This window comes from Lepidochelys kempii, chromosome 1 (genome assembly GCF_965140285.1).
Source record: "Lepidochelys kempii isolate rLepKem1 chromosome 1, rLepKem1.hap1, whole genome shotgun sequence".
NCBI lineage: Eukaryota > Metazoa > Chordata > Testudines > Cheloniidae > Lepidochelys > Lepidochelys kempii.
The window spans coordinates 246098850-246170938 of record NC_136380.1 but is presented as its reverse complement, the minus strand read 5'-3'; the positions used below and the strand labels follow the sequence as shown (position 1 = coordinate 246170938).

Below are 72089 nucleotides of genomic sequence, written 5' to 3'. Positions count from 1 at the left end.
TCCATCTCCCCTTACTTCCATGTGCTTGCAACCCGATCACAGGTAACAGTACAGTGGGGAAAGTAGCCTCTGCAGGTCTGGTACTCCCCTTCCTGCACAGGTATAGGGCTAGGTAAATTAGTTCTCTCACCCTACCTCCCCCCCAGCAAAAAGATAGGTGAGGACTAGGGATGCTGAGTCAAGATGTTGTGCTGTGTCTGCCCTGGGACAGCATAACCATCTGCAGCCCCTTGCTAAGAAATTGTGGAAAGCCACAATTTAGCCTATAACATGTAATTATAAAAGTGCAGCTTCTACTAGCAACCTTGGAGCAGGTTGAAGAGCGAATTCTTCTCCCACCAAACCCATTACACCTCGTACTCCACAAAACTCCCCTCCTTCTCTACGAGACTCCTCAGTGTACATCCGTAAGCTATGTAATGAGAATAAGATTTGGCCCATAGGTGTAGATTGTTAGATCTATAGAGAGAGTGGAGGGCTGGGAGAAAACCATGCTGAAGAAAAAAATATGCTAGAACTTCATAATAAATGTTGGCCATAACTGGCTGCTGTTTTTTCTTCATCCTTCCCTTTTGCTCTCAACATTTTTGCAGAGAGACTGCTGTTCAATATAGTCCTGGGGAAAGGGGTTAGATAGTAGAACAATATATTTTGCATAGGAAGAAAGTGCACTGTGACCCTCTTGCCGTATGGAACACTTCACATATGCTAGAAGAGGGACTGACTTTTCAAATTAAGCTTCATATAGCAACAGTGCAAGCTTCCTTTTGTTGTCAGGTCCATGTGCCTTGCTTTGGACCTGGTGGAAGCACCTGCATGAGCCAGTCAGGTAATTCATTAACCACAACTCTGGCTCCTTGTTGACTGTATGGAGACTGACAGATAGGATGTCATTTGTGGAGGCATCTTATTTTAGTCCTTGGAATTGGACTGAAATCACCAGACCATTTCTCATAGGCTACTGTACTAACTTTTAATGACAGTGGCCCAAGTTACCTGCTGTTTAAGTTCATCTAGATGACTAAGATTTATATCTGTCGGAATTGAAAGTTATTTGATAGCAGCAGAAAGAAGAAAAGAAATTATACTCCATTTCCAATCTCTGAAAGAAGGGGATTTCAATTGACCATCAGTAGCCAAGGTCAGTACTTCTAAATTTCCCTTGGCAATAACAACACTTTCTCTGGAAACATAAGTGATACTGTGGGGGTGGAAAGGCGGTGTGTGGGATCTCAAGAGTTTCATAAAGTTCTGACACATTCAACTGTTGAAGCTCTGGGAGGAAGTGAGTTTCACTTTTAAACTGGTTACAATACGGATATGGGGTGGATTTTCTCTATCTTGTGGTGTGTGTTCTCAGCTTTCTTGATTTAATTGAATTATTTATAATAAGAAGCCCAAAATACTAATGTCTCTGTGGGAAAGAAGTTCTCTGCAATGACAATCTCAGACATTCTAAGAGCATTTTCTTCCTTGCCCCAGAAAGCCACCTTTGGTCTCCTTGATGAATGCCAGTGGGTAGGAACATGAGGAAACAAGAGAAGACAAACGTATGGTGATGGGATGTGTATGAGAGCCTGGGTGAGTAGGATGCTGGAGACACAGGTTAGAAATGTTGCATTTTACATTACTCTGAAGGCCTACTAAAACTAAATACAAGATCACATGTAATTTTGCCTGAAGGCACGTCTACCCTTTGAGCTGGGGGTGTAATTCCCAGCTCGAGGAGACAAACTTGCACTAGCTCGCATTGAGTTAGCATGCTAAAATATGGCGTAGCCATGGCATCACAAGTAGAAGTAGGAGCTAGCTGCTCCAAGTGTGTGTCCGTAGATATGTACTTGGGCTGGCTAGCTATGGCTACATTCTATTTTGAGTGCACTTGAGCTTCAGAACAATTTAGTCTCCATGAGCTGGAAATCACGCCTCCAGCTTGACATACCCTGAGTGGTTCTGGCCTGGAATCATAATAGCTTGCTCTTATAGACCACTTCTCATCTATAAATCTAAAAACAGCTTACAAACAAGCTGGAATACATGGAATACAACCTACCATTGCATTCTTGCTCTGGAACTCTCTCTCCCATACAGGTAAAGCTCTGCCCTCACAGGGCAGCAGGATCCCTTCTTCCAGTTGCTGAGCACCCACTCCCCACAGATGTAGCTGTTGAGCAGATGTGGCAGGGGCTGGGTGCTCTCCAACTGGAGGCTCAGAGGACCAGACACCACCAATCCGTCTGCCCTGCATGGACAGGAAGGCCAAACTAAAGGGGGCTCAGATCAGCTCCATTCCATGGACCACACACCACATTGATCTTTTGGGGGTGGGGGCTAGCTTGTTTCTTGGTTCCTGATTTATGGAGCTGTCATGGGATCTTGAAGAGGTTGGAGGGCTCCATCAAATATAGGCCTCATCCCTCTGGGGCAGGTACTTTCTTACATCTGGAGGGCAGGGCTGTGCTGCCTTTCTTCCACCCTGGTGGCAGAGAGAGAGAGAGAGAGAGAGAGAGAGAGTTCCCTCTGACCTCAGAGCACCCCACAAGGGGCAGCTTGACCACACCTCCTAATCGTGTGCACCCACTTCCTGGAGATGTTGTTGGGCAGTTGGGGCGGGCAGCAGGTGCTCTGCAAATGGAGATTCAGGGGCCATACACATAGAGGTTCACCTGCCCCACATGGACAGGAAGACAAATACACACACAAACACAATGCAGAATACATTGAGTAGTCTCCACCTGGGTTCCAAGTTAATTTGTAAAGCCACAGGGATAGGTTGAGTGCAAACGCTCTCTTTTATAATGTTCCATGGCTGAGACATTGATTGGGAAAGGTTAAATCTAACCTCAGTGTCTAAATCAAAAGTGAAAACTGATTCATCTGAATTTTGGAAAGGTGACTTGCAAAGGGAAAATGAAAATTTAACTCACTGCTGAAATATGTGTTCAATGCCCTCACTAACCAGTCTATGGGGAGCATTCAGCATGGACACGTATTTAATTTAGCTTTGTAAAAAGTTCCTAATGTTTCTCATGAAGTCCTTTAGCCAGATCCACACCTACTACTGATGCTAATGCCAGCTAAGGAATCTTTGTAGCAATGAGTCACCTCATGTGGCCCCAAGCTTAGTAGTATTTTTTCCCATATATGATGTGGCTTTTAAAGTTTATCTTTATAAAAATGCCTAGCTCTTCTTCAGCCTCTAGGATCCAATTCATTTTACATATGAAGTTTCCAGGAGATCTGATATCCTGGAATGGGGCAGAACTAACTCTAGCAATTCTGTCTTGCATGTTGTTCACCTCCTACTATTGCTCCTTGCAACTGACAAATATCACTTTGATGGAATATACTATGCAATTAGTTTGGTGGTAGTAGGCCAGTAACCTACTATTTTAAATTACATAAATCTTTCTAAAAATTACCTTTGGCGTTGACATTTTTTTCTTTGGATATTAGCCAAGAAGTCATATTTTATGGAAAGATCTTTTCTAAATTTCTTACGGAAAGTTTCATAAAAATGTAGTTTGCAGTGATGTTGTAGCCTAGTTGGTCCCAGGATATTTGAGAGACAAGGTGGGTGAGGTAATATCTTTGATTGGACCAACTTCTGTTGGTGAAAGATCTCTTTCAGAAGTTGGCCCAATAAAAGATATTACCTTACCCACCTTGTCTCTCATACAAAAATGTAGAGATTCTGCTACTCTTTCTCATGTTGAATAGTGGTCTTTTTGCACACATAATCCCACTGAAGTAAATGGGTCTCCTTGGATAATTCAGACATGGATTATTTAGATAATTCAAAAATGGCTTTCTTTTAAAATTGGAAAAACTTAGAAAGAACCATTCAGCAACTAAAGGAATAGGTAGGAGATTATCACCAGTAATTGGTTGTGTGTTATCCAAACTACATGAGTTTTTGTCAGAAATGAGTAAATGAAACCTCAAAATTTGGAAAATCTCTGGATAAAAAGTAAATTTACATGAATCAGAGATTTTAGCCACTAATGTTACTCAGAATGAGTATAATTATATTCAGTCCTTTTATAAAATTACAACACCACCACATGTTCAGCATTTCTCAGGAGTGAATATTCATCCTGTTTGGATGATTAATTGTTCTCCTGTGATGCGATAAATAAACAAACATTTGGAATAATGAAAGATCCTGATAAATCCATTTTGATAAAGGAGATGAGGTCTGGGAGAATGGGTGCTATGTCCTTAAAAGAATTTGCTCCCAGGAATCACTTTTCTCTTTCACATTCTTGCTATGGAAGTACCAAGCACATTTCAGAAAGGTCTGAAAAAAATCAAATATCTTAGGCCTTGCCAACACTACAAATGCTTTGCTGGTATACTGGCAGATCCCCATAATATAAACATAGCTGATGCTGACAGAAGGAGTTTTTCTGTTGGTATGGTGACACCACCTTCCCAAACAATATTAGTTGTGGCAAAAGAGCATAGATGCATCGACACTGGCGGGTTTGCCTCCACAGTTGTGTTGGCTAGGAGTTGTGGCTTTTTCACATCTCTGACTGACATAGTTATGCCAACAAAGCTTTATAGTGTAGACCCGCCCTCAGTTTGATATAGAAAATAAAAAAATTAAAGTAGTAACTCCTATAGACCTGCTAAATTGGGTGGACTTAAGTTATTTTGTATTAATGAAGGCTCTGTTCTGTTATTGTTTTAAGGCTATTTGGTGGATAGCAAGTTTGTGGAGTTTTAATTCTCCTTATTATAGCTTGTAACTTTTCAAAATTTAATTGAGTTTGGAGTCTTTTGTTCCATATAACAGCAAAAAAGCTCCTAACCATCCATACAGAACATGATTTGGACATATTTTAAAGAAATCATCAGTGACAGGTAATTAAATTGAGGTGTAGATGTCATTTTAGTAACACTTAGCAAATCCCTTCGGGTAAGATTTAAAATTGACAAATGTGTTAAATCTCCATCTATTTTATGAATCTATCTGCCTCATTTATCCTTCATCTGTATAATCTAATCTTATTTTAATAGCTAGATAAAATAAATTTAGGATGTCCATTTAAATTTCATTCGGCAACTATTGGAGAGACTGGGTGTGACCTTGATAAAGGCATTATTTCCAGTTCAAAATTATTCATTGTGTACCCTCAAATGAACTTACATTCATCTAGTACAACCATAATGTGTGCAAATGTGGGGCTCCAGTTTTTTCATGAATAGACATTTCTCATCTGCATATAAAGCAGTTTGTTTTTGAGATCAAAGTATAGTCTCTAACATTACTTGCCCTTCAGCTCAATTTGCCAAAAGCAAATAGCCTGAGCCTGGAGATGCCGCAAAGTTCATCTCTTTTGGCAGCACGAAGCAGACCCTTACACTCAACTTGGTGCCATTTCTCTGTGCGACTAACATGACAACTTTTAAACACAGCATCTGATCAATCCCAAAACTTCAGGGAATGTTGTTGGTATCAATGGGCAGAACCTACTGATTTTTGGTGAAAATCAGAGAACCCAAAAGGGAATAATGCGGGGGACACAGAGCCCCACACATCCAGTTAGAAGAGCCAGTAGCTTCAACCATCTTTGATATTGTCTGCAGATCAAAAATCCAGTTGATGACAGCCATTAATACCTTCCAGAATCACAAGGTCCTCCCCACACTCAGCTTTGCCCATATACCCAATATGGTTTTAAAATGCTGACACCCTGAATGATTTCTTTCGCAAACACAAAGAAAAGACAGGAGAATGGTGGAGGTAAAGGAGGTTCAGACAGAACCCCTGGCATGGGGAGGAGAGGGAGAATGGAGGCACACACAGAGGTGCTGGCATGGGTCGGTGGAAAATGTTAGGGGTGGTGGGAGACATGAGGGACCCAAAGAACGCCTGGAATGTGGCAAAGGTGCAAATGACAGGGTGGGACACACAGAGCCCTTGCTATGAGGGGAAGGAGAAAATGGGGGTACATGGAGGTAGGGGGAATAGGGTCACAGAGTGCTAGCATGAGGGGGAAGAATGGAATACCCTGTCATGGGAGGAGAGGACAATGGGGGATACAGTCCCTGGCAGGCAGGATGTGGGCTTGTAGGGATTCCCTGAAACAAATGGAGCTGTGAGAATGGCACACAGCACAGGGAGCTTGTGGGGGAGGAAAAGGAAGAATGCCTCTCAAACCCGGGTGTGTTCAGCTCAGCTTACAGAAGTAACAAAGTGGGCAGCCATCTAGTAACTCAAACATTTGAAAATAAGAAGGGAGTGTAAAGGGTTGGGAAACTACTGGAGGGGAGAAAAGACATTCAGTATCCAAGTTCCCTTGTTGCTGGTAGTGGATTACTTTGAATCCACTGCTGCACGTTAGTTATGGTTGTATTTGACTGTATTTTTAAGTAATGTTAAGGGTACCTAGCATTTATGGACCCATGTCCTTTTTAGAGTTTGTATAAATCCAAATAAATAAAGTTTCTATGTCTGAAACAAATAGCAATGGGTAAAGCAGATACTCTATTTCCATTCCCTTATGGGTAGGCTTGGAAGGATTAGATTTTTACTGGTAAATGCCATCAGAAATCGACTTCACCATACCCACACAAACTGACGAAAAAATGTTTCTTTGATAATGATTGAAATTCACAGATAGGGAAAGTAAGAAAAATGATGCTTGAGAACTTATAAGCGTTTGATTTAAGGATATTTACTTTATTTATGTTGACAATTTGTTTTTAATAGTGATAAAGCTTTAACTTTTTAGTCTCCACATCTATTGTCGATGTCTGACCTTCCCCATAGCTTCCTGCAGCTGTGAAAATTTAAACTGAGAATTGAAAAAAATGCTTAAACCCCATAAGTTTATGCATCTGTAAACATTTAAATTGATAAAAATAGGGAAAAAATGCTTTAAAATGATCAAAATCATATTAAAAAATTCAAATTCTGCCAGCCCCTCTATCAAGAGTAAAAGGACTGAATTCAAGCCATTGGTGTGCATCATAGCTCTGGGGGCTGAATGCATTGTGTTAACACTTTCATGATTAAGAGTTTACCCACTGGACAGAAGAACTGAAAATGAGTTAAACCTCAATCCTTCCTCTCCGCCACTTAGAGCATGTAGGTTCTTCCTACAACTCCTGATCGCTTTTCTTTCCCCAACAGAACATGACATCTCTGACTGCTCTTTTTCTACCAGAAATAAAGCCTTAATTCCATGTATTAGGTTTGATATTGCCAGTGCAATAAAAGACGTGGGTTTTATTATTATTTAAAAAATTCAGTCTCCACTGGTGAAGTAGATAGAAAGCTGCTCCATGATCCTTGGTCCAAACTAGATTTTAAATTCAGAGAAACTTATCCTGATCATGGCTGTGGATAATCTACCCATGATCATGAGTTTGTTAACTTAAAATGTCAGTCTGCACATTGTGGGGGCAGGGGAGCAGAGAAGAGACAAAGGGCATCTACAGAGAGTCCTCCTACCTATTTTGCAGGATTACAGCTACAGATTTAGACAGCTTAAAACAGTTAAAATAAATTATCTGTGTGCTGGGGATGGTCTGCATGCACTGTGCTATACTAGAGGTTGAGTTAAAGAGTTCAGTGCAGCCATTCTCTGTTTGGAAGCAGCCCTGGGTAAGGCATAGGTAGTTTTAAACTGCCTTTATGCCCCCTTCTCCGATTGGCTCAGTCCCTGGAATGATTTAGACCAGTCTCAGAGCTAATCAACCATACATTGGCCGGCAACAACCCTCAAGGGGGAATTCTGCCAGATGAGGATCCTCCAGAGCACAGTGAAACTCCAGTCACACCTCAATCTTCCTGAATACATTTCCAACATGCCCCATATGACAGAGCCAGAAGGAGGGCAACATAGAGCCTCTCAGGTGAGCTAAGCAAACTTTCTGCTGTTAGGAGAGGAATGGCCATGATAGTTTGCGATCCCTTATCTCTGCATTTCCATGCTTTTAAACGTTTAGAGAAAGTTGTAAGTGTAGCAAACTGAATTCCCTGGTTTTCTAGTGCTTTTCTAAAACTCTGCCTTTCTTAAGTATTTCTCCCCTTTCCTATCAGTTGCCAATCCTAATGATGCTTTTTGCCCAGGCTTAAAACATAGTATGTGTATATGTAGATATGATCATAAACACTCAGATGTTTTGTATGTGGGTTGTGCAAATGCCAATTGCTGACATTTTAATAATATTCCAGTCCTTGTTCTGGAGGAAGTTAGAGTTTTTAAGGATCAAGGTGACTACACAGAAAGAATACATGATGTGGTGTGGTACATTTAGATTTTATCTGCATGAGTTTGAGTTGGCTACATTATACACAAATGATGAATGCACTAGTGGATTATGCAGGTCCCCCCCCCACTTGAGTGCCAATAAAGCCTTCATTTTATTCACTTGTTTGTTCTCTTTATACTTTACCAAACATCTGTGTTAGAAATATTTATGGATTATTTAATTGTATTGGTACTATTTTTCAGATCCCTTTAATTATAGAACTTTAATAGTGTAACACCAACCATATTAGCCCTGGAGGAATAAAAAATTTAAAATGTGTAGAGGTTTATAAAATAGCTTTTCCATAATGTCATATTGTTACAATCCAATATGATAAAGCCGACAAAGGCTAGCAATAAATGTTGTGTGACTCATTAGAAACCTAGGGATCTTCCCTTTCCAATGGTATAGTGCTCCCATTTGTATTTCTGATGAGTCACGAAATACTGTCTTTAAATTTCCCATCCAGGAGAGAATATTGTCTATCCCAGGCCTCCGGACAGACAGGGTACTGTTGGGGATCTCATAGGTGAAAGAAAGAAACAATTTAATGGCTTAGGAGACCCTCTGTGGGTTAGGAGCACTCACCTAGTTCTTTAGAGACTTGAGTTCAGGTCCCTGCTCCACCACAGATTTCCTCTGTCTTCCCATTCCCCATCTGCGTAATGGGGATAATAGTACTTTCCTACCTCGTGGGGTGCTGTGGAGATGTTACATTAAAAGATTGTGAGGTGCTGAGATCACTGGAATGGGAGCCATATAAATACTATAGATATCTAGCACTGTTGTTTATAGTGTGGTTCTAGCCTTGTTGGTTCCAGGATATGAGAGACAAGATGGGTGAGATAATCTTTTACTGGACCAACTTCTGTTGGTGAAACAAGCTAGCTTTCAAGCTACACAGAGCTATTCCTCAGGTAGAAGAGCAACTTCCACTTCCTGAAGAGCTCTATGTAGTTCAAAAGCTAGTCTCTTTTGCCAACAGAATTTGGTCCAATAAAAGATATTATCTCACCCACCTTATCTCTAGGATATTGGTAAAAGAAACAGTAATTGTGGTTCAGAGATTCCGATTTGTCTATAAGCAGTGACAGCAAGAATGAATTAGTGGGCAAAGTGCCAGGGCACTGGCCAAATGCAGTTCATTCTGTAACTCTGTAATTAAGCACATTGCAATCAGAACCACAGATATGCAACCTTCCGGTATGTATATAAATGTTTGACCTGCTCACCAAACCTGGTCATTTTTGTGTTAGTAAATACTTTTATAAAGTGGAAATTATTTCCCAAATGGGATATTATATCTGAAAAAAAGTAACCAGAGCTAAGATTCCGTCCATTTTGTAAGATACCTAATGAGCTGTTAACTTAAAACACTGTGCATACAGAATCTTCCATCCAATGACGTCAGTAATAATATGCAGTTGCTTTTAAAGTTGCTACGAGATATAGTCTGTTGAAAGCAGTTTCTCAGATCTCTAGAGTAACTGCATCAAGCGTACAATATATGAAGCCTTTTCTAAAATACAGTGCTTTCCTCTAGCAGAAACATAGCCTCTGGCTTCTCACTCACTTCAGCAAGAGAAAACACCTGAATAAGTAAAGCACACACCACACATGGTGCTGCATATATAACAATAACTTGATGATTTTTGTAAAACTCCAGACACTGCAAATTCAGAATTAGACACAATATGTTAGCAACGTTTTTGGACCGGGGTGCTTTCGGAAGATATTTCCAGGGCTTTGTTTTAATATTCTATATTGAAATGAGAGAAGGAATATACACTGTAGTCTCCCCACTGACTAGTGCGAGCTTTGAATCAAGTCCTAAAACTCTGCTCAATAGTTAAGTACTATCCCCAAATAGAAATCCATAGATTTTACCAGGTTTACTTTCAAAACAGAGCTCTTTCTAATTAATTTTTTTCGACTCATGTGGGGTGCTCCGTTGACCATTTGGAGACTGACATTCTTCAATTATCCACAGAAAAGGTGTAGCCCGGTAGAAGCTCTGGTGGCTTACTCACACTGCTCTGCCAATTAACTGTGCCACTACTCTGGCCTGAAGGGAATTCCTCTTGGAGTAAGAGTCATGGGCCATTCTCCATGCCACTCAGACCTTAGCTTCTCTACTGAGACTGTTAAAAGGTGCTGATTATTATTATTATTATTATTATTATGTGTTTGATTATGTTAACACCTGCCTATTAATGGCCTGATTCAATAAGTCTTTCCACTCTTTTTATCAAGAGCAGGAGCAGATTTACCATGAAACAAACCGTGCGGTGGCGCAGGGCCCCCAACAACAGGGGGCCCCCAAAATGCAGGACAAATCTCATCTGACAACTTGCCTCTGAGTCCCAGCTGGCTGCCGGCATGTCTCTGCATGCCCCTGGCAGGGGCGCTGGAGGGGGGAGGTGGCTCCATGCACTCCCCCTGCCCCAGGCAGCCCACAGAGACCCTCTGCCCCCCTCTCCCCAAGAGGCATGCAGAGACCTGCCAGCAGCAGGTGTAAGGTGGCTCCCTGCCTGCTCTGCCTCCCTCCCTCCACACCCCTCCCAGAAGCATCCAGCATGTCCCTGCAGTGCCAGGAGGGTAGGGGGAGAGAGGTGTGTCTCTGCGTGCTGCCCCCACCCCGAGTGCCAACTTTGCAGCTCCTATTGGCCAAGAACTGCAAAGTTCATTGCTAGGTTTATTTTACTTCATTGCTGGGTTTTGTTTTTGTTTATTAACTATAGCATAATTAATAGTGATCAAAACTTTTCAAAGAACCTTGGACTGACACAAAATCAGAAGGGCTTTTCAGATGTTTTGTGTTCTTGGACACTTTTACAAAGGCTTCATGAACCTGAGGTGTTTTTCAATCACAGACGAAGACAGGCACTGTCACCCCAGCTGCTCAAAGCTTCAGAACGAGCCAAATCTCATATTTTTCTCTTTTGGAGGCATTGGTGGCCTGACTCCCTTCTCCAGCTCCATCCTAGGGCTCCTCAGCTTCTTCCCTCTGTCATCAGAGGGTGTTGGGTTGCCACTTCTACTCCTTTCATTAAATGCTTTAGAGAGGAAGACCAAGTAATGCCTCTCTCAACCTGTGCAGTCTTCAGAATGATGGGACTGGAAGTTTCTGCCTCCTTCCATAAAGCAGTGAGAGAAAAGAATCATTCCTGATTCTGCCAGCCTATCATATTGTGAAATGAGCATAGGGAGTGTCAAGGTTCCTTCCCCACTCTGAACTCTAGGGTACAGAGGTGGGGACCTGCACAAAAACCTCCTAAGCTTACTTTTACCAGCTTAGGTTAAAACTTCCCCAAGGTACAAACTAATTTTACCCTTTGCCCTTGGACTTCCACTGCCACCACCAAACTTTATCTGGGTTCCTGAAAAAACACAGTTTGGACACGTCTTTCCCCCCAAAATCCTCCCAACCCTTGCACCCCACTTTCTGGGGAAGGTTTGGTAAAAATTCTCACCAATTTGCATAGGTGACCACAGACCCAAACCTTTGGATCTTAGAACAATGAAAAAGCATTCAGTTTCCTTACAAGAAGGCTTTTAATAGAAGTAAAAAGGAATCACCTCTGTAAAATCAGGATGGTAGATACCTTACAGGGTAATTAGATTCAAAACATAGAGAATCCCTCTAGGCAAAACCTTAAGTTACAAAAAAGACACACAGACAGGAATATTCATTCTATTCAGCACAGCTATTTTTTCAGCCATTTAAAGAAATCATAATCTAACACATACCTAGCTAAATTACTTACTAAGTTCTAAGACTCCATTCCTGTTCTGTCCCCGGCAAAAGCATCACACAGACAGACACAGACCCTTTGTTTTTCTCCCTCCTCCCAGCTTTTGAGAGTCTCTTGTCTCCTCATTGATCATTTTGGTCAGGTGCCAGCAAGGTTACCTTTAGCTTCTTAACCCTTTACAGGTGAGAGGATTTTTCCTCTGGCCAGGAGGGATTTTAAAGGGGTTTACCCTTCCCTTTATATTTATGGCAGGGAAAGAGGCCTCATCATCCCTCATGGAATTGTACAGCCAGGGCCTCCACACAAAGCACATACCAGTTGGAATATTCCCAAATCCCCACTCTGGATTACTACTAAATACCAAAATCTCTCAGGCTAGAAATTATGGGCATCTCTGCCTTATAAAACACCCTTTAAGAACAAGTGTTAACTCTCTCCAGCCACTTGGATAGTGTGTCCAACATGTTCACGTCAGTTCAATGGGACTACTGACACAGCTGCAACTATGCAGTGTGACAAAGTTCCTCCTCTGCCTTGGTGGGTTCCTGCACTTATTGGTGGATTTGCTCGCCTCAGAGATGCATGCCAGCCCTCAGTTGTCCACTTTTGCTAGTGGCTCAAACCCGCCATTCACTCAGCTAACCTCATCACTGGCCAGCATGGGGAAAAGGAAGGAGAACAATCCCCACAGTCTCTGCTGGTCCATCTAGTGGATCAGGGAACAGGCCCCTCTGGTGGGACCCACAGTCCAGGTCAACTCCTGCTGTATCCAATAGGGAGTTGCGGGGATGGGGAGAACCTGGGCCCACCCTCTACTCCAGGTTCCAGCCCAAGGCCCTGTGGATCACAGCTGTCCACAGTGTTTTGTGTAACAGCTGTGTGACAGCTACAACTCCCTGGGTTACTTCCCCATGGCCTCCTCCCAACACCTTCTGTATCCTCACCACAGGACCTTCCTCCTGATGCCAGATAGCGTTTGTACTCCTCAGTCCTCCAGCAGCATACCCTCTCACTCTCAGCTCCTTGCATGCCCCCCACTGACTGAAGTGAGATCCTTTTTAAACCAGGTACCCTGATCAGCCTCCCTGTCTTAATTGATTCTAGCAGCTTCTTAATTGGCTCCATGTGTCCTAATTAGCCTCTCTGCCTGAATTGGTTCCAGCAAGTTCCTGATTGTTCTGGAACTGCCCCTGTTACCTTACCTAGGGACAAGGGACCTGCTTAACTTGGGGCTACTATAGCTGCCTCCAATCACTCTCCTGTAGCCCTCTGGCCTGGAGGAAGAAGGAGGGGGAGGGCTCCTGCTACTACTGCGAGGCTCTGGGCTCTCCCTGCTGCTCCAGCTGCTCCCCTGGCTGGGCCAGACACCAACCCCCTTCTCTGCTACCTGGTTACTGGCTGGCTGCTGGACCCCCCACCCTTGGGTGCTGCTACTGCTCCAACTGCAGGCCTTTTGGGCCCCTGCTGGCACGCTCCCCAGAAGGGGGGAGTGAGGGACCCCAGCCCCAGCCATTGCTGCTGTGGACTCCACCACCACCACCACCTGAAAGGGGTCCTTTCTGCCTGCCTGGACCACCACCTGGAGTTCCTGGAGCTGCTGCTGTGGAGGTTACTGCCTGGAGTTACTGAAGCCCCGAGGAGGAGAAGAAGAGGACCATCTACCAGTGGGGGAGCACCTGAAGACTTTGCAGACCACCGTGGAGGGGGCCTTTTGAACTGAGTAACTTTCAAACTGTGCTCTTGTGGTGGGGGTCTTGACTGTGTTTGTAGAGACACAGGGGGTGTGGCGTGGAGCTACCCCTCGATCCATCTGTGTGTCCCCCAACCCCCAGCACTACCACAACCGCTGCCCCCTCCACCACTCCCACTGGCTAACTGTTTAACATCTGCCTCAGCTCCTGCCTCTGGACTCAGCTGCTTGCTTGGCTTGCCACACCCTATTTCCACCATTTGGGCCAGAAGCAGCAGTCAGCCCAAACTGACTTTGTGCAAGCGCATGTGGGCGCACGTACCGCCCCCCGCCCCGGACTGCCCACCTCACAGCTTTTCCCCTTGCTACCTGCCCCATTTGCCCTTTGCAGCCTTTTGCCCCCCCGTTTTGTCCCAACCCCCCTTACTAGCTTCAGTTTGTTTGCCTGCCCCGCCCATTTCCCTCTGCAGCCTTTGTTTGTTTGCCCCGCCCCAGCCGCTGAAGCTAGCCCCTGGGTTTCCCAGTCCTAGCTCCAGCCCGCTTAGCCCCTTGCTCTGTGCGCCCATGCCCCCTCCCATGTGCTTGTGCCACTCCCCATTTTAGTTTAAACCCTCTTCACTGCACCCTCAATGCTGTTGTATCCCCCTCTCCCCTAGTGCAGCTAGAGGAGCCGGAATCCCACCCAGTGTTGGTTATTGACCCCTAACACCTGATTGCCCCCCCCCCCGTCCAGCCCACCCCCTTTGGCACCCTCCTCCCCTGCCTGCAGCCTAGCGGGGAGGAGTGGTCGACCTGCTTCCCATTCCCCTCCTCCTTCTGGTGTCTCCCCTTCCCTCCCTGCTCATGATGGCGGGGGACGAGACAGGTAGGGCCCCTCCAGAAAATCCCACTGCCCCCCCACCTGCCGCCCCGTTGCCCCCCGAGCTTCTACCTTTGCTGCCACAGCCGAACCACCTGCTACGGCCCCTGCTGGGGCACCGGAGCGACCTCTGCTGCTGCCACATCCCTTGCCCCCTCCAACCCTGGGGAAGCTCCCCTAGCCGGCGGGAAGGGACAGGGTAAAAAGAAGGGTAAGGGCCCCGCAAAAAAGACCAAGCCCTCCATGGCAGGGGCTGCCCCCACTGGCGCAGCCCACCACAGGCTGTGGCGTCACTCCCCGCTGTTCCCTCCACCAGCTCTGTGGGTGTCCCTCCCCCGGCCCCCAGGTCGTACGCCCCGGTGGAGGCAGCCCCCTCGCCTGCCTCTACGTCATCTTTCCCGCCCACCGCCTCCGCTGCCATCTATAGGGGCCCCTTCCCAACCTTGATCAGGAAGCATGGTGTCTGTTGTCTCCTGGTGCCCGCCTCACCCCACGTGGAGACCTACGTGCAGGCGTTGGCGAGGGTGGTGCAGCCCTCGGCCATTGTGGCAGCCTCCAAAATGTATAGCAAGGTCGTCTTCTTCCTAGCATTGGAGGCCGCCACCCAGGAGGTGGTGAAGAAGGGCCTGGCAGTGGGGGGCGTGTTTGTCCCCCTGGAGCCACTAGAGGACCTGGGCGTCCATCTGGTCCTGACCCCTGTCCCTCCCTTTCTTCCCAATGCCGCCCTGTTACCTGCCCTCTCCACCCTGGGGAAATTTATCTCCGTTGTCAGCCCTCTCCCACTGGGCTGCAAAGACCCTGCCCTCCATCACATCCTCTCATTCCACCGGCAGGTGCAGCTTCAACTGCCGGCGGCGGCGTGGGATGGAGAGGCACTCCAGGGGTCATTCCTGGTCCCCTACCAGGGGGCCCATTACCGGGTGCACTATTCAACGGGGGAGGCCCGGTGCTACCTCTGCTGGGCAATGGGGCACATACGGAGGGACTGCTCCTTGGTCCGGCAAGAAGGGGCATCCAGGACCCCCGAGCTCCGTCAGGGCGCCAGCCCCGTGATCGCCGGTGCCCCTGGCTGCCCGGCACCCAAAGCCACCCCTCCTCCTTCCCAGTCCACCACTGCTTCCGCTCGGGCACAAGGGGCACCTCCCCCACTATGCCCAGACAAGCGGGAAAGCCCCTTCTCCACTGCATGCAATCTGGCGGGGCCTGTGGAGGAGGGTGCGGCAGGGACACCGCCGGGCATGGGAGAGGGCCTGCCCCAGGGGGAATCTTCCCTCCCTCGTGCTGCCCCACGGTTACGCCCCCGAGTTCCTGAGTCATCGCCCCTGCTCCCTGACCTGACCCTGCTAGCCAGCCTCCAGATGATGCCATGGAGGGCTGGGCCCTAGTACAGGGGAAGCGGGGCAAGTGGAAGGCTTAAGCTCCACTCCTCCCATCCAATGCGGAGGCCCCCTGGAAAACCAGAAAGGGGGGCACTGATGCCGAGCCTTCTGCTTTGCCCACGGGTGTATTCCATCCACCGGTGCTGGCTGGGGAAGACGTGGCAGCACTGGAAGACAGTATCTCCCATCCACGGGAGTCCCTCCCCTCCAAGGCCCCCGAGGGAGGCCCTCCTGCCCTGGTACCATCTGAAGCCCCTGTGAGCCCCGAGGCGACCGTCACATCAGGTGCTAGCGGGGAGAACCCAGGGGTGGCGGAAAGCAATCTCCCCTCCATATATGAGGAGATCGAGGCCCTGGGTCTGACCCCGGTCAACCAAGGGGGAGGACGACCCTTTGACAGCAGGCCTCACTCTTGGCGACCTCACTCAGGCCCCCCTTTCTCCATGCTCCCTCCCCCTAACTGTTGCTTCCACTCCAACCTCCAAGGAGCCCCTCCAGAACCCAGCCACAGAAGGCACCCCGCTGATGGCCGCCGAGCCTGTTGAGGTGACGGCCAGTGCCACGCGGCCGGGACCCGAGCCACCAGGGGCACCCCTTGTTGGTGTGGAGCAATCAACCTCCTTCCTGGGTGGGGGCCCTACAGACGATAGTCCACCTCCTGATGCCGTGGCTTCCAAACCCACCATAGAGCCTGCACCCGGCATCACTGAGAGCCCCCTCCCCATCCCCTCAACCTTTGAGCCTGATCGGGAGGTGCCACCACCCAGCTGCCTGGCTTCTGAAGCCCAGAATCTCACCTCTGCCCGTGCCCCATCCCTGATCCTGGCCCTGCCCTTGATGCTGACCCTGTCCCTATCCCATCCACCTCCCGCGATGTTATTGCCGCCCCTGGGGCTGTCTCCTTCCCTTTTTCGACAAATGACCCCCAGGGAGCGGCCTTTGTGTTTCCCTGTCCCTACCCACTAGGGGCTGCTATCTTCCCTCCACCACCCCCTATTGCCCCAGGATTTGAGGCAGGCCACGTGGCGCCAGCCCATCAGGCGCCCCATCGGGGGTCCACACCTTGCCTGCCCATCTCGGTGGGCCATGGGGCTGTGCCAGGGGCCCCATCAGGAGACAGTAACTCCACCCCCCACATGCGCTGTGAGAGGAGCTGCGGGAGTTTTTAGAAGACATCCGTGGCTCCCCCAACAAGGTACAGCTTGCTCTCCAGCAATGGGGAGACTTTCATCGGATCCTCCGGGCCACAAGGGCCCTTATGGGGGAGGGTAAAAGGACCGGGAAGCAGGCCGCTGCAGCCTACCAGCAGGTCCATGGCTTCTGTGACTTGTTGCTCACCTACAGGGTAGGTCACAGTTTGCTGCATGGCCCAATGGGGGCCGCAAGTGTCCCTGCCAGCGAGGATTCCCCCCAGCCCTCCTCATGGCACTGCTCATCATTGCAACATTGAACACCTGGGGCTGTAGGATGGGTCTCCACAGGTCCCAGATGCTCTCCTTCCTTAGGGAGGGGGGTACTCTGTGGTTTTCCTGCAGAAGACTCATACGGATCCGGCTGCTGAAGACAGCTGGCGGCTGGACTCAGGGGACAGGGTCTACTTTAGCCATCTCACAGTTCGTACGGCTGGAGTGGCGACCCTGTTCTCCCCTGACCTATGGCCCGAGGTGCTGGGGGTCGCCGAGGCTGTGCCAGGCCACCTGCTGCACCTCCAGGTCTGTATGGAGGGGCTCGTGGTCAACCTCGTTAACGTCTATGCCCTGACATCGGGCCTGGAACAGCTGCAATTCTATCAGCAGGCGTCTGCCTTCCTCAGCACCTTGGATCCTCACGAGTGCCTGGTCCTGGGCGGGGACTTCAACACCACCCTAGAGGAGCAGGACCACTCGGGGACCGAGCAGTGCCCGGCTGCCGCAGATGTCCTCCGGGAGATAGTACACCATCACTCCCTGGTGGACATCTGGCGCAACCACCACCTGGATGACATTTCAACGTTCACCTTTGTCTGGGTGGAGGCCCATCGGTCACACCACTCCCGGTTGGACTACATTTATTTATCACGCTTCCACCTTTCACGAGCCCACTCCTCCAGCATCCGGCCGGCCCCATTTTCTGACTATTTTCTGGGGCCAGCCTTTTGGCATTTCAACAACAGCTTGTTGGAGGATGTGGGCTTTGTGACACCCTTCCGGGAGTTCTGGCTGGCCTGGCTAGGGCAGCGGCATGCCTTTCCTTCAGAGCGGCGATGGTGGGACCTGGGGAAGGTGCGCACTCAGCTCTTCTGCCGTGACTACACCCAGGGCGCCAACCGACAGAGGGATGCAGTGATAGAGCAGTTGGAATGGGAGGTCTTAGAGCTGGAGAGGCGTCTGGCCACCAGCCCCGAGGATCCGCCCCTCTGCAGAGCATGTCGGTAGAAGCGGGAGGAGCTCTGGGCCCTTGAAGATCATCGGGCCCGGGGTGCCTTTGTTCGATCCCGCATCCGCCTCCTTCGGGAGATGGATCACAGCTCCCGCTTCTTCTACGCCCTGGAGAAAAAGAGGGGGCCCAAGAAACACGTCACCTGCCTTCTGGCAGAAGACGGCACCTCCCTCATGGATCCGGTGGAGATGTGCGGGAGGGCAAGAGCCTTCTATGCAAGCCTTTTGTCCCCAGATCCGACCGGTCCTAACTCTTGCAGAGTGCTCTGGGAGGAGTTCCCTAAGGTCAGCGCGGGTGACTGAGATTGGCTAGAGCTGCCTCTCACTCTGGCCGAGTTCTCGGAAGCCCTCCGTTGCATGCCCACCAATAAATCTCCGGGCATGGACGGGCTGACCATGGAGTTCTACTGCATGTTCTGGGACGTCCTCGGCCCAGACCTATTCACCGTCTGGGCCGAGTCTTTGCAGAGCGGGGTCCTCCCTCTTTCGTGCAGGCAAGCCATGCTCGCCTTATTGCCGAAGAAGGGGGACCTCCACGATTTACGAAATTGGTGTCTCGTCTCGCTCCTCAGCACGGACTACAAAGTCGTAGCAAAAGCCATCTCGCTACGGTTAGGGTCTGTGCTGGTGGACGTGGTCCATCCAGACCAGATCTACACTGTCCCAGGCCACAGCATCTTTGACAACCTATATCTGGTCTGGGACCTTTTGGAACTCGGATGTAGGGATGATCTGTCGTTCGCCCTCCTGTCCTTGGATCAGGAGAAGGTGTTCGACAGGGTGGACCACGGGTATCTCCTGAGCACTCTGCGAGAATTTGGCTTCGGACCCCAGTTTGTGGTTTTCTCCAGGTGCTGTATGCCTCTGCAGAGTGTCTGGTCAGGTTCAACTGGACCCTGACTGAACCAGTCAGCTTTGGGCAAGGAGTACGATAGGGGTGCCCCCTCTCGGGCCAGCTGTATGCTCTGGCAATCCAGCCCTTCCTCTGTCTCCTCCGCAGGAGGTTGACTGAGTTGGTGCTGTGGGAGCCGGAGCTGCAGCTGGTCCTGTCGGCGTACACTGATGACATGCTCCTTGTGGTCCAGGACCCGGGCGACTTGGCGCGGGTGGAGGCTTGCCAGGCCATCTATTCAGCAGCCTCCTCTGCACGGGTCAACTGGGTCAAGAGCTCTGGCTTGATGGTAGGTGACTGGTGGCAGGCAAGCTCCCTCCCACCCACTCTTCAGGCCATCTGGTGGAGCGTGGGTCTGCTGCTCTATCTCAGCGTTTACCTTTCTGCCATGCATCTCTCTCCGCTGGAGAACTGGCACAATTTAGAGGGCAGGGTGATAGAGCGGCTCCGGAAATGGACAGGACTACTCCGGTGCTTCTCTCTTCAAGGGAGAGTGCTGGTGCTTATTCAACTAGACCTGTCCATGCTCTGGTACCGGCTCAACACCCTGGTCCCAGCCCCAGGTTTCCTGGCCAACCTCCGGACATCGATTCTGGAGTTCTTTTGGTCAGGAATGCACTGGGTGTCTGCAGGGGTTCTCCATCTACCCCTGGAGGAGGGCGGGCAGGGCCTGAAGTGTCTCCACACTCAGGTCCATGTCTTCCGCCTGCAGGCCCTGCTGAGGCTCCTTTATGGTGCAGGTAGTCCGGCGTGGAGCGTACTGGTGCACGTCTTCGTGCGCCGCTTCCGAGGGCTCCGATATGACCAGCAGCTCCTTTACCTCCATCTGAGAGGTCTTCCGCGAGACCTCTCCAGGCTGCTGGACCTCCTCCTCTGGACCTGGAAACTGTTTACAGCGGCCAGGTCCGTGGCGGCCTCTGTGGGGGAAGATCTCTTCGCGGATCCCCTGCTACACAACCCCCAGCTCCATGTGCAGGTGGCGGAGTCCCCCTTAGTGTGCCAGAGGTTGGTCCTGGCACAAGTCACAAAAGTCGGAGACCTCCTGGACTATGACCGGGGAGACTGGCTGGATCCCCTGACACTTGCTCAGCGCATGGGGCTCTCCAGACCTCATACTACTCAGCACGTACTTCAGGAGGTGAAGGCCGCTTTGCCACCTGCTGCTTGGGTTTACCTCAACCGGGTCCTGCATGAGCGCGCGCCCCGCCGACCCTCCACCCCAGGCCCGCTGGACTTTTTAATTAGGTCCCTGCCCTATGAACCAAACCGACCTTCCCACCCCTTCACCGTGAGCAGGCTGCACGAGCTGCAGCCGGTCTGCTTCCAGACCGTGCCAAGAAAACGTCTATACACGCTCGTGCTCCACACCCTTCATGCCCTCACCCTCGTGTCCCGCCCTGATACAAAATGGCGGGACCTCCTGCCACCTTTGGAGGGTGAGGAGCCCCAGTGGGCCAGCCTATATTCCACCTTGGTCCCTAGGCCCACCGGGGATATCAGTTGGCAGCTCCTTCACAGAGCCGTGAGCACAGGCGTGTACTTGGTGCAGTTCACCCCTATCCCAGACACCTGCCCCTTTTGTGGCATGAGGGAAACCCTGGCACACATATATTTGGAGTGTGCCAGGCTGCAGCCCCTATTCCAGCCCCTCACCCATATTTTATTACATTTTTGGTTGCATTTTTCCCCTCACCTTCTTATTTATGCACTCCCTATCCATGGCCCCACAAATTCATGGGATCTCCTGGTCAACCTCCTCCTGGCCCTAGCTAAAATGGCCATCTATAAAACCAGAGTGAGGAGGTTGGCCAGTGGAGTCTCCTGTGACTGTGGGGCCTATTTCCGATCCTCGGTCCGTTCACGTATCCGGGCAGAGTTCCTCTGGGCAGCGTCCTCTGACTCCCTTGACACCTTTGAGGAGCAATGGGCGCTGTCCGGGGTTCTCCGCTCGGTGTCCCCATCCGGTTCCCTTCGTTTGACCCTTTGACCACACTCCTGTCCCTGTTATTTCATTAGTTGTCCCCCATATTTATTTGGTGTCCAGGTCCTGTGGATCCCCCTCTTAGGCTGGGGGGGATCCTTTAGCAGTGGGCGGGCTTTGCCCCCCCACTTCCTGGATCCCAATAGGATCACTCTCCTGTAGCCGTCTGGCCTGACCTGTCACAGCAGATTCACAAAAAAGGATTCTTCAAACTCTACGTAAGATTGACTGTTCCCGTCACACTTCCTTCCCCCATCACTAAACAAAAGCACCTGACGATAATGGGTAAGAGGATTCTCCAAACACAAACTGACTTTGTTTTAGGAGCTGTGACAGGATCGGGCCAGATGGCTACAGGAGAGTAATAGAAGGCAGACATATTAGCCCCAGGTTAAGTAGGTCCCTTTTCCCTGGGTAAAGTAACAGGGAAGGTTCCAGAACAATCAGGAACCTTCTGGAGACAATTAAGACAGACAGGCTGATTAGAACACCTGCAGCCAATCAAGAAGCTGCTAGAATCAATTAAGGCAGTCTAATCAGGGCACCTGGGTTTAAAAAGGAGCTCACTTCAGTTTGTGGTGCATGTGTAAGAAGCTGGGACCAAGAGGCACTAGGAGCTGAGAGTGAGAACACATAGTGTTGGAGGACTGAGGAATACAAGCATTATCAGACACCAGGAGGAAGGTCCTATGGTGAGGATAAAGAAGGTGTTGGGAGGAGGCCATGGGGAAGTAGGCCAGGGAGTTGTAGCTGTCGCACAGCTGTTCCAGGAGGCACTCTAGACAGCTGCATTCCACAGGGCCCTGGGCTGGAACCCGGAGTAGAGGGCTGGCCCGGATTCCCACCAAACCTCCCAACTCCTGGTCAGACACAGGAGGAGTTGACCTTGGCTGTGGTTTCTCGAAAACGGCCAAACTGAGGGCTACCGTGAAGCTCCAAGACGAGCAAATCCCCCAATAAGCACAAGACCCACCAAGGTAGAGGAGGAACCTTCTCACAGAGCTAACTAAAGGCCTCTTCTTCACCAGCCTGCCTCCCTTGTGCTTGCTACATATTAAGGGTGCTTTAGGAGTTACTACTAGGATACAAGATTTTTCTTTCATTTTTATCACTGTAGCCCCTCCCCCAAGGTGTGGTGCAAGCCTCCTCCCAGGTGTTTGCTACTGGAGTGATTTCTCCCCTCTAATTGCATGGGATGGGCTCTGGGTTCTTTTTTGTGACACCTAGAGCCTCCACCCAATGTGACTCCTCCCTCTGCCTGAGACAGAAGGGGTGCTACTAACCCTTGGGAAAATGAATAATGCTACTGCTGGCAAAGAGTACACATCCAGGACACAAGAAACCATAAAGTACACTAACAGAAACCCTAGGAAAAGAATGACACACCCAAAAATAACAGTATAACAAATGAGAGAGTTTACTGGGAGCAAGAAAATAGGATCTGGGAACAGAAAGAATTAGGGTTAACTAGTAAGTACTAAAACATCAGCTAATTTCCCATCTCCCCACACTCACAACTCTTCTCAGCCCTCTGCTCCTTCTCTGGCACCTTCCCAGGTAGATGGCACACTGAGGATGAGTCTGGATATGAGCTCTGCAGCAATGTGAACACTGGCTGGCTTAAACAAAAAGTGTCCCCTTACTGTGTCTTCACCCCTGGGTGGGGCAGGGTCCTCTCCTCGCTTCCTGGTTCGGAGCCCTGTTGAGGTCCCAGCCAGTGCCACATCCGATCTCTGCAACTCTGGATGCTGATCTGCACAGTGCTGGAACTGCCAGACCCATGCACAGATCCCACAACAGTTCAGACTCCCTTTATGGGAAGGGGAGTTAGTCAGAGACACATCCCTGAGCTGTTTCTGCTTCTTGCTCAGCTCCCTCCCCAGTGCAAAGCTCAAAACTGAAATGAAACCTAGTCTCTTTGTCTCTGAGTCAGGCTGTCCCCATCACTGATAGGCTCAGCAGGAGTTTCTAATCCATTCTGTCCCCATCCCTGACTCCAAGCATGCTGGGAAATAGTGTTATCCATTGAGTAGGATTCCCCCATAGGCTCAGTGTGGAGTTCAAGGAGCTGGCAAACTCCCAGTGGGGGTTACATCACCATTTCAAAATACAATCCCAGGTTGATAAGCTGAAAGTAATTAGCATTGAAAGGTTGTTTGGCTTTCATGATCTTTGTCCATTTCACAGTAGATTTCCTTCCATCAAAAACAACCAATACAAATGGCCACTATCTCAGCAGGCAGGTGAAGAGCTGATACAGTTACTGATATAGTGGTCCACCCTCTCATCTCTAACAATGGGCTCTCCTGGTCATGGACAAGGCATGTTGGTCATGCATCCGACAAAGTGGGTATTCACCCACGAAAGCTTATGCTCCAGTACGTCTGTTAGTCTATAAGGTGCCACAGGACTCTTTGCCGCTTGGTCAGGAAGAGTTAGAGCTTGAACTACTCTTGCTTAATGCTATACAAGCTGTAAAAATAAAAACAGGTACAAAGAAAGAGGTGAAGCAGATCTCCATAAAATCTCCTGAACCCCCTTAAGGAGTCTCATAGGTGCCAAGATAATTTTTGTTGCCTCTCAGCTTGTTTTTACCCTATGCTTCCAACCTTGTCTAGTAAGGCAGCAACGTGTGACATTATTGTCCCCTGTTGCTGGTTGTTCATAGTTTTCTTGCTTCTCTGTTTTCTCATGGGCTCTTACCCAGTTCCTTGGGACTGATTTAAAATTCTTTTTCATCTGTTCAGACTATATTGAAAACCCTGCTACTGATATTGGTGAAGTAGATATTAAAGCTCTTCTTATGTCTCTCTGTTCCTCTGCTGAGGAAATAGAAGTTTTATTTCCAGAAGAACAGACCTACTGTCTACCAAAGGGACAGTGTTTTTCATTACACTGGTAACTACTAGCAAATCATGGATATGCTTAATTGACCTGATTTAAATTGAAAAATTGGTCTGTTTCTAATGAGGGAGGGTTTCTCAGCTGAGTATGTTTCTTACTGGAGGAGTTTTATTTTGATTATTTAAAAACACTTCAGTTACAGAAAACTTCCCAGTGTTATGATATAAAGGAAAGGGTAACCACCTTTCTGTATACAGTGCTATAAAATCCCTCCTGGCCAGAGGCAACATCCTGTTACCTGTAAAGGGTTAAGAAGCTCAGCTAACCTGGCTGGCACCTGACCCAAAGGACCAATAAGGGAACAAGATACTTTCAAATCTTGGGGCGGGGAAAGGCTTTTGTTTGTGCTCTTTGTTTACGTGTTTGTTCTCTCTTGGGACTGAGAGAGGCCAGACAGAAATCCATCTTCTCCAACCCATCCTAATCCAAGTCTCCAATATTGCAACCAGTATAGGTAAACCAGGCAAGGCAGATTAGTTTATCTTTTGTTTTACGTGAATTTTCCCAGTGTTAAGAGGAAGGTTTATTCCTGTTTTCTGTAACTTTAAGGTTTTGCCCAGAGGGGGATCCTCTGTGTTTTGAATCTGAATACCCTGTAAAGTATTTTCCATCCTGATTTTACAGAGGTGATTCTTTTACCTTTTCTTTAATTAAAATTCTTCTTTTAAGATCCTGATTAATTTTTGATTGTTCTTAAGATCCAAGGGTTTGGGTCTGTGTTCATCTGTACAAATTGGTGAGGATTCTTATCAAGCCTTCCCCAGGAAGGGGGGTATAGGGCTTGGGGGAAAGACATCTCCAAGTGGTCTCTTTCCCTGTTCTTTGTTTAAAACGCTTGGTGGAGGCAGCATACTGTTCAAGGCCAAGGCAAAGTTTGTACCTTGAGGAAGTTTTTAACCTAAGCTGGTAAGAATAAGCTTAGGGGGTCTTTTATGCTGGTCCCCACATCTGTACCCTAGAATTCAGAGTGGGGAAGGAACCCTGACAACTTCGGTGAAACCTTGTTGTGGGTTGAGTTAAAACCTCATTCAAAATGATGTATGAACATACCCTTCACTTAAGGTAGCTGTACGTAAGAAACACTGAAAGGGGCTATATCTAAAACAAGGCCTAATAGAATCTGCTCAGAAACTAGAACCAGGTGGGCAGGGAGTTCCACTGGTTGTGACAACTGGGTGTGGGAAGGCAGAAAATAAAAAAATTGAGAACAGATAAGAACAGAGGGAGATGCAGAGGAAAAGGCAAGAAAGCCATGGGATAGCCTGTGAGAATAGTAGTACTTGTGGCACCTTAGAGACTAACCAATTTATTTGAGCATAAGCTTTCGTGAGCTACAGCTCACTTCATCGGATGCATACCGTGGAAACTGCAGCAGACTTTATATATACACAGAGAATATGAAACAATACCTCCTCCCACCCCACTGTCCTGCTGGTAATAGCTTATCTAAAGTGATCATCAGGTGGGCCATTTCCAGCACAAATCCAGGTGACCCTAGAAGAAGCTAGTGAGAGAGCTTTTGGATCTGTGGTGGGTATGTAAGATGAGAAACTGCCCCTTTTGCATTTTGATTATTTTTGCATTCAGAGGCACAGAACTTTGTACATTCTTTATAAACAACCAAAACTGCATCAAAGACATGCCTGATTATCATCAGTGCATACTCCCAAGACAGGGCCCCAAACTTTGATTAGCCACTCAGGTCGAAAAGGGGCAACACCAGAGATTAAAGCTTAGAAGCTAGATGGAGAAAGCACTGGTTTGTGAGGCAGCACTTCAATCGTTAAGGTAATTTATATTTTAAGTGAGAGTTTAAAAATCACACAGAGGAAAAGGATTTCTAGGAAGAATTGGCAAAGGAGAGAACAATAGAGCCTGGACATATAACTTTTATATTACATGATCTTATATTTATAAAAGACCTTAAGAAGAGCAAGGTCAACTTGGCTATTCAGAGGAGTGATTCCAGTGAATCTGGATAAAATGGAGAGCAAGTGGACACAGGGTTTAGACCCGGTAGTTCTGCATTTCCTGGCAATGGTTTTTCAGCACTGGTCACCCAGAGAGGGCACCAACAGCAAGCCAGGCAGACTGGTGATTGACCCTCCCCTTCCACCATTGCCCCCTGCCTGCTGTAAACATTGTTGAGACTCTTGATGTGAGAAGACTATTGAGGTTGCATAGAAATGTATTAGAGACCAGGGGATCTGTGAAAATCCTGGACAGGCTGAAACAGTATGAAGAATGTAACTTCACAACCCACTGTAATGTGGTTAGACAGCATGGGCAAAAGACAAGGAAGAGTGGTGAGCACCCAGAAAAGCTCTGTGAGAACCCCCTTAATTTTAAACAAATACATTGGTTTCAAGATGCCCAGTTTAGGGTTTCAGAGCAGCAGCCACATTAGTCTGTATCCTCAAAAAGAAAAGGAGTACTTGTGGCACCTTAGAGATGAATAAATTTATTTGAGCGTAAGCTTTCATGAGCTACAGCTCACTTCATCGGATGCATTCAGTGGAAAATACAGTGGGGAGATTTATATACACAGAGAACATGAAACAATGGGTGTTACCATACACACTGTAATGAGAGTGATCCGGTAAGGTGAGCTATTACCAGCAGGAGAGCGGGGGAGGAGGGAGGAACCTTTTGTAGTAATAATCAAGGTGGGCCGTTTCCAGCAGTTGACAAGAACGTCTGAGGAACAGTCGGTGGCGGGGAGAATGAACATGGGGAAATAGTTTTACTTTGTGTAATGACCCATCCACTCCCAGTCTTTATTCAAGCCTAAGTTAATTGTATCCAATTCGCAAATGAATTCCAATTCAACAGTCTCTCGTTGGAGTCTGGTTTTGAAGTTCTTTTGTTGAAGAATTGCAACTTTTAGGTCTGTAATCGAGTGACCAAAGAGATTAAAGTGCTCTCCAACTGGTTTTTGAATGTTCTAATTCTTGACGTCTGATTTGTGTCCATTTATTCTTTTACGTAGAGACTGTCCAGTTTGGCCAATGTACATGGCAGAAGGGCATTGCTGGCACATGATGGCACATATCACATTGGTAGATGTGCAGGTGAACGAGCCTCTGATAGCGTGGCTGATGTGATTAGGCCCTATGATGGTGTCCCCTGAATAGATATGTGGACACAGTTGGCAAGGAGCTTTGTTGCAAGGATAGGTTCCTGGGTTAGTGGTTCTGTTGTGTGGTGTGTGGTTGTGGTGAGTATTTGCTTCAGGTTGGGGGGCTGTCTGTAAGCAGGGACTGGCCTGTCTCCCAAGATCTATGACAGTGATGGGTCATCCTTCAGGATAGGTTGTAGATCCTCGATGATGCGTTGGAGAGGTTTTATTTGGGGGCTGAAGGTGATGGCTAGTGGCGTTCTGTTATTTTCTTTGTTGGGCCTGTCCTGTAGTAAGTAACTTCTGGGTACTCTTCTGGCTCTGTCAATCTGTTTCTTCACTTCAGCAGGTGGGTACTGTAGTTGAAAGAATGCTTGATAGAGATCTTGTAGGTGTTTGTCTCTGTCTGAGGGGTTGGAGCAAATGTGGTTGTATCGTAGAGCTTGGCTGTAGACAATGGATTGTGTGGTGTGGTCTGGATGAAAGCTGGAGGTGTGTAGGTAGGCATAGCAGTCAGTAGGTTTCTGGTATAGGGTGGTGTTTATGTGACCATCGCTTATTAGCACCGTAGTGTCCAGGAAGTGGATCTCTTGTGTGGACTGGTCCAGGCTGAGGTTGATTTTGGGTAACAATGGTAACACCCATTGTTTTATGTTCTCTGTGTATATAAATCTCCCCACTGTATTTTCCACTGAATGCATCCGATGAAGTGAGCTGTAGCTCACGAAAGCTTATGCTCAAGTAAATTTGTTAGTCTTTAAGGTGCCACAAGTACTCCTTTTCTTTTTCCAGTTTAGGGCTGAAGCTCTCTTTTTGTAACTCAACTTCACAGTCAAGGCTACTATCATAGCATAACATGGAGAATTCAAGCTGTACTTTATTTTACAGTTTTAGTATAACATAAAGAGAAGTCTCTGTAAAGAGAAGGTTAGCACTTGATCTATTTTGTCATGAAGCGAAGGGACTAAAAGCATCATCAGCCCTAAAGTCACCAGTTCTGGAACCAAGTACTATAGAATCTTCTTCACATAATCTTTTACCACTACAATTCATCTCTGGGCTGCTCACTTCTGATGTTTAAGGCCTGGGCTTCTCTTAAGGAGCAGAGACATGCTCTGTTATGTGGTGGTTTGAGCTTTTTAATCTCCTTAATTCAATGTTTTGTTAGCTCATCTCACCAGTTAGTCTTGCCCATGTTTGCCTTGCTATCTAATTTGTTGTTATACTATTTCAAAGCCTCAAGTAATTTTAAACAAAGTTCATATGATCATGTCAGGGTTAATATTCAAGTTGTAATTCTAGCCTCCTTAAGAACTGAGCAAGGAATACTGCAGACTTGGTTTTCTTCAAAACTATTCACTTCTCTCCTGTACTACTTTCGCATGTGTTGTAGGAAATTCAAAGAACTTTTCAATCTCTATTGGAACAATATAAAATGTTCACAAGAATAGGAAATATTCTAATGGTACTGGGCAAGAATAGGAAATATTTCCTATTGATGCTGATTGATCTCAGTCAGAGGAGCTATGACAATTTACTGTAGCAGAGAATTTGACCTATGCTATTCATTAATTGTTGACCTCAGATTAACTGTACAGTACTTGCTCCAGATCCTACTGCTTCTCACTGCACACTCATCTTTTAATGTTTAAAGCAGTCTTTTGCTGAGACATCCCAGAATGTAATAGGCTTGTTCCCCAATCTCACATCAAAAAGGCTTTGAAACCAAACTCAGATAACACTGATTCCTAAAATATTTGGCATAAATATGATACGACAAGATTCTCTGCTCCAATATGAGTTTGGGGTGTTTATAAATGGACCTTGACAGGCGACCATTTTCATTAATCGAGCAACCTGAAAAACAGTGGGTGAGAAATGATCTATAAATTCATCAATTTAATGAAAAAACTCCAATAGTTTATTTATTATGTTTTTAAATCCATAAACATTATTTGTATACATTTATTTGAGAGAGGCTGTCCAATATATTGACCATATATCATGACCTGTCTTCTACTGTGCTGTTGATGCTAAAATGTGATTACAAGCTCAGTAATTTATATTGACAATTCAGACCATTTTAATAAACCTTCTGATCTCAACATTGTTGCCTCAGGTGATATAACAGAAATGATGTACTGGGAATGCTACTGGTTTACATAACCATTCCTTCTGGATTATACTGTTTTTGAACCAAGGAAAGCAAAAACAAGGAAGGAATCAAAGCATTTTATACCAAGAAAACACCATTAGAAATGCTTAGTTCTTTTGGCCAAATTTCATTTTGTTTATGAAAAACATAAATTATTTAATATAGAGTAGATGATATATACAAGGCTCTTTAAATAAAAAACTGGCTATTTATCAGAAGCTATCCAAAAGAATCTTGAAACACAATGCAGAAGATTTGATTTCATAGTAACCAAAAGAACAGCAAAAACTCTGTCTGCTTTTCCAATAGGTTTTCTTATTTACTGCTTTTTAAATGGATTGTTTTTCTTCATTTAACTTTTCCAAAGACGCAAACTGAATTGTGGAAAGGCAGCAATGCTGTTCCATTGAATGTGTCTCTCATCTATAAAAAGGGGACGTGAACACATTTGTAAAGTTACTTGAAAGACAAATGCGTATGTTTTAATATATTCACTTTTTCTTTTTGAAAGCAAATTGTGGAAACTAGGTTTAGAGTTTCTTCTGTGTGACGTTACTGTAGTACAGCAACAGTGGATTTTGAAGCACAGCAAAGACCAGTTTATTAAATATTGCACCTACTTGCTTCAGTATGATAGAGTAGATGTTTACAGTTTTGCCACTGGAGTAAAAAAAATCAATTCTGCAATTGTTGAAAGTAATATAGTAAATGTATGTATAAGCCAGAATGAAAAAGCAAACAACTTAAATATATACGATTTTATATTTGATTATTCAAACCTTGTACACTGTAGGACTCACTTGACCTGATGAAGAGCTCTGTGTAGATCGAATATGTATCTCTTTCACCTACAAAAATTGGCCCAATAAAAGATTTTACTTCACTGGAACTTGTCTCTAACTTGAAATAAGAAAACTGACATTAGTAACACCTCATTTCTCAGTGGACATGTTTGGGAGGGTGAATGGAAGATTAAGTTGTAAATAAGCGTGTAACAATCATTAGGCTGAAGTCAGTCTAGGTAAGATGAACAGGAACACCCTGGTACTAGGGACAATGGAAAACATAAATCTGGAATGTAGAAATCATGAACAGCACACAGACAGAGCATGCCGTACTGGGTTGGTTCCTTAAAAGTAGCCAAGCCAATCATGAAGCACATAGTCCAAAGTATAGTCAGGCATGCAGGTGTCAGTAAAGGTGTATACAAGGAAAAGTTCTGCTGTGTAACTTTGTATTTGTGATGTATTGTGCATCCACTCCCTACAACTGAGCCTTTCCAGTTTGAGCATACGGTTGCTGTATGCCAAATAAAGGTACCTAAGTCATGAATTCCGAGTTTTTGGGAACCGAGTGGAACAGGGTGTTGGAGATCCCAGCATGTGACAGTTATTAGCAGAGAATAAATAGGAATATATACTGAACCCCATTTAGCCATTGTGACTAGTCTGATGCAGAGTGGTCCTAGCTTCTGATCCAGACTAGAACTTTAATGAACACTGTGAAAGGGAATAGACAGAGAAGAGTTGTTAAACTACCAGCCACCAATCTGGACAGAGAATGAGCAGTACCATACCAAACTGAGTCCCTGTTCTAATGAATACCTTTTCCCCTCTCACACAAGCTAGAACTGTGCTGAGATTTACAGAAAGGCCGCTCTCTGCAATTGACCAGAGCATCAACCATTCTGTGTCCAGAACATTGAAGTTGTATGTAAAGCCTGCAATGCAGCATAGAAAAAGCTGCAGTTATAATGAATATTACAAGTATTTAACATGCACCTTTTGCCTATTTCAGTGCAATTTGAACTCGGAAAAAATAAACTATTATTCAGCATACTGTATCATCTAGAGGCCTGTGAAGGAATAAGGGGTACCCATTCCTTTGGGGTCAGAGGCCTGGAACTGACCTGGCTGTCTGATTGGCCCCTCCCACTGCACCTGAAAAACAGGTAGAATTTAATTAGCTGATCTTTATATAAAGAGGGCCATAGGAAATGGCTAGGAGGGAGGTACCTGTAACACTCCCCGGGAAGTTGAGGGAACAGAGGTGGTGCCCCTATGGACTACTACTGGAGTTACTACTGAGAGGAACTGTTCCAGAAAACCAACCAACCAACCAAACTAGAGAGGAGACAGGGTTGGAGCTCTTTATTGCTCAGGCTCTGAGGTAAGAGCCAGGAAATCTTGTTATGGAAATTATTGAAGACTAATTTGGGGAAAAAACTTCTCTGCTTGCTCAGACTTTGAAGTAAGAATCTGCAAGGGTTTGATTATATTTTGTTAAGAAGGCTAAATTAAAGAAGCTACTGAAAAAAGTAACTTCCCTGGATTCCTTGAGAAAGCTCAGTCAAAGTAACCCTCTCGGGAGTGGACTGACCAGGCAGAACACAGTATAATCTGACAGGAAGAGGGTGCTATCAAATAGGTCTAATCTTTTACAAGGCCACACCTGAGATTGGGGGCCTTGTCTTAAATTCAGTACAAACATGGAGTAAGAGGCAGTTGCTGCCTCCAGGAACTTAGACCCAGATCCTCAAAGGTATTTAGGCACATAACTCCTATTGAAATTAGTAGAAGTTAGGCACCTAAATATCTTTGAGGCCTTTATGGTCTAAATAGACCAGGCAGACAAAGAATGGAGGGGAGACAGCACCAAGAGGGGAAATGTCAGGCCCAATGTCACATATAAGGTAGTGACAAAGCTGGGAACAGAAACAAGGTTTCTTGACACCTAAGTCCAGCTCCTATCCACTAGACCATGCTGCCTCATATTTAATTTGTAAGCTTTTTAAAAAAATCTGAGGAGAACGTTTGAGGGATGAAACTGAAAAATTCTGGCATTTTTCTAAAATCTCTTTAGCCAGTCAGTTTTGCAGCACAATTGGGATTTTTCATGGAGCATTTACTATAGGGATCTATAACAGTGTCCACTTTCACCTTGCATTTTCCAGGGAACTGTCCTGATCTATGAAAACCCCCTTTGTATCTCTTTGTTAGGTCATCTGGTTTCGCATTGTTTGGTGGTACAGGTTCTTGGATGTCCTCCACTGGCATTACCAACCTGATCAATGTCAGACCCAGAAATACGCTGAGGTCAAGCAGGGGTGGTGCCTCCGTGTTTACAATGTCACATGTTTACACACTGCATCTCACCTTCACAACCAAACAATTGAAATAATAGGGCTTATTGATGATGAAAAGGCATTTGATTCAACTGAGTGGGATTTCTGTCATGAAATTATTGAGAGGAAATGGATTTTGCAGATATAATAACATTGTTTTCCCATGCCCAGCAAGAATATCATATAGATGATTTCAGGTATGTCCTAGGAATTTGAACTTGGAAGGTGTGCCTGGCAGGGATCTTCTTTCTCTTTTTGATCACTAGAACAACTAAACCCATAGTCTCTCACTAGAAAAAAAAAAGGATGCAATTTCAAGATATACAAAAAACAGCCATATTCCTGCAAGCACTTAATCATAGCATTATTCATGTGAGTAATCCCTCTGACTTCAGTAGGACTACTTATGTGTGCACAGTTATACACATACATAAGTATTTGCAGAACAGGGCCAGGAAATGTAAATCATAAAGTCTTAGTCATACAGATTGCAACCTGGTAATAGCTCTTTTTCCAGAGTGAAGGGGATCCTCTGGAATCTAAAATTCCTAGAATAACAGGGATGGGTATAATAGGCCACACAACTAATTAGCACAAATCTGATCACTGGTGTAAAACAGTTTAATTCATAGCCTCCACTAGCAAATCCATCAGAACTGCATTATCCCCTGAAGAAGGAGAAGGTCATTTGTTTTCCATTCAGGCTCAGAATGGGGTCATGCCAAAAGGCCCTGGGTTTTGCAAAGTGGTGCTTGTAAGCAAATCCCCAATTGAAATCTATAGGATTTCACTCATGAGGAACAACTGGGGGAATTGAGCCCCGCTGGGAATGGCTTTTTCTTCCTTTTCAATATGAGTATCTACCTTCGCCTTTTATCTTGTTGCATTTGGAGCCTCAGCCTGACTACTTGCTCTGAGGCCCACAGATGGAAGTCATTGTTCTATCCAAACCACTCTGCATGTAAATATCAAATTTAAATAATGTAAATATCAGCAGTGTATAATTCTGAAGATAGCAGGTGAAGACGCTGCAATTGCTGGGCCAGTGCTGACTCTGGGAAAGGTCAGAACTCTCAATCTGCACTAATAGAGCTGACAGGAAGGAGAGCCTCATGATGAGAAAAGAGTGAGTGGCAAAAACCAACATTCTGTTAGGATAAATAAAGGTAAAATATGGAGGGCAGAGAAATGAGGTGATATTAGCTAAAAGTACTTTATCTTCAGCAACACACGGCTCCCTTTCTGCATGTCTGCAGAAAAAAGAAATGCTACTTTCCAAAGGCGCTAGCATTTTTAAACCCTTTTTTATTATCAGGCTGTAACGTTCTTTTCCATAATTATTACTTTATTGTTGATGATCATTGATTTTGACCCATATAAGCCAGGTTGGTTCTACAGATCTTGGTCTCTTGTCTCCCCTTTCCCTATCAGTAAACACACAGGATGTCACTGTGGAATCAAAAGTAATAATAGATTATTCAGGAGCAAAAACAAGACTTGTTCACTGACCAGGCTTCAGATTAACTCTGTTACAGTTTAAACTGCACAGGCTGCCTGATAAAATGACCTGTAATATTTCCCAGAAGTGCAATCCTGTTTCCTAGAAGTGGCTGTCAAGTGGCTTTTAAGTGATAACTCGGGATCAGACAGATTCTCAGTGATGGCCATGTTGTACACTGCCCACATCCAGCTATGGGGAGGAAGCATTGTTTTCCTTTGCACTGCACTGATGCTGTTTCCACTATGTACAGAGCCAATCCTACTGCACCAAGATGCTCTTAATGACTCCTAAACAGCAGCCAGGGACTAGCATGGTGTCCTGCTGCAGCCAACTAGCCTCTCCTCAGCTGTGCCAGCAACAGGGAGGGGGAGTGGTGTGAAAGCTTCTCTTCTGCCTGAAGATTTCCCCTTTACACTACCAAGATGCTCAAAGGGCTGGATATGCCAGCTTGTTGGACAGTTTGAATTTACAGCATGGTGCAGTATGAACACACTGGAGAATGAGACCTTTGGTTGTTAACTTGAGTCCCTTTGTCTTTAATTGCAGATGTTAGCTATATGAAGCCTTCTTTTATTTTAAATCTGTCCTCATTCCATTCATTAATATGTGACTATCCTAAATGGGATAACATTTTTAATTACTTAAAAAAATTCTAAGTTAATAATTCCTTGTGCATAGAGTTATTAGGTGCCTCAACTCTTACTGAACGCATGAATTCCTTTTGTTAATTTTTCCTGAAGAGCAGCAATGATTGCTGACAGTCTGTTTAACCTTTTCCGTGGCATTATTTCCCCCTTTTCCAACAAAGTTTTCATATCATTACAGAGCCCTTCCATTCATTTTGCGTAATCTCCTTCCTGAATTCATGTGGTACATCTCTCTTCATTCTGTAACTAATAATAGGGCCTGCAGCATTAAAGCACAAAATATTCAAAGTATTTCATCTTACAAGAAGTGTCACATGCTCAAATAAAACAGCAGGGCAAAAGTGCTTGTGTCTATATCAAACTATAAAACATGGACTCCTAAGTTAGTTTTTCAGTAAGATTTGCTCATTAATTTCTTAAAACAAGTTGGATGCAAGCAAATAACACAAACTTCCATCAGAAACCATACAAAAAAGTTTTTTTCTTTCTTCCTTCAAAGAAAGTGAACTCAAGAATTTCAGAAATGATAAACATTAGGAATAAGTACATAATCTGGGTGAAATTAATGACCATAACATAATAACTAAAGTGGTGAAAATATTACTGTAATACAAAAATAGAAACAAGTAATTTCTAGTGGAGGAAACCGACTAAGAATAGGCTGTGTGGAATCATCTGGTGCTATTTCTCTTTAAACTCTGACTTTAGTTTATGGTAACATTTTTATTGCTGATTATCTTATTTGATTAAACAGTCCATCTAATTAAGTGGAGGGTTAATATAAGGTTCTGGCTTTTCAGCACATTTATTCATTTTCTGAGTTTTATTCTGGGATTATGTAACCATGCGTTTTATTCAAATTGACTTAAAGAAGCCAAATAACAATCTCAAGGCTGTAATGTTTTGACAGCATATAATGTTCCATTTGGCTGCTTGGCTATAACCTTTTGGTAGCAAGTCTGTAGCTAAAGAATGATTTTTAGTCAAAGAACCAATTTTACTATTGATATTCTCAGCATGAAGACCTGTACTACAAGTGCTAATAGGCATTTCTTCAAGCCCAAGCTGCTGTAATTTCACATACACAGAACTAGCAAAACTATTGGCAGTCATCGGGCCACCTGGTGACGCTCAATAATGTTACCAGATCAAGTGGAGAAGTACCCATTTACACTAATAGTGAATGTGGACCTGAGTCTTGTCAACCAAGTCCAAATCCTTCGTATTTTGGATCGAGAAACTTCATGTTTTGTTTGTGTCTATTCTCCTTTCCCATACCGTAAGACAAAGGATGAGCTCTGCTAACACAGGGGAAGTCAAAAATAAAATAACCTTGTGGAGAGCTGTAAGACCTTTGAGCATATCTGCATTCAAGCTGAAGATGAATCTTATGGAGATTAAATTATTTCAAACTAGTTTATATTCAGGATGGAATGCCTAGATGGTTAAGGGAATTAATAATAGACTTTAGAGCCCTTCACCTGTTCAAATCCAGATCAATTAGTGTGAACCAGAAGGTTTTACTATCTGTTGACTGTTTAGAGGCCTATGTGAAATGAGCTGAGGTAGACTCAGTCCACTGTGAGTGCATAGTTATCCATATAATGAAACCTCCATTCACATCAGTCTCAGCAGAGAAGTGAAAAATAATCAGCCCTGAAGCCATTCATGTTTAGTGGTCATTCCTCTAGGTCAGAGATGAGGATTGTGGGACTGGATGGGAGGCTTAAATGATTGCCACCCAACACGATACCTGTTCTGTGAATAAACAGAGCACTTTCATGTTGCCCAGAAACCTTGCAGAAGGAAAAGTGCTGTTTAGGAAACAGAATAAATCTTCACTAATCATGTTAGAGTAAAGCAGTTCGTGATGGTGGACTCAACCATGAGTTCAGAAGCATGTATTCTCAAATAAGTTTTTCAAGCAGGCTCTCTTAGTGGCATGGTCTGCTTTTTGCTCAATTTATTTATTTTGTTCAGGTCTGGCCATGCTGTGTAGAACTCTGAGTAGATTTAATGACAACTTACTCAAATCTCGGTATACTTGCTGTAAGGCAAGTCAGATAATGGGATAATTGTCCCTTTGAAGATTAATGAGCTCCTTATGGAAGAATACACAAGGAAAAGCTGATTTCAAAAGAGTGGAGGAATTTAAGCCACTTACTTATATGGGTTTTTTGCATATGGATTGTATGGGCTGTGATGGGGTGTCCGTCCCGTCCCCCAAAAAACACACACACACACTCTTGTTGCTAGGATTAATGAGGGCCAAAAAGGAGGCTAATTAACCCAACAAGCCACAGATAATGGGAGTTAAGCAGTCAAGTAATCCCCTGCGGTGAGTAAGGGAGCCCAGCTGTGGAGGAATGAGCTGGGCAGGACATATAAATACAGGAAATTGAAAGCAGGGAGGGCTGCTGGGAAAGGGTGGACACTCCCAGGGGAAGGGGAGGAGTGCTGAGAGACTGCAGGGAGTCTTGGCTGCAGTCGCTCCCAGGGAAGAGGGATAAGGATTTTGGAACCAGTAGACCCAAGAAGAAAAGGGGAATCAGTGGTAAGAAGCAGCCCAGGGAAAGAGCAGTGAGGCTGGAGAGAAAAAGCCTTGACTGCTGAGCTGAGGGTCCCTGGAGAAGAGGGTTACCCCTACCAACCACTGGGGGAGTGGCTCTGAGGCAGTGAATGGAAAGACTGCCTAGGACTGCTGAGGGACTATACCCCAGAAGGGGGGAACTTTAAGTGACCTAGCTGGAGGGCTGAGTCACGGAGAGGATGCTATGGTTCCTGAGCTGGAGAGAAGGGCTGCAATTAAGACAGAGAGTTGGAGTGACGTCATGCAAACTGTGGAAGAGGGGGTTGACTGAATGAGCTAATCCCCAGAGTGACCAGCAGGAGGCGCGGCAAGCAGTGAGTAGTGTGCCCAATGACAGAGGCACAAAGAATCTATTTAATCTTTTCCTTTTTAAAAAAAAAAGTCCTAAAAATACCTATAAAATATTAGACATTTCCCATTATTTATTATAGCTATTGTATTTTTAATCTGTAATAGACCCCTTACAAGAATTAATGCAATAGGTTTAAGACTAAAAGTGAGCAGTTCATGATTGTTTTCGTCATGCAGCTGAAGGAAGATTATCTCTTTCTCTTAGGGTGTTATTCTGCTGCACATCACCACAGTACCTGAGTGCTGAGTCTCTGGTACTTCTCTTTGTTGGGGGTACAAATCTGCTCTGGAGGTAGGGTTTTTGATTTAGAAGACTTTGGGGAGTTTACTGAGTCGAAGGGGGTGTGAGTGGCATGAGTGTCATTCTTATGCTGGAAAGACCTTTTTAAAGACGGTTTTACAGTGTTTCCTAAAGATGGTCAGACTCAGAATTCACCTGATCTCTGGAAGTTTGTTCCACAGCCTGATCCCCCTAGACTGAGGCCTGGTCTACACTACAGAGTTAGGTCAATGGAAGCCACCTTAAGTCGACCTCTTAATGTATGCATCTACACTACTGGGCTCTTTATACTGACCTAGTCCCCTCTGATGTTGACTTCTGTACTCCACCTCCATGAGAGGCCTGGCCTACACTACAGGGTTAGGTCGAATTTAGCCGCATTAGGTCAATTTAAAAATGACTGCGTCCACACAACCAATGCCATTCTGTTGACCTAAAGGGCTCTTAAAATAAACTTCTGTACTCCTCCCCGACGAGGGGAGTAGCACTAAAATACTTTGCTGGGTGGAATTTGCGGTAGTGCAGGAGCTATCCCAGAGTGCTCCATTGTGACTGCTCTGAACAGCACTTTGAACTCCGATGCACTAGCCAGGTATACTGGAAAAGCCCCGGGAACTTTTGAATTTCATTTCCTATTTGGTCAGTGTGGTGAACTCAGCAGCACAGGTGACCGTGCAGTCCCCCCAGAATCGTAGAGAGTAGAATGTTTCTATGCTCCCCCTATCATCTCCGACCCTGAGGTTATCGCAGATTAGAAGGCGAAAAAAAACATACTCGTGATGACATGTTTTCCAAGCTCATGCAAAATACTCTTTATGTGGACTGGGATAGTCTAGGAATCCTCCATGGAGATCTCTAGGAAACTTTCATGGAGGCACCCTGCAATCCTTTGCAGAAAATAATCATTTAAGGTTTTATCTTTTTCATTTTTATGCCTGTCTGTATTTTCAGATTACATTATATTATTTCCTAGACCTATGTCAAACCCCAGCTACAGATTTCAGTATTAACTTATTTCTCCTTATCTCTATCTAAAGTGTCAACTCAAAGACTCTGTCAATAACTACCACATGGCATACAGTTTAGTGAGTAACAGTTATGTAAGAAATTTAGCATAATTACATAAGAGATCAATTTTAAAATATATAATTATATGATCACCTACTATCTGAATGACTCACAGTTCCTACTGTATTTATCTTCATAACATCCCTGTGAGGTAAGGGAAGTACTATTATTCCCATATTCTAGATGAGGGGAAGTGAGACTAAATGACTTGGGCGAGTTCCCACAAGAAGGAAAGCCAAGTACTGGGGCAGGTCTCTTGAGTCCAAGGCAAGTGCCCTAAACACTGAAACATCATTCCTCTCTTTAGCTGCATATTTTTTCTAAAAAAATTGGATGTAATCAGCAGGGTCAGTCGAGTGGCACCTGCTAAGCTCTCAAAACTATAAAGGTGCAATTTGAAAAAAGCAATAGCACACAACAGTCACAAATCATAGTCCAGAATGTCCAAAGGTTAATCAGAATTTAAGTTTTGGGAGGGAATAATGTCTAATGCTTGATGCTGTTCCTACCACAGACCTGTTTCCTTTAACTTCTCTGTGCTTGAGTTTGCCCTAGGGTTGCCAGGTATCTGGTTTTCAACTGGAATGCCTGGTAGAAAAGGGACCCTGGCAGCTCCAGTCAGCACTGCTGACCGGGCCATTAAAAGTCTGGTCAGCAGGGCTAAGGCAGGCTCCCTGTCTGCTGTGGCTCTGTGCGGCTCCTGGAAGCAGCGGCATGTCCCCTCTCTGTCTCCTATACATAAGGGCATCCAGGGGCCTCCACATGCTGCCCCTGCCCCGAGCACCAGCTCCCATTGGCTGGGAACTGCAGCCAATGGGAGCTGCAGGGATGGCATCTGCAGATAGGGCAGCACACAGAGCCACCTAGCCACACCTCCATGTAGGAGCCAGAGAGCGGGACATGCCGCTGCTTCCGGGAGCTGCCTCCTGGACCCTGCACCCCTGACACCCTCCCACACCCCAATCCCCTGCCCTAGCCCTGATCCCCCTCTGAACACTTTGATCCCAGCCCAGAGCACCCTCCTGCACCCAAAATCACTCACCCCAAGCTGGAGCCCTCCCCCCCCCCCCCCGCGCCCCAGCCCCTTGACCCAGCCCTGATCCTCCCCACCCTCCGAACACCTTGATCCCAGCCTGGAGCACCCTCCTCTACCCCAAACTCCTCATCACCAGCCCCACCCAAGAGCCTGCACCCCCAGCCAGAGCCTTCACCCCTCCTGCACCCCTACCCCCTGAGCCAGCCCAGTGACAATAAGCGAGTGGGTGAGGGTGGGGAGAGCGAGTGGCAGGGGGATGGAGTAAGTGGGGGCAGGGCCTCTGAGAAGGGGCAGGGCCTCAGCTGAGAGGCAGGGCATAAGGTGTTCAGTTTTGTGCGAGTAGGAAGTTGGCAACCCTAGTTTGCCCACCTGTAAAATTGGAAAAATACTACTCAGCCACTTCTTTAAATTGTTTAGAGATCCAATAGAAGGATCCTTGTTCTCATTTTATTTCATTGTAGTAAAATATCACCCTGTCTCTCAAATTATTTAAAATCTCATTTATCAACTTGGCAGTCTGGCTAGTTACAACAAATGAATGACTTTGGAATTTGAATTTTCTTAGCAACTTTGGATACAACTTGTTTCTAGAGGATTTTTAAGTTAAAATGCCAAAGGAGCTTGCGAATACATATATGGTTTCACATAGCAGCTTAGGGTTCTGAAACAGATTCTCTGGTGTCCAAGAAAGCCTATCTGCTCAAGAGGTCAAACATCTGATGACTTCTTTCTTATCTGTCTTAAATGGGTGACACGTCTCTGGGTCTAATGTGTTTAAAAAGTTACACCTCACTTATCAAGAGGTTTTATGCTCTCTGCACAGACATTCCACAACACATTATGTCTAGCTCAGTCATACACTACAGCTCATGAAAGACCTGCATCTGCTTCCATTGAAGACAATGGCAAAGGTCCCATTAACTTCAGTTGGCGCAGGGTCAGGCTTTACAGACCTGCTTATACCCAAGTAGCTGTATTTCTGTTCCACATCAGGAGAGTGTATAGTGCAAGCAATCCAGGAGATGATTTAGCCTAGAAGTAGTAAAAGAAAGTCGTGTCATTGCATCCTCTAACATGCAAAACACATTGGGCCACAGCATCTGGTCCAATGCGAGCTGCACTCAGTGCAAGACTGGAAGGGAAGACAAAGAGGCTTTACACCACTTTTATACCTAAATAAGTGGCTTGACTTTGGATGATGCTGAGTACCTGCAGGTCCCTTGGATTTCACTGGGGTTGTGGCTCCTCAACATCTCTGAAAATCAGGCCAATTACTTAGGAGCTTAAATATAGATTTAGGTATCTAATTATAGATGCCTAGAACTGAAAGTCTTGGTTAATGAGCCAGTTGACATGTCTTTATTGAATCTAAAATATCTAGAAAGTTTGTGTCTAATATTTTGAGGTTATAGGTAATTGGAAAATGGGCTTTTTTCCCATGGACAATGTTAGTGAAAATGAAAAAAAGATGTTTGAAATTTGCCCACAGAAAAATTTGACTTTTAATGAAAAATTAGAAAGCAAGACACTTTGGCTGACAACCAAAATATTTCAATTCAGAAATGCTGCCATCATGCCTTATGTGATATGTAGTTAACTGCCTCATGTGCCTGTTCTCTTGTAAAAGCTGAGTTCCCTGGTCAGACTACATATCACATGATGCATCATGGTCTCCCAGCATAGTGGGTACATTATGCGAGATGTAGTCCAGCTAGGGACTAAGGCCTGAGCCAAACTAAAACTACAGCTCTCATTAGGCAGCATGGCAGGATATCCAAATTTTAAAAAATCAGTTTTTAACTTACATATTTTTCAGGTGTTTGGATTTTTTTAAATTTTCTGTGGAAAGCAGACCCTCTTCATGACAAATTCTGGTTTGTCAAAAAACAGATTTTTCCATTGCAAACCAGTTTGATGGAAAACTCTTTCCAGCCCTAGTCAATCTGACTAATTGGGAACTCTTTTAATTTTACAGTTTGCAGCTATATTGCTAAATCCAGCTCCCCTCATCCAGGTAACATCCCCATATAGTTTTGTTAATCCTCATCTCAATAAATTATGTCTGTTCTTGATTTCCAAAGGGTTTTAAGTAGCCTTAGTGTGCAGTTGTAACAAATCCTTGAAGTGTGAGTGAATGGAAGCATGGATACAGGAGTGGAGAATGGAGGTGACAGTTAATGTGTCATTAATGATAGGGAGCCGAATTCTGTGGTCCCTGAGTATAATTTGTCTGAGTAAGAACTGCGGCATCAATTCAGAACAGCACTCTTGCTTAGAGGCTGTCTTGAATAAGGATGTTTTCCTGAATCAGGGTCTACATAAGGACATCAGGATTTGACTTGGGGCTGGTTGTCATACTGCAGGGATGGGAAAGTGGGAAAGGTTATGGAAACGCGGTTCTGAGGGGAGGTGGAGAAGGAGCAAAGGACAGTGTGTTCACCACCACCGCAGAAAAGCCCTAAGTCATCTTATGTAAGAATAAAAGTTATTACCCAAGTTGTCCCTCTTTCCCTCCCCTACCTTGTCTCTGCATTCAGAAAGAAAACCCCATGTATCTCAGCTCTCTTCTATTTGGTTTGTGGTTCATAATCATATTAGGACAGCAAAAGAGATGTTTTACTTCCCCCCTCTGAAAGAAAGATTGATAATGATTTAAAATACCTTGTTTTATAGTGATGTACTACAGTTCCCCTCAGGGTATGATTCCTCTCTTCCTTCTGAAATTGAAATGCTACTACTAGAAATTAGATTTCATTAATGGCTTTCAGAATGTATCAGATTAGATCCTAATGAGGGCGGCTAACGTCTAGAATGGTTTCAAAGCATGTTAATGGGACACCCTAAAACACCTTCATTGAAAATCAGGCAAGGGACAGAATCTCCCTTCACTACATAAATGCCTCAGGATTATATAAAACTTACTCGACAAGTTGCCCCTAAGGGTTGGTTGTAGCCAGGGGAGTTACTTCCACAACAGATCTTGCTCTTTCACACCAGACAGGGTTAGTCTGCTCCCCTTTTTCCCCCTATTTCTCCGGTTCACTCATGTGTGCTCTATTGCAGCAGCTCTTCAGTGAGGGGAATATTGTTTTTCTGAGACCACAATCTTAGAAACTACACCGTTTCAGAAATTATAATAACATAATTAAAGGCATGTCTACACTAGCAGAGTTACAGTGCTGGCAGTTACAGCGCCGCTCAGAGAGCGCTGAAGGGAAACCGCTGTTGTGTGTTCACACTGACAGCTGCCTACGCAATAGCGTGTTCACACTTGTGGCACTTGCAGCGGTATTTGGAGCGGTGCACTCTGGGCAGCTATCCCACAGAGCATCTCTTCCTCTTCTGCTGCTAAGAGTTGTGGGAAGGTAGAAGGGGTCACAGGGCATCCTGGGTCCTGTCCCAATTCCCTGTGATGCATTGCTTCATATCCCAGCAATTCCTGTGCTTCCATCCGCATTTGGTGCCATCTTTCAACAGTTTGTGTACTGCACAGCCTGTCTCTTCGGGCTGCAGGAATGGATCCCGCACTGTTGACCAATATGCTGCTCGCTCTGACTAACACGTGGCAGTGGAGTTATTCTTAAACCACAAAGGCAAAAGGAATGCGACATTGATCTCATTCATAGTAGATGAACCACACATAGTAGTTATGACTCGAGATTGTTTGTGGCATTCACAGAGGTGCTGACCACAGTGGAATGCCACTTTTGGGCTCAGGAAACAAGCACTGAATGGTGGGATCACATTGTCATGCATGTCTGGGATGATGAGCAATGGCTGCAAAACATATGCATGAGACAAGCCACATTCATGGGACTGTGTGATGAGCTCGCCCCAGCCCTACTGCGCAAGGACACGAGAATGAGAGTAGCCCTGTCATTGGAGAAGCGTGTAGTGATTGCACTGTGAAAGCTGGCTACTCCGGACTGCTACCAATCAGTCGTTAACCAGTTCGGAGTGGGAAAGTCAACCATTGGAGTCATGTTGATGGAAGTGTGTAGGGCCATTAATCACCTCCTGTGCCGGAAGACCGTGACTCTGGGCAACATGCGTGACATTGTTGATGGCTTTGCACAAATGGGCTTCCCTAACTGCGGAGGGGCGATAGATGTCACGCATATTCCAATTCTGGCACCAGACCACCTAGCCACAGAGTACATTAATCAGAAGGGGTATTTCTCAATGGTTCTCCAGGCACTTGTGGGTCACCGTGGGCGTTTCATGGACATTAATGCAGGCTGGTCCTGAAAGGTGAGTGATGGACACATCTTTTGGAACCCTGTCCTATTCAGGAAGCTGCAAGCAGGGACTTTCTTCCCAGACAGAAGATCACCGTAGGGGAAGCCAAAATGCCCAGTGTGATCCTGGGAAACCCTGCCTACTCCTTAGTGCTGTGGCTTATGAAGCCATACACGGGGCAACCTTACAGCAGCAAGGAGCAGTTCAACAGGCTGAGCAAGTGCAGAATGACAGTTGAGTGTGTTTTTGGCCATTTAAAGGCACACTGGTGCTGTCTATATGGGAGGCTGGACCTGGCCGATGACAATATTCCTATGCTTATAGCCGCATGCTGTACGCTCCATAATATTTGTGAAGGGAAGGGTGAAAGCTTCACTCAGGGCTGGACTGCTGAGGCTCAGTGCCTGGAGGCTGAGTTTGAACAGCCAGAGACCAGGGCTATTAGAGGGGCACAGCCTGGGGTCATAAGGATCAGGGATGCCTGGAGGCAACAACTTGAAGCTGAAAGCCACTAATATTTGTTGCTATGCTCAGAAAGGCAGAGCTTGTAATGCTAGGAGGTGATTGTGATTGGTGCAGACGATGCACTATGACGGTGTAAGAAAATTGCCTGTTGCTTTGCAGGGCTTTGTTTGCTTTCAATTAATGGAATAAAGATTGCTTTTGTAACCCTTCTGCCTGTCAGAGTTGGCAGCAACAAGGGCCGGGTTCAGTATCTAGGGGTTCCATTCCAATAACACAAAGCAAAACCAGCTCGAGCCCCCACCCAGTGACCTGGGACAAATATATACCATCCCCGCTGGGCACCTCCAAGAGGCAATACTTCCCCTCTCACAAACACATAGTCTGAGAGTAACAAAAAGCCTTTTAATAACAGAGAAACAATGTGGCATTATGTTGGGGAAACACCACGAACAGGATTCATAACACAACCCATGAGCAAAAAAACCCACCCCAAGCAAATTGGGGCATGTCCTTTCCCTTTAGTTCTTGAGTCCAGCAACCAAAAATCACCCAAAGTCCCAAAAGTCCAATGACCCAAAAGTCTCTGTCCCTGGTCCGGGCAGCCCCAGAGTCCAAAAGTTTATCTGCAGAGTTTTACTCCCCAGTCTGGGTAAAAAATGTGCCTGTGGGGGGGAAGAGGTAAGGGGCACCTTACATGACCTGAAGCTGACTGCTCCACAGGGCTCCGCTCCACTCCCCATCTCACAAATGCCTCAGCTCTGCTTCCTCATGAACGGCTCTGCTCCACCAGCCGCTCTGCTCGCCATCCCGCAAACTGCTCCACCATATATTTTCAGGCTCCCCTACTACTTAACACAACACTCAGTGATTTCAGCTCTTAGTAAGTTTAGCTCTTTTGTGATTTCAGCTTGTAGTAGGGGAGCCTCAGTGCTGGTGCACCATTGGCCCAAAGTGAATTCAGCTCAGCAGCCTGTAACTAGACTCCTAAGAGAATCAAAATTAGCTCTGATATTCCACAGTGGAGAGAGGAGGAAGTGCAATTAGCCTGTAAGGCCTTCACCAGGGGGCCCTTGCCACCAAGTATTAATACCTGTTCCCAGCCTCTCTCAATTCAGAGTTTTGGAACCCATGTCCCTTGCATAGCGAGTGCTACTTAGTTGATGGCGAGTCCCTCCATCATAAGAAAAGGCCAAGTGCAGTTCCACTGTCCTTGATTCCTATAATCAGGGTAATAACAATTTATTATTCCTGCCCCAATAAGAGACCCTGGGGATCCCACAGCAGCCAAAGTGACCATTTGGGCAGCTATGGCCTCATTCTAGGCATGGTGGGTGTGCCTATGCAAATGAGATCAGCCCCTGAAGTTCTTTTCCACAACTTGCCACACCTCACCACCAGATGTCAGGGTGGAGCTCATCCTGACTCTGCTTACATCTTCAAACCAAAACAATTACTTTATTAAAAAACAACAACCAGAGGAGAGAGACAAACAAAAAACACATCAGCACTGAGGGGGATGAGGGAAGGGAGGGTCTCAGCAGGAGGTGGGGTCCCAGGACAGTTAAAGATTGTGTATGTCCAGGTATCACATCCAACCTTCTCCTTTGGAGTACAGTGCAGTGGGTACCGTACTTCAGCAGGGCTAAACTGCAGAGGGACGGGGGTTGAGTGCAGTGGGTACTGGGAGTGCGCAGGGCTGGACTGTGGTGGGGCAGGAGTGGAATGCAGCGGGTACAGACTGGAGCCAGGAGGTGTGTTGACGGTATCCGGGGGGTGCATGGGAAAGAGTTTTGTGACAGCGGCTGCAGGGAGGGCGGGCGGGCGCAGAGCTGCTCGGTTTGCAGCGCTAGTAGCACCTGGAGCGTGTTCTCTTGGTGCTCCATAATCTTTAAAAGCCGCTCCCTGGCTTCCTTCTGGCGCGCTGCGTTCTCCTTCCGGTCCCTCCTCTCGCAGTCCCGCCACGCCTTCAGTTCTTGGTTTCAGCTGTGGAGTGCATCATGACGTCTCGCAGAAAGTCCCCTTTACTTCTTCGAGGCCGCTTTCTAGTTCTGCGCTGCTGTTCAGCTGCCGATAACAAAGAGGGAGGCTGGGATCCCAAGGTCATCTCTGTGAAGCCAAAATGCAACATTTTACAGAAGCAGTATTGTTTGCAACACAGAGACCACTGATCCAGTGATTTAAAACACAGCCACTATTCACATACCTGTCACTAACTGGCTGACCCCAGGCAATCACTCATGAGCCACAGGACCTCAAAATGGTGAGTAACCGCAAGGGCAGAGAAAATCAGTGTTCCAGGACCATACTGTACATTGGGCACATGGCACTTGGGGAGAGCCAGCACTGTAGGTGGGGCCTTATAATCATTACTGTACCCACATTTTCCACAGGCTATGTTCATGGAAGATATCTCACTGCTGAGGGTGAGCAGGGAATCAAGGGAGGGTCTTCTCCAAGACTGCGGCTTCCGCTCTGGGCCTTATTCGGCTTGTCTGTGTGCAGCAATGGTCCCCCACCCCACCCCAGTGACAGCAGAGTGGCGTGCGAAGGTTACTCTTAATGGGGCAAGTAACAAAGCAGCTCTGCCAAAACCTGCAGCAGTGGATTGCCCAGTATCTCCATGAGCATTTCCTGGAGATATCTGAGGCAGATTCCTGTGAAGTGAGGGAGTCAATCAACACCCTGGTCCACTGCTCAGACTAGGCATGTGGTGGTACGCGCATCATACAGAGAAACGCCTGCTTTATGCAACCCTCCTGTCCCCAACAACTCACATCAGCAATTCCCAAAATCAAAGCCACTTACCAGGGGTCTCCTCTCCTGTTTGTGCTTCACCAAGCTCTGACAGCTGTGACTGGCTAGCCTCCTGTGGGGTAGAGAAGAGCTCCTGGCTGCATGCATCTCTGACCTCCAAGTTGCCCTCTGCCTCTGGGTCCCCCTCCACATCCTTGTCCAAGATTTCTTCCTCCTGGCTCAGTCCACTCTCTACTGGCATGTGAGCCACTGAAGTATTCACAGTGGCCTTCTCAGTGGTGACCCCAACTCCACTGCATATTGCATCCAGCTCTTTGTAGAACCAGCAGCTCATGGGCGCAGCTCCAGAGTGGTGGTTTGCCTCCCTTGCCTTGTGGTAGGCGTTCTGCAGCTCCTTCACTTTGACCCTGCCCTGCAGTGTGTCCCGGTCATGGCCCCTATCTGTCCTGCATCGTGAAATCTGTCTGTAGGTATCATAATTCCTATGGCTGGAGTGCAGCTGGGACTGGACAGCCTCCTCTCCCCAAATGCTGGGAGGTCCAGCAACTCGACATTGCTCCAAGCGGGGGGTTGCTTGGTGTGTGATCGCATTGCACATGTCACCAAGCAAACAGGAAGGGGACTTTCAATATTCCCAAGGAATTTAAGGGTTGGGGCTGATGGTTGGTCACCAGAGGGCAGGGCAGTAGAGTTCAAACCAATTACCAGAGAGGCGAGAACAGGCACTGTGGAACACCGCCCGGAGGCCAATCGCAGCACTGTAATCGACCAGGGTGTCTACACTGGCACGCAGCACTGTAGCCCTGGCGCAGAAAGCTGTACGCCTCTCATCGGGGTGGTTATTTTACAGCGCTGCAACTCTGCAGTTTCTGTGCACTAAGTGGCTTGGCACCGTGTACACCTCGGAAGTTACAGCGCAGAAAGCTGCTTTACTGCACAGAAATTTCTTAGTGTAGACAGGGCCTTATAAAAACATTTTCTAGAGTTTGGTTTAAAAAAATAGAAATGTGTCAAATGAACTCTTTCTGCAAAAAATTTCATTTTCAACAAAAGCCTACTTTCCATCAGTTACTGTGATGAACATTTTTAGCCAGCTCTAATAGTGGTTACTGTTGTATTAAAAAGTAATACGGATACTTGTGCAAACTGCTCAATAAATGTGAAATGTTTGGATAATCTTTCAGCATTCCAGTCATGCTGGCCAATGTACAGTGCAATACTTCTCCAGAGATGTCCTATGTAGACATCTTTTATCATTAGAAGTAGCTATTGAATTTGGTAATTCCTCTTTCGCAAGGGTCCATTCCTGATTCCAGCTCAGTTAATGTGAATCTTGCATGCTTAAATTTCAGTTGACTATTGCTTCCTTTTTCAATTCCTCTGATCAACTGTTTGTGTAGTGTTGCTGTCCAATGTTATCACGTGCAGCGGTAGATGTACAGTACCATAGTTAAGGTTTTGTTCCGTTTTAACATGAATTTTAAGCCTTTGTTTTGTAAAAGTCTCATTGAAATGGAAAAACAAAATCCTAGAATTTGAACTTGATTCATCTGAAAAGTGAACATAGAGAATAAAAGATTAAAAATCACCCCTTTTGCACGCCTGCTTCCAGCTTGACTATCTTCTTTGTACTGTTCTTACAAGAAATCTAATACCCCTTGGGATCTGTCCTTCAACCACATTGTTGTTCCTTGCAGTGCACATTCCTCAAAAATCTGTTATACATCCGTAGCATTTGTTTATAGAGCATTTTATATCTTTTTAGCCATAATGGAAACTGCACCAAACTGAACCCCCAACCCATTATTTGATGACAAAGCTGCCATAACACAAATGCCCCTCACTCACTTACAAAGGTTGGGGAAAGAGAAAATCACCAAATAACTCTCTAGCCTAGGGAAAGAGGAAACCAGGAATTCAAAGCTCACCTCTTCTCACTCCTGTTTAAATTTTCATGCAATACACTACCCTTATTATTGACTGAGGTCATGAACCCAAACCTAGAAGAAAGGAAAGAGCTGCTGAACACACACTCTCAGTTTTTAAATAAGTTATCAGAGCTTATACAAGATCATTACAGGACTAGACCCATGGTTTCTAATATGACAAACCTTAATCTTATTCACTGCACCATTCACTGCCTTTTAAAAAGGCTAATCCACACAGGTTTAGTCAACCTCTAACCACTATCAACCCCACTCCTCTTGCAGAGCCAGAAATAGAATCAACCCTGAACAGTGCCCAAAGGCAATATCTCAGCCGTGTTAAGGCAGAAGAACTTCCCGAATGTGTGACAGTCAGATGTGCTGGTTTGTCGATTTAACTGAAATGAGCCTATGAGATCACTATTAAGGTTTGTCACTGGAGTGCATGTTTGCTGAAACTGGAGAATGTATGGTTGTTGGAAATCTGGTGGAGATAGAAGTGAAATCCTGTTGGGGGTGATGAAGTAGGTTATCGACAGCACGTAGGCAATATAAACATGGAAAGGAATGCACAAGTCTTATGGTCATGATTTTAGGCTCGGGGAGTGGAGGTGGGATGCAGCTTACCACCTTAACTGCCAAAACTGTAGTTTTTGTTTGCTAATGTTAACTGTGTTCCTCCCCAAACATGGATGCATTCTAGCAAGGAGTTAAGTGATGTGGGGTCTGATCCAAAGCTTACTGAAGTCAATAAATAGAGTCTTTCCATTGACTTCAATGGGCGCTGGGTCAGACCCACAATTCATTGGGAGGCTAGGTGCTAGATAAACATCAAAGATTAATTGTCAAGACTGAGGGGTTGTTTAGCCTGCAGTAGCAACAATGTAGGGACTGATGACTGGCTGAGGTTAATAGTACTGTACTATACACAACCTAAGCCATAAGTCAACTCTTCCTCATCTGGTCATTAACCCTCAGGGCGTGCCCTGTCTCTCACCTGACCACAGATACATTTATTTGAATTCATTTTGCCATAAATAAAGACAGCTGTCCTAGTCTAGGAGCTTATAGAACTTGGTTTTATGCTGAACCATTTTTCAAATTTGCCATTTCGGAACTAGCCAAAAGAGTGCACACTGGATACTAGAACATCCTGTGAGGAAACAGCATCAATTATGCAATCAAAAAGAGCTCCCATGCTCCCTATTCACTGGACGGTAGACAGCACATGGGAGTTAAACTTCATCTGTTTTGAAAAGTGCCATAAACTCCAACTTTTACCTGTGTAGTCACCCAAGAAGGCACCTTAGTTTCAATACCTCCCCTAGCTTCTGTAAGGCACTCCAGCCCACAATGACACCAACAAGATTAATTTCTAAATTAACCAGAATCTAAAAAACCAACACTATATGCCACCCATCTGGGCACATTTTCTGATGCATAACACATGCACATTGCATGGCAAATTGCTCAAAAATTAGACGGTGAAATCTAGGGTTCGTTTTAATCATCTAACTTTTGTATCTTTCCCCATAACCACAATCCTCTAACATGAGCTACACAGATTCCACCAAGGAACATTTGTGCATTGCATCTTGCCCATGCTTCGCTCTTAAAATGGTGATGCTCAGTCACTGATATGCACTTATCACGGGAATATGCTTAAGGTACTGGACTGGGAATCAGGACGTCTGGGTTCAATTTCTAGCACTGATAACAGGAGTGCCTAACAGAACAGGAGTGCCTAACAGAACAGGACCCTGATCTCAGTTGGACTCTAGGCACGTAATAAATGATGAGAGGTAAGCCTCACTTGCCCACCAGAAAACCTTGTCACAGCCGGCTTTATAATGTAAATACAATGTAGCCTTCTTGTGAGACTCGGTCATTATATTCCATTGGAGTTTGAATGCCAGTACTGAGTGGCTTAAACTCAGTGGCACTGTGCTGCTTACCAACTCTTAGTTTAAAATCTGGTTTTCAGACGATGGCTTAATCTAATATGCCCTGATTATGTCAGCCAAGTAACAGATGAAGAATCCTAGCAAATGTTGGTCACACATCCATTCGAACCACTTAAGAAAATAGGGAATGACTTATGTGGTAATATACCTTCATGCTAGCGAGGGGGAACATATTTCACATCAATCTGACTGTCGTTCAGCTGGTTGTTCTCAATACAGGAGTAGTAAAGGCAAAGTAGAAAACTGAGTAAACCTGCTGGAAAACCAGTCTTATTGGTGAAACGTACCTTTTGAAAAAGAAACAAGGTCATGAACTCTGAACTCCTGGATGCATAAGCTAAGTTTCTTTGTATAAGGTCACATAGTGGAAGCTTTTTAATATCTCTTTCCAGGAGGGAAATGTAAAGAGACAGGTGTTGGGTGTGAACATATGCATACAACAGGTAGAAATATACATTTTCTGTGAAACACACACAACCCTTTACACATTGATTAAGTTTGTTTTAAAACTGTTTGTAAACAATGAGCACATAAGGAAACATCCATCCCAGGCCAAAGGAAGGGGAGGATCAGCTGCATTAATGGCACTTCCTTTCTAGGACTCCATGGAGGTATGATCAGGATCTATGTTGGAGTGTGTCCAGGTTCCTTCCCCACTCTGAACTCTAGGGTACAGATGTGGGGACCTGCATGAAAAACCCCCTAAACTTATTTTTACCAGCTTAGGTTAAAACTTTCCCAAGGTACAAACTATTTTACCTTTTGTCCCTGGACTTTATTGCTGCCACCACCAAGCGTCTAACAAATATATAACAGGGAAAGAGCCCGCGTGGAAACGTCTTCCTCCCCCCCCCCCCCCCCAAAAATCCTTCCAAACCCTACACCCCCTTTCCTGGGGAAGGCTTGATAAAAAAAATCATCGCCAATTTGCATAGGTGAACACAGACCCAAACCCTTGGATCTTAAGAACAATGAAAAAGCAATCAGGTTCTTAAAAGAAGAATTTTAACTGAAGAAAAAGTAAAAGAATCACCTCTGTAAAATCAGGATGGTAAATACCTTACAGGGTAATCATTCAAAACATAGAGAATCCCTCTAAGCAAAACCTTAAGTTACAAAAAGACACAAAAACAAGAATATACATTCCATTCAGCACAACTTATTTTATCAGCCATTTAAACAAAACAGAATCTAATGCATATCTAACTAGATTGCTTACTAACTCTTTACAGGAGTTCTGACTGGCATTCCTGCTCTGGTCCCGGCAAAAGCAACACACAGACGGAGAACCCTTCCCCCCCCCCCACCCCTCCAGCTTTGAAAGTATCTTGTCTCCTCATTGGTCATTTTGGTCAGGTGCTAGCGAGGTTATCTTAGCTTCTTAACCCTTTACAGGTGAAAGGGTTTTTCCTCTGGCCAGGAGAGATTTAAAGGTGTTTACCCTTCCCTTTATTTATGACAGGGTGAAAGACAACTTGGAAGGGAGGGAGCTCCCTTCAGTCCTTTAGAGGTTCCTTGGGGAAGGTTATCCAGTCTGGAGCTGCAATATCTGTTGCACGTAGCCTTTTTCATGCTAAGGATCCCCAGTTAAAGAGAACCCCAGGGGGCAGCAACAGCCAGAGGAATCCCTGGTAGCACAGTCACTGTCAGGGAGGGGAGAGCATTATGGAGGAACAAATCTGGTATAAGGCAGAGATTCATGAGCATCTCTCAGATTTGTGGGTAGGTCCCAGGGCACATTCTGCAGAGGGCAAACCCCAGCTTGCCAATGGAATAACTGAGGAGTTCTGCAAGGGGTTCCTGTTAGAGATTCTCTTCCCTTTAGCCCCCTCCTTTGGGTTTTAGCCTGGGGACAAGGTGATCTGATTCACTAGCTTCAAGTAAATTATTCTGATACATGAAAATAGCTAAGTTCACGCCTAGAGACCAATTCATTCAGGGTTTGTGATAGACTCATAGATTATAAGGCCAGAAGGGACATGATGATCTAGTCTGAACACCTGCACTCTGCAGGCCACAGAACCTCACCCACCCACTCCTCTAGTAGAGCTGTAACCTCTAGCTGAATTACTAAAGTTCTCAAATTATGGTTTAAAGACTTTAAGGTACAGAGAATCCACCATTTACTCTAGTTTAAGCCAGCAAGTGACCTGTGCCCCATGCTGCAGAGGGAGGTGAAAACCCCACAGGATCTTTGCCAATGTGACTTTTGGAAAAATTCCTTCCTGACCCGAAATCTGGTGATCAGTTAGACCCAGAGCATGTGGGTGAGACCCACCATCCAGACACCTGGGAAAGAATTCTCTATAGTAACTCAGCACCCACCCCCTCTAGCGTCCATCTCCAACTCTTGGAGATATTTGCTGCTAGCAGTTGCAGATGGGCCACATGCCGCTATAGGTGATCTTGTCATACCATTCCCTCCATTAACTTCTCAAGCTCAGCCTTGAAGCCAGTTAGGTTTTTTGCCCCCATTGCTCCCCTTGGAAGGCTGTTCCAGAACTTCAGTCCTCTGATTATTAGAAACCTACATCTAATTTCAAGCCTAAACTTATTGATAGCCAGTTTAACCCATTTGTTCTTGTGCCAACATTCGCCATTAACTTAAATAACTCCTCGCCATCCCTGGTGTCTATTCCCCTGATGCATTTATATAGAGAAATCATATCTCCGCTCAGTCTTTTTTAGCTTAGCCTAAACAAAGCCAAACTCCTTAAGTCTCCTCTTATAAGGTTGGTTTTCTATTGCTTGGATAATCCTAGTAGCCTTTCTCTGCACCTATTCCAGGTTCAATTAATTTCTCAAACATGGGAGACTAGAACTGCACACAGTATTCCAGATGAGGTCTCACCAGTGCCTTGTACAATGATACTAACACTTCCCTGTCTCTACAGGAAATACCTTACCTGATGCTCTCAGATCACACACCTGGCTGACTGCAGGAGCCTTGGCCCCCATAGCAATTTCTAGGTAAAATTAATCCTGACTCATGATCTGGGGATAGAATTCTCAAATGTCATTTGAGAGTTCTATCAGGAGATCATGAGTCAGGGCTTAATTTTACTTAGAAATCATGTATCTCTCGATTAAATTTGCAAGAGTTGGCATGTCTTCAAACAGACTGCCTGAGTCACTGAGGGAGTAACACGGGGCAGTGGGCTGGAGGATTGCCCAACGCTGTTTGTGGAGACAGACTTTGAAAGATGCCCCTGGAAGGGGAAAACACAGAGCGACCTGGATGGAAGGTCAAATCACAAAGCAGCTGTACTGTGACTCTGCGAGTGGGAAGAGTTGCATTTTGGAAGAGGGGGAAAGGGGGTACTGAACCTGGTGGAGCAATCCCAGAATTGCCAGAAGGAGGCACCACCCAGTGGTGAGTAGAGCACCCCATGACACTAAGGTAAAGTGTTCACTTAGAAGTTGGGCCATACCTGGATTATCTTTAATCTCCACCCCATCCTCAGTGTCTAACAGTCCCACTTCTTCTTTCCTTGTTTTCTTTTTATTTATATGGCTAACGCACCTTTTACTATTGATCTCTGTTACATGGGTATAAATCAGGAGTCAATCCATTTAACCAAAGGGCCAAATTCTGTTCTTTGTTACACTGATATTAAATTTTGTATAAATTCTATTGAAACCAAGGGAGTTACACTGGCATAAAACCAGAGTAATAGAGCAGAATCTAGGCCATACAGTTCAGCTGTATATCTAGTCTCCTTTCTAGTCTCCTGTCCTTCTCTGCTACAAAGTTTGCTCCTCTTACAAATCATTATATTTGTCCCCTGTTATAACTTATAGGGGTTGATTAACTGTTGGTTTGGGGTTTTTTGTTGGCAGCATTAGCAACGTGTACATTTCATTTCTTCTTCATGAATATTGCTTTAATGGGCACCTACAAAAGCTTTGTCCCCTAGCAACAATTCTCTGCAAGTTCCACTTATAAATCAATGCTAGCTAGACTGAGTGAGTGGAAGGGACTGAGGTATTAAACTCTCTATTGGTCAAATGTTTTGGGTTTTTTTATTATTCACTTGATTGTTAATTTTTAAAAAAAGCTTTCATTGTCCATTTTTTCTCTTCGTCTAATACCCACTGATTCTCTATCAGTGTGCTACAAAAACCTTAACAGTGATAGATCTTGAAGTGCTCTCTGACATTATATGAATCAGCACAAGCCAAAGCCCAGGGAGACTTAGAGATGTGGGCAATTCACTAACAACTGAAACGGCATCAAAGCACTCTAAATATGACAGACAGCTGTCATGTCTGTATAATGCAAACGATGTCATACAGTATTGATCTCCAGCTGGCCTATGTCTTTAGGGACCAGTTTTGCCCGGCGTGGTTCAGTGGTACATTGCGGCTTCCACAGGTATTAGTGTAAACTGTTTTGACCAGCTATATAAGCCTATGCCTACTATGAGAGTAGGGGAGAAACTCATTTTGCCAAATCTTTAGCACTTAAATATGATTCAAATGTTTCATTAATGATGTAAGATTATAACTCATTTCCCCTAACTCCCAGCCCAGCACTCCTTTCCTTAGGCCAAAGGGTACTGTGACAATCTATACCTCAGGGGGCGCCCTGTAACCCCTATATTTATGACTAGTATATAATTGTAATATTGCATATAAAGCATGCCATGTGAGGTATCATGGGAAAGATTATGATCTGCTGAAACCGCTGTTCCATCTAAATATGTGTATCATTAGTGCATACAAAGTTATGAGAATTGTGTTGTATGGTTGTCACTAAAATATGCTGTCGGCTTGGGAAGTGCCCAGATATTAGCTCCCCCAAAGATAATAACCAGGGGCATAAGCAACTCCCGGGTGGGCAAGTGTTGAGCAACCAACAGCCACTGTCCAGGAAGGGGGCTACAGTACAATGACTCACCTGCACAAGGCCACACAAGTGGAATTGCTCAACCTTGCCAGGTGGTGACTCAGCAATGCCCATCAGACATGCCTGGACTTGTGTTCTCCAAGCACATGGACTAAGGCAGTGGTTCTTAACCTGGGGTGCACGCACCTGCTGGGGGTGCAAGATGCCCTTTCTGGGGGTGTGAGATGTGCCAGATTTTTTTAGAAGGTAAATCATCAAAAACACAAATTAAGCACAGGCACATAAATACAACTACTATGTTTTATCAAACATATGTATGTATTAACATTATATCTCTATATAAACGATTATTGTAATATACAAACAACATTTATTTTCAAGTTTTTAAGCTAATTGTAGTGAAATTATCTCGCTACAAAATACAGTGTACCGCCACGTTGCTGGGTATTTCTTGATGCATGCGCAGATGATGATGCTTTGTTTGAATTCAGTTAGCCGCTAACTGTTAGCAGGTTGGTTACAGTTCACTTCCACAGCAAAACTCTGCAACATCTCTGGGTAGTACTTGCCTATTTTTGTGTGCCTACTGCGCTATTTGCGGTGAGTAATAACATCTATTTAATATGCATTTAAAAGTGTATAGGCCCCCCATCTCCATTTATATATTTTTTCATTAAAGTCGTCATTCCATTTGCGTTTCTGTGTTCGTTACAGGTTCACTTGTATGACAGAGAAGGATGGAAATCAACGACCACAATGTGTACTGTGCAGCTCGTTATTTTCAAACACAAATCTCAAATCATCAAAGCTGTCTGCACATTTCAACAAACAGCACGGTGGTGCAGCTGTTGGACATGACATTGACACCTTGAAGTCTACGAGGGCACAATTTGATCATAGTGAAACCTTGAGGACGTTTGGGTTTGTATCACTTGAGAAGCCCTTGTTACAAGCATCCTATCAAGTTGCGTATTTGTGTGCCAAGAAAAAGAAGCCTCATACAATAGCTGAGGAATTAGTGAAACCTTGTGCATTGGAAATGGCAAAAATAGTATTGGGGCCAGATGCACAAAAGAAGCTTCAGCAGGTTCCCTCGTCAAATGACGTGATCCATTCTAGAATTCATGCAATGAGCCAGGATATCTTGCAGCAAGTTTCAGAAGATATCAAAGCTAGTCCTCTTGAAGTGGGTATTCAGCTTGACAAAAATTCTTGTTCTGTGAACCATTGCAATTAACTACAAAAGGAATCGATGTGTTCAATCTCGTCAAATACTACTTTTTGAAGCATAAGATAACACTTGATGTGTGTGGATCAATTTGCACCGATGGTGCCTCTGCCATGCTAGAAAAAATTTCAGGATTTGTTGCCTATGTAAAGAAAGAAGTACCTCCTATCATGATCACATATTGTATGTTGCACCGTCATACAAGACTCTGCCTACAAAATTGAAGGATACTTTTGTCTACTGAGGTGAGCACAGTAAACTTCATCAGAGGACGTGCTCTAATCATTGCCTCTTCCATGCTTTTTGCAAAGAAATTGGTGCCGAGCACACGGTCCTTCTTTTCCATACAGAAGTGAGGTGGCTTTCCTGTGGTCGAATGCTACTCGTATTTTTGAAATGCGCGAAGAAATAAGTCAGTTTCTTTGTAACCAAAGCAGTAATTTAGTTGATGATTTCAAAAATAGAGAGTTTATCCTTTGCCTAGCATACACAGCAGATGTATTCACACTCCTCAATGAACTCAACACATCTGTTGAAGGAACTGGGATGAACACAGTAACGGCCAGAGAGAAGTTATCTGCTTTTATTCGGAAACTTCCAGTTTGGATAAAGCATGTTGAGAAATGAAATTTCACTCTTTCCTTTTCTTGAAGAAACAATTGTTTCAGAAAATGAAGGCATGACCATCGCAACTGAAGTGACAAAGCATTTGCAACAGTTGAGTGACTCTTTCCAAGAATATTTTTCCACTGGAGATCTTGATGTGGCAAAGAAATGGATACTGGATCCATTACTTTTTAACCTGGATTCCATCAACGATAGTGATTTGATGAAAGATGATCTCATTGAATTACGAGCCAATGGCCAAAGCCGAATGGAGTTTGAGACAATGAAGCTTGAGAATTTCTGGTGTACTCAACTAGCACTGTTTCCACAACTGGCAAAGACAGTGCTGGAGATCGTTGCGCCATTTGCGACTACATACGTGTGTGAGAGGATTTTCATCACTCTTACACATCAAAACAAAGGCCAGAAACCACCTAAATGCAAGGGAGGACATGCGTGTGGCTATTTCAAAAAAAGTTCCTCGTTTCTTGAACATCATCGGGAAAAAAATCAACAGCAGAAGAGTCACTGAGCCAGTAAACTTTTAAAAAGTGTATAATTTTTCGTGTATTAATTTTACTGTGAAATTAAAATAAATATATAATTCTGTCTTTCATTCTATAGTTATGATATATCTAGGTTTAAAGAACTGACCTACTTCAATGATTTTGTTAAGGGGTGTGAGAACATATTTTGAGAACCAAAGGGGTGCAGGCTACAGTAAAGATTAAGAACCACTGGTCTAGATAAATGTGCAGTGAAACATGGCAGACTTCCTACTGCACACATGCAAATGGTGATTAACTGCAGCTTACAACTCAGCCAAATCTGGAATGATTTCCAAGGGGATAGTGATAGGCAATTCTGATTCCAGGACCTCCCTCCCCACCCCTGCCAAACAAATTTCAAGTTCCTACTCCAACCCCTGAGGCACTAAAACTGTTTTAAAAAATAGCTGGAAAAATATTTTACATCAAAATGATCTATTTTTTCATTGATCTCATTTTCAGAACAAAATTAACCTCTTGGGATCCACCCCTCCAGAAAATCCTAAGAAACACATCAAGTAGGGAAATTTTCAGCCCAAAAGGTTAGTTTTGACAGTTATAAGCAACTCAAAGGAAGAGGTATGGGGAAACTGTTAAGCAACCTTAATAAATATCAAATATAATTATTTATATATTTGGCTACAATGCTTTCTGCATCAGTTACAGTATTCTGACCTGTGTTAGCACAGAAGGAACATTTAAGTCATTCACTGGTATTTTTCTTATAAAATGTGAAAAAATCACCACAAAGATAGTTTGCTATGAAAGAGAGGCAAAATCCTATCCCACTTCCAAAAAGGAGCAGGAAATTTCCTTGTACCACAAAGGATTCCATCATTCGTTTGATAATTTGATTTTACACCCAATGCCAGACACAAAGCTGATTACCCATTCTGCACACCCTTCAGCTGTAAATATTTCAAAGCTGACTGTTTTATGTCCCTTCTCCATAACAAAGTTACAATCTGCAGAATGTTTGTAACCTATAGTGCTCGTTGTAAAGATTTAATGGCCTTGGTCCCAGAAAGGAATTGTTCTCAAGAAATAAGCTTTGGTCCGTTATGGCAGATTAGATTTACATTCAAAGTAAAATAAAAAATAAGTTTCTAAGCAACACATTCTTTAAAAATAAAAACAAGGAATGTGCTAATGGGGTTGGAGTCCTGGTTAAACAAAGCCAAGAAACCAAGTAGAAAATAGCTGACTTTAGTTAGAACTAAATGCAACTATATGAGCAAAATGGATTGGGAGCTAGTGAGAGGGTATCTGAGATGCACTTGATACTACTCAGGGTCAGTGTACAAAGATGTCTGTAAGCCACCTTTATGCTTTACCCTGTTCCCAGAGCCAGTCAATTCCTGACATAAAGCTGGGCTTTAGGGCTGCTCTACTTTGTGGAAGCTGCAAGTGGCTTCTAAGGGGCCATTCTGGCAGCCAGGGAAAACCCTTCCCCCTTGACCATCCCCCTTGCACTGAGGGGATGCCACCTGACAACTCCCCCACACAAGAGGAATCCTCAAAAGGTTATATCTAGAGGTCACTCAGAGATTTGACTCAGCCTGATGCGGTCCAGTTGCACAGAAACTGCAGTCACTCAAAGCTCTCCAGCCAAGGTATCCGTTACCAAGAACCAATGCTGAACCATACCCTGAGGACCTGGCACGATCCCCTACAAACTACTGAAATTGCTGGCTTTACTAATTAACTCCTATGGATCTCCTGTTAAGCAATCCTTGCACACAGTGTTTTGAACTTTCTGTGATATAAATTATTTCTTAAGGATTGAAAAGATTCCAGGAAGGTGCAAATTTATTGTGAAATCTATTTGTATTTCCAATATGTCGCTGGTGATTCTGCAGCTCTGGTTGCCCCATCTAAAAAAAAAAAGATATATTAGAATTTGGAAAGGTGCAGAGAAAGATCAACAAAAATTATTAGGAGTATGGAACAGTTTCCATATGAGAGTGAAACAAAAAAACCTGGGACTGGTCAGTTTAGAAAAGCTAGGACTAAGGTGGGAAATGACAGAAGTCTCTACAATCATGACTGGTGTGGAGAAAGTGAATAGGGAAGTCTTAATTAGCCTTTCACATAATACAAGAACTAGGGGTCACCCAATGAAATGAATAGGCAGCAGGTTTAAAACAAACATAAGGAAGTATTTCGTCACACAACAGAGTCAACCTGTGGAACTCATTGCCATGGGATGTTATGAAGGCCAGAAGCATAACTGGGTACAAAAAAGAATGAGGTAAGTTGATGGAGGATAGGTCCATCAAAGTCTATTAACCAAAATGGCGTGGGACGCAACCCCATGCTCTGGGTGTTCCTAAACCTCCAACTGCCAAAAGCTGGGACTGGATGGATCACTTGAAATTGCTCTCTTCTGTTCATTTCCTCTGAAGCATCTGGCACTGACCATTGCCAGAGACAGGATATTGGACCAGATGGACCACTGGTCAGACCCAGTTTGGTTATTCCTATGTTCCTGTGCAATAGCGTAAAGGATATTGTGACAGGGTCAAGCCAGATAGCTACAGGAGAGTGATCGAAGGCAGATATATTAGCCCCAGGTTAAGTAGGTCCCTTTTCCCTGGGTAAGATAACAGGGAAGGTTCCAGAACAATCTGGAACTTTCTGGAAAAAATTAAGACAGACAGGCTGAACACCTGCAGCCAATCAAGAAGCTGCCAGAATCAATTAAGACAGGCAGGCTAATCAGGGCTCCTGGGCTTAAAAAGGAGCTCACTTCAGTTTGTGGTGTGCATGCGAGGAGCTGGGAGCAAGAGGTGCAAGAAGCTGAGAGTGAGAAGGCGTACTACTGGCACACTGAGATGTACAAGTGTTATCAGACATCAGGAGGAAGGTCCTGTGGTGAGATTAAAGAGGGTGTTGGCAGGAGGCCATGGGGAAGTAGCCCAGGGAGTTGTAGCTGTCACGCAGCTGTTACAGGAGCCACTGTAGACAGCTGCAATCCACAGGGCCCTGGGCTGGAACCTTGAGTAGAGGGCGGGCCTGGGTTCTCCCCATCCCTCCAACTCCCTACTTGATACCGGAGGAATTGACCTGGACTCTGGGTTCCACCAGAGGGGAAGTCTCTAGCCTGTTCCCCGATCCACTAGGTGGATCAGCAGAAACTGTGGGGATTGTTCTTCCTTTCCCGATGCTGGCCAGTGATGAGGCTAACTGAATGAACGGCAGATTTGAGCCACGAAAGTGGCCAAATTGAAGGCTGCCGTGAACCTCTGAGGCGAGCAAATCTGCCAACAAGCAGAGGAGGAACTTTGTCACAGTATCTACATTCACAGACACCTGTAGGCAAAATTCTGTTCTGTTACTGCAGAGTAACTACAGTGGGATTGCCGCAATGTAAGCAAACAAGTGGTGGAGGGAGAAAACAAAACTTTCATGTGTAGGTGAAAGACCTGTCCTATGGAACAAAGGCTTTCCACTGGTGCTGCAGCCATCCATCTCAAGAAAAAGTATACCCCAGCCCTATCTGAGAGAAAGCAGACTCTCGACATGTCTAAATTGGATGCAGGATTCTGCTGCACACTGTCTGACCTCTGTTTAGCCATGCAATCAAAGCACCAAAGATCTGCCGGAGAGCTGATTCATAAGGTAAATGATGCAGCTTAGGTCAGGTCCACGGAACCATGGAACACAACTACATGGGAAGGACGGAGGTGGAAGGGACAGTACTGCCCACCAGTCTACAAAGATTGTTTTATGGTCTGGGATCAGAGCTGAGGTTTCTGTGAACTTCTGACTTACTTGAATGGCTTCTCTTTTACTGCATTTGCTCTACATTAGTATTCTAGCAGGTGAGCGTACTGGCGAAGACATGCAGGAAAACAGCAAATTTTATACGAACAGTGAGAATGTTCCCAGGTTACTGTTAACTATTTGTATTGTGGTAGTGCCTAGAGATCCCATTCTGGATCAGGGCCATACTGCATGGAAGTATGACTGACTTTCTGCTCATTGCAGGCCACAGAACCTCACTCATATCCCTCCTATAACAGACCCATAACTGGCTGAGTTACTGAAGTCCTCACATTACGATTTAAAGACTTCAAGTTGCGGAGAATCCACCACTTACACTAATTTAAACCTGCAAGTGACCTGTGCCCCATGCTGCAGAAGAACATGGAAAAACCCCAGGATCTGTGCCAATCTGACCTGAGGAAAACTCCTTCCCAACCCCAAATATGGCGATCAGTTAGACCCTGAGAACGTGGGCAAGACCCACCAACCAGACACTTGGGAGAGAATTCTCTGAAGTAACTCAGAGCTCTCCTCATCTAGTGTCCCATCACCAGCCACTGGAGATATTTGCAGTTGCAGATGGGCCACATGACATTGTAGGCAGCTTCATCATACCATTCCTTCCATAAACTTATCAAGCTCAGTCTTGAAGCCAGTTAGGTAGTGATGTGGATGCCTATTTGATGCCCATAGGCAATCAGCTGATGTGGACACAAACAAATGCTTATAAACTGGCCATCAACATGTTTAGGCTTGAAATTAAACGAAGGTCTCTAACCATCAGAGGAGTGAAGTTCTGGAACAGCCTTCCAAGGAGAGCAGTGGGGGAAGGGGGGAGGAAACCTGGTATTTATCTCTGATGTATTTATAGAGCGCCATCATATCTCCCCTCAGCCTGCTTTTGGTTAGGCTAAACAAGCCAAGCTCTTGGAGTCTCCTCTCATAAGGTAGGTTTTCCATTCCTCTGATCATTCTAGTAGCCCTTCTCTGCACCTATTTCAGTATGAATTCCTCTTTCTTAAACTTGGGAGACCAGAACTGCACACAATATTCCAGATGAGGTGTCACCAGTGCCTTGTATAACGGTACTAACACTTCCCTGTCTCTACTGGAAATACCTCACCTGATGTATCCCAGGACTGCATTAGCCTTTTTCACAACCACATCACATTGGTAGCTCATAGTCATCCTGTGCTCAACCAATACATCCAGATCTTTCTTCTCCTCTGTCACTTCCAACTGAAATCCCCAGCTTATAGAAAACATTCTTGTTGTTAGTCCCTAAGTATATGGCCTGTCATTCTGCACTATTACATTTCATCCCATTTCTATTACTTCAGTTTTCATGGTCATCCAGATCATCTTGTCTGATATTCCGGTCCTCCTCCATATTGGAAAGTATTGGTAACTTTGTGTCATCTGCAAATTTTATGAGCACACTCCCAATTTTTGTGTCACGGTTGCTAATATAAATGTTAAATAAGATTGGTCCCAAGCACTGTTCCCTCTAAGCTGTGCGCGTGTGCGCACGCACACAGATCCTAAACCCCGCGCACACAGCAAAACACCGCGCGCACAAAAATTTGCACTGAAGCACAACAATTTGCACAGAAGAAATTTTTTGCGCACACGGCCTGTCAAAAATTAGAGGGAACATTGGTCCCAAGACTGATCCCTGAGGAACTCCACTGGTAACCTCCCTCCAGCCTGACAGTTCACCTTTCAGTATGACCCGTTGTGGTCTCCCCTTTAACCAGTTCCTTATCCACCTTTCAATTCTCATATTAATCCCCAGGTCCCTGGGCAAATACAGCAGTTGTTGAAATAAGGGTATATTGAACCAAGAGGGCTTCCCCATAGGTGTTTAATATAGTGATTACAAAGTAGAATGTAGGGTAGTTTGTTTGCTGAGTACTGACAATGTGCTTAGTGGTGCAGAGAAAAGGGAGAAGAAAATGGGGCAGGGATCAAAGAACTTACAAACTGAACAGACAATTCGGCCACACAAAGATATTGGAGTAACACTGCAGGGCTTCAAGGAAGAAATGGGTTTTGATGAGAGAGTTAAAAGGAGAAAGTGGATGTCAGCAGCACTAGGATAAGACAAGAGTGGTTTACCAACATATATTTTTCCTTTTTTCCCTGTGCTCTTCTGTCTTGGCTCAAAGACTGGTGTGATTATTCTAATAATGCATTGTACTTACTAAGCTAAATTGTGTTCTCAGAACCCTCGTTGCATCAGAGTCAAGGAGACCATAATTTGCCCCACTGAGTGAAAGTTACACTGTACAGGAAATTTGAGAGCATGTTACAAGCCCCCCAGCATACCTGTGAAGTAAGCAATATTTACATCTTGAAGGGTAAATGGGATTTTGCTACAAAAGACATTTTTGATTGGAACTATATCACTGTTCTGTATAAATTCCCTTCTCTCTCCCACTCTCACCACACACACGCACTTCCCTGCTGCAGGAGCTGAACATGGACATATAGTCACCATGTACTCGGACAGAGAGCTCAAGAATGGGCTGGTCTCATTCTGGCCCATGTTGCCAGATTGTGCCCTGTGACTCTCTTCCCATACAGAGGGCAGGGGTCAGCTGCCTAAATGGCATTTTACACCCCCTTCTCTTTTCCTAGAGCCCATGGAAGTCTCCTGGTGGGGCCTAGCAATCTGGTGGGAAGAGGGATGGGGCTGGGCAAAGGGGATGTGACTGAGACTTCACAAAACACCAAGCTGAGCTGGCTTCTTGCTGTGCAACAGGCTTTCAAGGGGCAGGAGCATGAGGTAGATTGAGTGAAAACCATGAGTTTCAGAGGCCAAAATCCCCTTGTTCTTGCCACGGAGAAGGCAATCCCCACCCCCAGTTGGAAAAGTTCAAAGGAAACTTTTAAAAGTAATAGATCAAATTAACTTTTATTTCATTAGCCTACCTGAAGTAATACTGCTAAATTGCAAAAGCCTTTGGTATCTTACATAAGCATAAATAAAAGCTCAAGCCACTGCTGCTTGAGAGAAGGGAATAGAATTATTTTTCTCTTTACCTCAAATAAACTCTTGGCTTGGTCTTTCTGAGCACGTCGGTAATCTGAAAGCCATTTCAGTATTCATTGGTGCCCTCTGCTGGAAAGAAGAATAAATCAACAGGTTCAGCAATCCTGATCCTGCAGTTCTCACTCCAGCAAAACTCCCATTGACTTCAAGTTGGTGTTTTGCCCGAGTGCAGACTGCAGCATTGGCACCAGACGGGGTCTAGTTACCATGCATTCATTGTTCTTCTCAAAAGAAACAGCTGTTAGGTTTCTTTAGCATATGTCTGGAATAATCAGGACAGTAAAAACTATTTGAGTATCCGTTCATTGATTAAAGGCATCAGATCATGGTTGCGTTGATCACTTAAATCTCACGCTATGTCAGATTACTTCTGAAAAGATAAGTTGCCACAAAAAGTGACTGAATGCTACTTGTTAGTGGTTTAAGTAACATTTAGATATACAGTGATCACATAGCAATTTGTTTTAAGAATTAATCTGCATTTCAAGTGTGACAAATATTTTGATTTTTGGCAATAGTCATTGGGATCACTGGGAGAAATTTATCCTTGATGGAATTCCATTTAATTCACTGGAGTGACATCAAAATGGATTTGATCTGATATGCTTAATATCTATTAAGCTGAAACTAGTAGGAATAAACTGAGTTTACATTCATTATAAATCACTTTGCACACTCAGACGATTCTATGCTGCATCTTAGGCCCCAATCCTCCAATGGAATTCCATTGGGGCAGAGCTCTGTGTCTGCTCAGAGCCCACTGACTTCCATGCAGCTCTACATGTTCACAGGGACATTCGCTGCATTGTAAACGCTTTGCAGTAAGGAAGGCATCTTACTCGGCATGTAAAAAGTGCTGTTAATTTAGCATGCAATACAAATCATTAATGACAGCAGCACCAAAACAAGGAAATCGGGAGTAAATTCATCTTCGCAAATGTGTTAAGTATTGTGAGAAGGGAAAAGACTGGAAAAAATCACCAATATTTCTTTGGCCGTGAGCTTGATTGATGCCGTGTTTGATATTCTTGTGGGAACATCAGCATGTACTGTACATCCCAACTTGTTTCAGAAATAGCTTGTACATATTGTATGAGGCAGACTACAATCCTAATGCTCAAGTGCTGGTGCAGAAAGTACATTTTCATATGTCACTCATACGAGTGTTTTCTCACAGCATTTTTCAGATTTTGTGGCTGACATGAAACAGTTAACTTTTTAAATGTCCTATAGAAGGAAACCAAACAGTGACTTTCTCCACTATCCTTCATTTTAAGACTGTAATTTACTATTGTAAGTGGTCTGAAAATTGGTTAGTGACCCAGAAATGGGATCAACGGTCTCCACCCACCACCTCCCAACTACATGGGCTGTATTTGATTTCCATGCCTCCCACATTGCCCTGGTAAATGGAAATTGAGATCATTTTATTGATTAAATACCATGGGGCTGGAGCTGGGGTTGCTGCCGTACCTATTGGCTTGAAGTAGTAATAACCCAAATACATGGGTTTCCATCAGCAGCACCCCACTAAAAATTGTTTCAGCACCCCTAATTAAATATTTATCTTTCCCTCTTGTTCTCCATTTCCAATTCAGACAACAAAGGAAATCTGTTTTAAAGTGGCTGCATTGTAGAGTCACCCCATGTTTGATAGTGTGCTGTTATTCTGTAAAACAAAAGAGGAAACCGATGTCCTATGCTGTTGGCATGCACCTGCCAATGGAGAAGAATGGAGGTATTGGCAAAGAAGGCTTCTTGTAGTTAAACTGTGTCCTTGTCTGTACCTTTGAAAGCTCTTGTCACTTTTATTGAAGGAGCTCTTCAGAAACCTTTTTTGGGCCTTTTTTGTTCAGTTTGGACAGACTAAGCAGCTAAGTGGCAGTTCAGAGGATTACTCCTCTTTCTTACCTGGATACCTTTCTGGGCTGTTGATTTATTTTAGACCCTACTTGTAAATGTGTCTCAAATTGAGCTGCCTTTTTTACACCTGTTACAACTCGCTTTTTTCTCCCTAAAATTAGGTGTACTGACAAGCAAACATCACACAGAAAGGAAGCACAAATTGCCACACCTGATCTTAATCCAACATGGAATGTAACATACCATAGCTATCCTGTCACCAGTCATCATCACTATAGGAATATGTTGTATTATAGGGGAAAACAATGCATGATCTGTAGAGACAGATGGAGGACAGAAATCCCATTTCTCAAGGGTCTGGAGATTTTGAAATTTGGCTTTTTCAAGTCTCCACAAACGAAAATTCCAAAAAGCTTTTTTCACTTCTGACCAACCAACTTATTTCAACTTTGACTTTATAGAATTTTCTATTACAATATAATACAAAATAAAATAATTCAAAACAAAGTGATTTCAAAACTAAAAATTGAAACCTTTCATTCTGAAAATGTTGTCATGACACTTTTGATATGTGTCAACTTTTTTCAGTTTTTTTCAGAAACAAAATTTTGGCAAAACTGACTTTTATTTTTTCACAAAACATTTTGATTTTACTGGAACTGCATTTTCCAATGGAAAAGGGTGTGAAAGGGCAAAGCCTTATTAAATTAAGTGCAAGTACCTTAGGAGCTCATTGTAGGAAAAAATGCAACAGTTTATATATTGTGGGATTATCTGTAACATCTCTAGCGAGGAGACCAGACTACGCAAACCCTGGAAAGTATTATGAGTTTCAAATGACTCTTTGAATCTATGTGAACTTTTAAAGTTATGTGGGTTTCCCAGGAAATCTCTAGGCAGAGTTACATGCAAATGTAAACCCTCTGGTTATGCAAGAATTCAGCTCTTGGAGCTTTGCTCTGAGGGGACCTTTTGTCTGCTGCTGACCACCTGTTACATGAGGGCCGACCAAAGACCCCAACTGTATAAAGAAAAGACTCTGATTCATTAGGCTGCTTGTTCTGAATCAGGACAGTTAAGAACTTATGATCGCAGAAGAACCCCTTAGTGGGGTTTGAAGGACAGTTAACCTGCCAGAACCCTGTTTGGGGTTGTGGTGATCTCTGGTAAGCTTATTAGCATTGTTTGTAATATTTTCACTTTGATGCTTTTGGCTTAAGAATAAATGTGTTTGCTTAGAAAAGAGCTGTGTGGTAAGTTAACTGTGGGCAATTATGGTATTTACAGCATCTGAAGAAGAAAGGCAGAGCAGGTCTACTGAGGCAGTCTGCCCAGTTTGGGAAATTCTGTGTAGGCAGGGAACTGTGCAGCCTGGAAAATACGCCAGTCAAGAGGGAAAGAGATGCAGGTCTCCACACAGGAGAAGTGATGGCTGGGAGCTGGCAGCTGAAGTGTGTGTGCCCTTCCTGGACCATGATGGGAAAATACAGGTGCAGTTGCCCTGACCAGTGACAAATGATCCAGTCAGTGTTGTTTGTTCGCCCACCTCTAACGATCTTACTACAACAGAAAGCATCACCTTGTGCCCTGACTCAGTCTTCGCACATATAGACTTGATTCTGCCACCTCTACTGACATCAAGCACTTCCTCACTCATGTGAACAGTGCCACTGATTCCACTGGGGCTACTGAGCATGAGCTGGGGCAACAGAATTAGTCCAAACCTGAATGCTTTATTTCTAAAATGGTTATGAAAATTATTTCACTTTAATAACAAGAGAACCTCTGTTAGACTAATATTCCGCATATATTAAAATCCCCCATTACTGTCAGATGGGGTACCAGAATAATGCATTCATGATCCTGAAATCCTCCATTTGATACTTCTATTGAAGAGAGTCTTTTAAGGAGAGTAATTAAGCCAAAGCTGTCAGCCTCTCTTCTTATGGCTGCTTTGCAGCAGGGATTTTTGATAAAAGAACAGTAGGACTGCAAATTAGCTTGTCTTTCATTGCGATAATCTCCAAATCAGTTACACAAGTGTATTGAATAAACAAGTCAAACACTTTTTTTATAGCGAATCCAGTTTTTGTAAAAGGCGATAATTCTGGGAATGGATGTCCTTGATTTTCTGTAAAGCCAGTACAGCAGAGGCCAAAGGAACCGCTCTCCCTTATAAAACACAAAACAACTTTTAGGTTCATTCTATGCTCGAAAGCTCTGTTCCTGCAAGGTGTACAGCTGGCCAAGACATTCTTCCCCCCGCCCGCCAAGAAAAGTTTCAAGTTTTTGTCAAAAATTATTTTCATTTCCTTATTTTTCAATAATAATTGAACCCTGGACGGACCCTGGACTTCAGAAAAGCAGGCTTTGACAACCTCAGGGAACTGATGGACAGGATCCCCTGAGAGAATAACATGAGGGGGAAAGGAGTCCAGAAGAGCTGGCTGTATTTTAAAGAATCCTTATTGAGGTTACAGGGACAAACCATCCCAATGTGTAGAAAGAATAGTAAATATGGCAGGTGACCAGCTTGGCTTAACAGTGAAATCCTTGCTGATCTTAAACACAAAAAAGAAGCTTACAAGAAGTGGAAGACTGGACAACTGACAAGGCAAGAGTATAAAAATATTGCTCGGGCATGCAGGAGTGAAATCAGGAAGGCCAAATTACACCTGGAGTTGCAGGTAGTAAGAGATGTTAAGAGTAAGAGTAACAAGAAGCAGCTCCCAGACTGCTGCACTGGGCATCACAAAATGGGGAAGAGATGGCCAGCCCTCTGTGGAGATAGAGGTAGTTAGGGACTATTTAGAAAAGCTGGACATGCACAAGTCCATGGGGCCGGACGAGTTGCATCCGAGAGTGCTGAAGGAATTGGCGGCTGTGATTGCAGAGCCATTGGCCATTATCTTTGAAAACTCGTGGCGAACCGGGGAAGTCCCGGATGACTGGAAAAAGGCTAATGTAGTGCCAATCTTTAAAAAAGGGAAGAACAGGCCAGTCAGCCTCACCTCAGTCCCTGGAAAAATCATGGAGCAGGTCCTCAAGGAAACCATTTTGAAGCACTTGGAGGTGGGGAAGGTGATCAGGAACAGCCAGCATGGATTCACCAAGGGAAGGTCATGCCTGACTAATCTAATTGCCTTTTATGATGAGATTACTGGTTCTGTGGATGAAGGGAAAGCAGTGGATGTATTGTTTCTTGACTTTAGCAAAGCTTTTGACACGGTCTCCCACAGTATTCTTGTCAGCAAGTTAAGGAAGTATGGGCTGGATGAATGCACTATAAGGTGGGTAGAAAGCTGGCTAGATTGTCGGGCTCAACGGGTAGTGATCAATGGCTCCATGTCTAGTTGGCAGCCGGTATCAAGTGGAGTGCCCCAAGGGTCGGTCCTGGGGCCGGTTTTGTTCAATATCTTCATAAATGATCTGGAGGATGGTGTGGATTGCACTCTCAGCAAATTTGTGGATGATACTAAACTGGGAGGAGTGGTAGATACGCTGGAGGGGAGGGATAGGATACAGAAGGACCTAGACAAATTTGAGGATTGGGCCAAAAGAAATCTGATGAGGTTCAGTAAGGATAAGTGCAGGGTCCTGCACTTAGGACGGAAGAACCCAATGCACAGCTACAGACTAGGGACCGAATGGCTAGGCAGCAGTTCTGTGGAAAAGGACCTAGGGGTGACAGTGGACGAGAAGCTGGATATGAGTCAGCAGTGTGCCCTTGTTACCAAGAAGGTCAATGGCATTTTGGGATGTATAAGTAGGGGCATAGCGAGCAGATCGAGGGACGTGATCATTCCCCTCTATTCGACATTGGTGAGGCCTCATCTGGAGTTTTGGGCCCCACACTTCAAGAAGGATGTGGATAAATTGGAGAGAGTCCAGCGAAGGGCAACAAAAATGATTAGGGGACTGGAACACATGACTTATGAGGAGAGGCTGAGGGAGCTGGGATTGTTTAGCCTGCAGAAGAGAAGAATGAGGGGGGATTTGATAGCTGCTTTCAACTACCTGAAAGGGGGTTCCAAAGAGGATGGCTCTAGACTGTTCTCAATGGTAGCAGATGACAGAACGAGGAGTAATGGTCTCAAGTTGCAGTGGGGGAGGTTTAGATTGGATATTAGGAAAAACTTTTTCACTAAGAGGGTGGTGAAACACTGGAATGCGTTACCTAGGGAGGTGGTAGAATCTCCTTCCTCAGAGGTTTTTAAGGTCAGGCTTGACAAAGCCCTGGCTGGGATGATTTAACTGGGAATTGGTCCTGCTTCGAGCAGGGGGTTGGACTAGATGACCTTCTGGGGTCCCTTCCAACCCTGATATTCTATGATTCTAAGGGTTTCTTCAGGTATGTTAGCAACAAGAAGAAAGTCAAGGAAAGTGTGAGCCCCTTACTGAATGAGGGAGGCAACCTAGTGACAGAGGATGTGGAAAAAGCTAATGTACTCAATACTTTTTTTGCCTCTGTCTTCACGAACAAGGTCAGCTCACAGACTGCTGCACTGGGCAGCACAGCATGGGGAGGAGGTGACCAGCCTTCTGTGAAGAAAGAAGTGGTTCAGGACTATTTAGAAAAGCTGGACGAGCACAAGTCCATGGGGCCGGATGCACTGCATCCGAGAGTGCTAAACGAGTTGGCGGATGTGATTGTAGAGCCATTGGCCATTATCTTTGAAAACTCATGGCAATCGGGGGAGGTCACGGACGACTGGAAAAAGGCTAATGTAGTGCCCATCTTTTAAAAAAAGAAAAGGAGAATCCTGGAAACTACAGGCCAGTCAGCCTCACCTCAGTCCCTGGAAAAATC

General features: G+C 44.9%; 1 pseudogene; it reads left to right on the top strand.

Annotated features, from left to right (window-relative positions):
- The first annotated feature begins 55647 nt into the window (after positions 1-55647).
- Positions 55648-58593, top strand: LOC140908488 (protein FAM200C-like; annotated as a pseudogene).
- The last annotated feature ends 13496 nt before the right edge of the window (positions 58594-72089 follow it).